Source organism: Anticarsia gemmatalis, chromosome 4 (genome assembly GCF_050436995.1).
Source record: "Anticarsia gemmatalis isolate Benzon Research Colony breed Stoneville strain chromosome 4, ilAntGemm2 primary, whole genome shotgun sequence".
Lineage (NCBI taxonomy): Eukaryota > Metazoa > Arthropoda > Insecta > Lepidoptera > Erebidae > Anticarsia > Anticarsia gemmatalis.
This window is the reverse complement of record NC_134748.1, coordinates 6,006,399-6,061,136: the sequence shown is the minus strand read 5'-3', so window position 1 is coordinate 6,061,136 and position 54,738 is coordinate 6,006,399. Positions and strand designations below refer to the sequence as shown.

Below are 54,738 nucleotides of genomic sequence, written 5' to 3'. Positions count from 1 at the left end.
TTGTTACCGTGATACCTACAAAGTAATTTATCAAATGCGGAATATTTCTTGTAAATAATTTGTTTACGGAATTCATTTTGTGCAATATTAACCCAAGCTTTACAAAAAAACAGTTAATTAACAAAACTGCAATATAATTTTATTATACTTGCCAATATACATATATTTGTTCTGAAACACAAGTTTAAAGGTGCACAAGAACAAAAAAATACACTCGACGTTCGGACAGTTTTTTTATAAAGACCGCAAGGTTTAAACGTTTTTAGTTTGAACAGTATAAAAGTTATAGGCATGTGACAGATAAGTCGGTCGTCAAGATCTACTTAAGATATTGCGGCTCTGTCTAAAGGTCAACGTTGAATACAACAAAGAAACTGCGTTAAGGCTGAAAAAAGCTTTCCAGAGCGAATTTGTGCAGTCATTGTTGATCATTGCCACGGTACATTACATACAACCTTCGCACGTGGCGTCACCTGCTGTATTAACAACGATAATTCCTGTAACGATACCAAATCGCAAATTTAATCCTAGATTAACAACTAATACTAAGCCACGGATTAACTTCGATATCACACCGGAAACGATGTTAAATAATATTTTGCTGATATCGATAAAATATTTTTACTCACAGCACTTCTATTACACTTACACCGCCTGTCCGCCGGTATGGCGGCAGCGCAACACGGGTCGCGATGGTAAAACTTTTATTTTAATAATATTGTACATTCCAAAGATAACAGTTTACAGTTTAGTAAATAGGTAAGTGTCATCAGTGAACGGTTCTTATTGGTCGTTATTGTCTTTACAAGCGATACACTCTATTTAAATAAGCGTTATTCTGTCCCCATCAAGTATAATTAGCACTTGGGCCGGGGCGAAAGTAGTCGCTTTTGGGTTTTGTTGTAGAGCGGGCGGCATGCAGCGCTATGTGGGCAAGTCGTCGTCACAACTAGGCCGCGTTTCCACCGAACGGGTCTTGACTTTTTGTTAGTGATGATGCGGAACAGAAGAGAGAAATTCGGTGAGATAAAGCAGCACTCGCTAAGGAGGACACGGTCACGAGGAGTCATCGGCTCCAAACTCGACGAATGTAGAGCAAGCGATGTTTCTCCTTGGGCTACGGCGCAACCTGTCCGCCGCGCGCCATACTCGCCCCGGGCCAAAATAATGTTGCTCGTTACAACAAACATTTCGCGTGCAACTATTTCTGAAAAGCCTACATTTCAACATCGCAGATCATTTTTTGCATTCTGTAGAAATATTTTTTAGACCTTGTAAATTATTTTCAAGGTTCAAGGTGTTCTAAGCTGAGTTTGTGTTTAGTAAGAAAAACTTTCTATAATATTCCCCAGAATGCAAAGAATACAGTTATCTGCCGACGACAATTAAGATATTTCGTATCTTTTTTATAGGAGTATTTCTAAACCGAGGTCCGTTTGTTGTGTGCGTTATTCGCCATAAGCATTTAGATAGGCTCAAATGGTATCAATTAACGAATAACGAGCAACTTTCTTTTATAATGGCCATGTAGATGCGTGACAAAGGCATTGTTCGCTCAAAGAAGGCAAAAAATCCAATAATATTTTGGAAAGCACGGCGAGTCCTTATGTAAGAGTTCAACGTGACACTTCGAGCGGAGCGAGTGCGCGCGTCCGTTCAGCGCGCCACTTTCCTTCGCGTACAATATTTGGATAGTTTGAGAACTATGCCTATTCGTTCTCAACTACAGTAACGCCACTTGTAGGCTCTTTACACAGATATTGGCGTGATCATTTGCTTTTACGTTTATTTCTGCAATTCTATTTGAGTGCCTATTCTTGATTTTGTAGAGGTAGTTAGATTTCTATTGAAGCACATTTTATTGATAGGCGGACCTTTTTATTGAAGTTCTGGTTTTTAATTAGGATATCAACAGATTCTGCGACTTACTTTTTTCTGTTTACTGTAAAATATTCTGCTTTTTGTAAGTATTATTTTTGAGCCACTTATGAAGTAATGATATTAAACGTGCAAACAATTATTCCCACGTTGTTGTGTAGTGGCTGTCACTCCATAAATGTCAGGCCAAAAATACACATTTATTATAAGTTTAAATTGAACAGAGAACTAACCGAATAAAGTGACCACATAAGGAAAGGTAAAGTCAAATTATCTTACACCCACAGCTTAACGATGACGGTATCTAGCTTGAATGTAGGACTAGATAAAATCCGGACCAAGCCAATATGCAATTGAATTTCTCATAGTAACTATTTCGAAATAAAACTAATTGATTCAACTAAAGTCCAAAATGAACCTACCTGACAATTACCAAAAAAACCTTACTGACTATTTTGAAAAATACACACTTTAAACCTTTGTTGTATAAAAGCCAAACAAGTAAATTCTACGAGATATAGGTATAGGTAGTTTCGAAAACATTGTGATTAACAAAACTCAGGTTGTTTAGTAGTTTGTTCAACATAATAAAACGACTTGTAACACTTGCTTAATAGGTACGTGTTGAAAATATCTTCTATGGCTGAGGATTACAGTAGCTAAATTCGGCGTAAAGTAACATCATAACCATTTTATCATGTTAAATAGCGGTGTTGTATTATCTCCTAGTAGTCTTTTTTATGCACATAGAAACATAAACCATTCTGAAACCATAAAGCCTAGCAAAAAAGTGTTACCACTGCAATCGCAATGAGGCTGATTTTTTATCAAAGATTTCTGCAAACTGATTAAACTGTTATTTTGTTTTATTTTCTTCACCGACACCTGGCTCTAAATGATGTTATGTTAAACAAGCTAATTTAAAACAACAAAATACAGTATAATGGTACAATTCACTACACGCGAAATGATTACCGCAGTTGTTTATGCTAGCAGATAGGCGACGAGGCTTGATGTGTAATTTATAGCGGATGGACGGAGGATGTTTGCGTTTGCGCTGATGTCGGCGTGTCGAGTGTCGTTCGAAGAAGACTCTCGTGCTGACGGCTGACAGCAGCCGCACCAACGCGGGGTCGTCGACCTCCTACAACGCTATACATTTGGCGAACAATGATTTGGAGTGGCGAGGTGAATGGCCGCGCTCGGAGGGGCTGAGCGTGGGCAGTTATTGACCCATATTGGAGGTGAAATGTAGATCAGTGGGCGAGAGCGGCGAAATTCGCCGCGGAGTCTGCGCGCGGCGCCCGCGCCGCTGTCGCTTGCGCCGCTGTCGTGCCCGCGCCCGCGCACACATACTGTTGCTATAGTCATATACTCACACATCGATGCTTTGAATACAACCTCATATTTGGAATATCGCAGTTATGACTTACTTACTTCGTATATTGTAAGCTAATACTTTGACACTATAACATCATTCCACCACGTAAAGCCCAACTTTAGACGATTAAAAATTAATTGAAAATATTACAATGTTGTAGGAACCTGAATAAACAGATTCCGTACCTTTTTATAACCTAAATGTTAACAGAATTATATTGGCGTCATTTATCGTAGTAAATTGCATTTTAATCATTCTAAATTGCTTAGCGTTTTGGTATAAAATAATCATTATAATAAGGTCAAGTTTTATAGTCGGGCCGCGTCGGGATAGTATAGCAAGGGTCGGGAATTCGGGTTTGGAAAACAAATTGGTAAACCATCTTGACCTAACGGCTAATATTGGGCCCGGGATAGCAAATAGATGGAGACCGCTAAATAAGCGGTTTTTGGGTAAAACACTTTGAGTAAAATCAATCTGTTACGAGGCAAATCAAATATAATGTATTGATTGAGCTTTATTTATGAATTCATCGTTCATTCGGTCATCGGTTTGTATGACTCAATGACACGCAAAGCGGATATGTTCGATTAAATTTATCTTACTTGGCAGGTAAGTAGGTAACAAAAATAACCCAACATAAGAAGCAATTAAGGTACGACGGATACCATGGACAGATCGATGGCGACGTCTCATAACATAATTAGTGTTTGTGTTGTAGCGTTGACATTTTAGTGATGACAACGACTTTTAGGGGCAAAATAATGAGGTATGGTCTACATCAAGCGAATGAATAAAAGTCTTGTTTTATAAATTATATGATACTTGAGCAAAGAACGTTAATTAAAATAATGTATGAACAGAGTATGTGTGATGAATAGCTTGCGTGAGCTCAGAATTACGTACGATGCTCCGACTCTACTTAGTGCTACGTCACGATTTTAATATATGCCGCCCGAAAGCACTGTCGTGCAATTTGGCAATCGTGTTGATCGTCAATTTCAATTTCGCAAAATAGCGACGCTTGTAAATCACATAGTTACATGAAAGTGTTTCGCGAACACTGACGACAAAGTGCGTGAGCGCGGAGCGTTCGGCTTTTCTTACGTAGTCAATTGTGTGGCCTATAATTTCACGTCACGTAAATGCGTAGCGTCTTAAATCTATGATTAAAGTTTGGCCAACGATCTGGTGGAGTCGCGCGAGTGAGCGCACTGGCTACTTTCGACAATCACGTGTTTGTAATACATCAGTCTCGCATACCGCTGAAGAGTATGCGGCCTTCTGTTGGTAACTCCACCTCCATATGACCTAATCGGTAATCACTACGCAAAAAAGTGGCACGTGTGCCACAACTCTCAATGAGAACACAGTTTAATAACTACCGATGCTTAATCATCGTAGGTGTTTATATTTTAGTTCCGAATAACGACGGTACAAGAATGTAAGTTGTAACGAGTTGTCCGCGTAGCAACAGCCAACTTAATTATCGTGGGGAACCCGTCCTCTCACACTCTTTTATCAAAGCTTCACAATACGATCGCTGTCTCTAAATGCATACCTATTTACTATAAATAAGTTTATACATTTGTGCTTGTCAGGAGAACTTCGCTTTTAGAATCGTTGAAATTATTCGTTGTTCGTCGATTTTCTTTGAAATAGTAACAGAAGGTTGTCAATTAAGCTATTTTTGTCGGGATCTACGCACTCCAGAATAACTGTTATAAAGTAAATTGGCAAACCGAAAACGTACCTGACGAATGCAACTTAGTGAAAAACAATTTCCTCTCGGTTAAAAAAAGTGGTAGGTACTTATTTATATTTTACGCGGAAATATTTAAAGTTGTACCTTAGAGCTTTTCGAACAAATTCTAGATCTGTTTCCTTAAAACATTTCGTTTTAGATTCATTGAAAATTCGTTTCGTTCGTGAATATAATATTGATGCACTTCTGAGGTGCTTTAGATTTCTCTCGTGTAGAGATTTATGTCAAGGTCTATTTAGTACGTCATTGCCACTAGTAAAAAAACTGTTTAGCTGATCTAGCACAAAAGCCTAGTGGGTTTTAAATAGTTTTTACAAAATTAAGGTTTGATTTCACCACTTCATAATATTTGTCATAGCTTATCCGATGGAATTTTGACAGTTGTTAGCGTACGTTTTTTGGCACTTTCATTAGCAGTTAGGTCATCTGACACTTATTCAATTATAAAGAAGGACTATGAAAACAATAATATTGTGTAAAACTTAGTACCATTTGCTTTTTAAATCTATAACTGACGGTCAAGTTCGATAATCTGAAGAGTAATAGATTTGATCTTTAAAGTTACCATCCAAGTCCATTTAAGTTACGTAGTTATGTATCACATCGCGATATCAGCGAGAATGATGCTGCGGACTATCCTGTGTACTTCCAGTATTTCCCGTGCATTAATAATGTAGTTTTCACATAGGATGAACTTTTGAAATGACTACTGGATTTAGTCACACAAAATATTATAGTTAAATGTATAATTAAAATAGTTCGCTATGAGTATCAATTACTTGAGTTGGGTGTTATAAACCATAATCAATGTGGAGGAGCAATCAAAACTTTTCACATTACACGGTAATACAATCAAATTTTCGCTCGAAACAAAACCTAGTAAATTCCGATATAGCATGTAAAATCGTGAAGTTATGTTAGGTAACCTGTCATTACCTTCAACAAAATCAATATTGGCGTACGGTTTTGTGTACGGTATTTACGGCGAATGTTCTCGAAAATATACGCATTTACTACAATTGGTACACGGCCGTTAGCATTTGATTTCAGGAGTTCAGCGGTTTTACTCATGTCTCTTATAACTGGATTGGCTTTATTTTTCTGGTTAAAAGAGACTGTAAGCTAATGAGAATGACTATAAAAACAACGAAATAATGTATTAAGTACGTTTTAAGTTAACTGAGTTGAATCACGCCTACATGCGTCACGGTAGGGGTAAACCAAGGGCGTGTAATCTACTTAATTAACCTTGTACCAAAATACCTTATTATTACCACCTAATGAAGTTCCGCAAAGTAATTAAATAGCGTTTACCCATAACGAGCCGACGAGGCAGAATGGTGTAATGTAATATTATCTCGAATTATACCAGTTGGTGAGTTATTGGACAAGTTCTCGGAGAGCTAGCGACGCTACTGATTGACAGTTAATTTCGCGTCCAATTTGTTATTTCCCGATGAGAAATAGAAAACAGCTGGCTTTCTTTCATTCGAAGAAACTTGTTCGATATTAGTGCAGAGCTGCGGTTTTATTATTATTTTCCTTCATAAGGCTCGTGGTGCGTTATTTACCGAGCCGACATTCAGCGACATCCAGGAAGAGATATCGCTGACCTATATCCACACGTGCGCGACGCAAACTATAATACTTTCCGAAATAAAGAAAACTGCTTTATTGCCTTCGGAACAGTTAAACGGCTCTTTGTCCAGGTCCAGACACATAAAAAGTGCCAAATATCCGAGGGACGCTTAATGGCATTTCGGTTAACGGGTCTCTTAATAAATGTTTTGGAAACTTTATATGCTATACTTATTATGTATACGTACATAGATATCAGTTAGCTTTATAGGTATTGATTTCCTATTTTAAAGATAAGTTGATATAATGGTATCAGTCGCGCGTATATAATTCGATGCCACTTATGACCGCTAATTGCTATCTGCAATAAAATATACAATATCTTTTATTGTTTCTCGATTAATTTGCGTTGTGCGGAAGTGCTGACTATAAAATCTCCAATCATTTTGCCGTGCACTTACAAAAATTTAAGAAAATTTGGGTTACTGGAGTAAAAGCAATGAAAGTAGGGCCTCTGATTGGTTTTATGCCAATTTGCGGACGTCCGTTAATCGGAACACCTTACAGTTTGTTCGTTAAGTTATAATAATGTAGTCACTGTGCGAGGTTTTAATGCGCAGAAAGTTTGTATGGTGGTTGCGTAATATAATAATAAAATAACACATTAATGGTAGTAAATGTTGGTTAAATTATTTTAAAGGCATCTGGTGTTTTCCTATTTTTATAGGCTAATAAAATATGGTGGTATGGATCGACCGTAAATTCTTGTGGTAAAAACGCAAATGTTATGTGGCGCATTCCAATAAAAACATAGACACGAAGAAATTACTTTAACTTAAGAGAACTGTTGATTTATTTAAATCGACAAAATTGAGACATTATTGTGATGATAGCTCTTAGAAAAGTAGTTCACATAAAAATTCGCTGCGGTGTCAAACGAAGTGGTGTATTCGTTAAGATTCTGCACTCCTAGCTTTAGTAGGCTGTTACATTTACATAGTTACCTCTCGACTCAGCGAGAAGAATAAATACTGACGTAGGAATTTTAATTGCCGTGTGGAATTGCATTGTCTATTAATATACTGTTATCTGTTCGATTTAAGTTTTTTTGGTACTTTGACAGCAAAAATCAATTTGCTACAGAATTTTGATGAAATTTCACTGGGCTTACTCACTCTGACTGCGAGGAAAGGCAATTTAGCAAATAACGTTACATTTGGTCCCGCTGAGTGTTCTGGGAGAGCGAATGCGATCGTTCGATATTCCGTTTACTCAGCCAGAAATTCGTCCCTACGGTAGTACAGCCTGAGAGCAAATTAAAGAGCTTGATTAAGTTAGTTCCTGTTGATTTATTGCTTTATAACGATTCGAACATTATTCAAGATTGATTATAACACTTAATTTAATTTCTTGCTATAAGAGAACTTTACTGAAAATTCTATCCTTTCTAAACAAGCTTTTGCGCTGCTGTTACTCAGTCTATTCTTACACTCAGTCAAATCAATCCGATATCCATTACAGTTTCGAGTATCAAGGGACGTTATGTCGTGGTTGTGAAGCTCGATTAACTTACAAAGTATTATGTTTTTCTCTGAATCATTCAAAAGTTTCCAAAGACTGATTCCTGTCGTTTTTTCCGTGGGGCCAACTTTCGTAACCGGTGGTAATTGGTACCTTTTGACTGATCATTAGTCGTTTTCGCAACTCGAAATGGATAAAAATGTTGTTGTTTTGATTACTCGGATGAAATAAAAGCTACGATTTTAAGGTAACTACTGTTTACTTGTTTTACGTAGTAAACTCTCACATTCGATGAATATCGTCGAATTTCTGATCATGTTATGAAAGTATGATTTCGTTAAAAAAACAATGTTCTGATATTAAAGGGATACTAAGAGAAACCTGAATAAAGAAATAGCCTTCGTTAAGTTTTACCAAACCATGGAGAATAAACTTAAGTAAGAGTTGTTTGAATTTTCGAAGCCTAACTTTACACTTCCGGATTTTTACAGTAGTCATTATTCAAATTTGTATTCCTAAACTGCATATTTAGAATTTGATTAATCATAGTAGGTATTTTCATAAAGTGTTGATTTCAACAGGACGTGGCTCCTCACTGCGAGAGCGTTCGTGACATGTTTAGATTTCCGACTTACAATGGGGTAACTGAATCAAAACTATACCCGAACTATCTCTAAATTGCTACAAATAATACTACTTAATAAACAAACAGCTTTGAGGAACAGGAAGGTAAAGAGCCAGGCAATATATTAAAGCTAGGACGGTGCAAATTACACCGGTTCGGCGGAAGGAAAACCGACCTATTTTCCTTACGGCCGTAAGCAATGTACACAATAAGCATTGAAACAACCCTTTTACTTTGCCGGCTAACACCCGCTGTTCCTCAGCGAGCACTAATGGAATGGCTTGTTAGATGTTTACTCACATTTATACTGTAATATCTACAGCTCTGATGTACAGAAATCTTAATGAAATTCTTGCATGTCGCGAGTTTCGTTACTTACATCTAATAAGACTTCAGAACGTAATGATAAAAGTAAACTTTTTTGTGGTATTAATTCATTAATTATTATTTAGCTAAGATGTGTTTGTAACGACGTTAATAAAATAAGACCTTCTATCCAACTTATATCCGCTGGTTAAAGTGTATTGAAAAAGGAACACACCCGTCTGTGTTTTTAAAGGAAATATGTTTTTGTTAACAAAGCTTTGACGGATTTTTGAACATAAATAAATTGAGTATTGCAAGTATTATTTGGCTCTAAGGTTTTTATAGAACTACAAAAATGTATATCAAGATATACTTAAATATGTAAAACGAACAGCCAAGCGTAAAGGTTTCAGTTGAAATGTCGATTTGTTCAGTAAACCTCAGCTTTATACTTCGTTGTTTTTACGCTTATCGGAATATTTAGAGTACTTAAAAGACGCAATAAATTAATTATTATATTATATGAGTATTCATTTTATTGTTATTACAAATGTTAATATACCTAAAATTTATACTACTTGTCATGTTTTTATATTGTTTTTATCTCTATCTACCTACCTAAAATAAATTAATTAGCACTAAATTAAAATTGTATTATTTTGTCTAGACTTTACCAAGTACACGTACTATGTGAGCTAAGATTTAAGCGTTATATAAGAATTAGTTATTACTCATTCAAAGTTTTCGAGGTTGTAGAACACAATACCAATGTAAAAGTATTTATTGAGCATAGTATTGAATCATCTAACGTCCTATTGTTTCTCTGCACAACTGGGTACATCTTAATGTTACGGTAATATTTCTCACGATTGTAAAGCAAGGCGGGGCGTGGATCGGTATCGATTGCTAGTTCTCGGTACGCTATAAACGACCGAGAGTTCTAATTATAGTGTACGCGCACTCGTACACCTTATGTCACATAGTACAAGGTTACTATAGCGAGGAAATTTGTTCTAGACGAGTTTCCGAAAGCGGCTAGAAGAAAGTACTTTTACTGAGAGAAGGCGCGACGTGGCACAGTTTCCACGCGAAACGTGGCGGGAGGTACATGCGCTCACGTAGCCCGGCGCCTGCGCAGGCTTTCCAACTCACACCACAAATTTAACAAGCTTCACTGGTGGAGGGGAAATGTACGGGATATAATCTAATTTACTGCTACAGCCCACCGGATGAACGCGATGTTTCTCGATGTCGCTCGACACCAACTTTTCCGAGTTTTCCAATGCCTAGGCGGTACAGGTTTCCCCTTTCATAACCGTTCAGCAAGTTGCATCGCGTAATTGAAGTTTACCGATACTAGTTGTTTTATAATTCGTTGATAAAAGATTTTATATTTTTTAAGTAACCAGCTTCTTGCCTACTCCGCAAGTTGTAAATGCTAGGAATCAATAAAATTAATTATTATCAGTTATTATTTGCAATGTCGAAACTTGGTGCAAACGTGCTTAGTTGATATATCATTCATAAAAGTGGTATTGGATTAATTACGAGTTTCTTATTTCTCGGCAGAGATTCTAAGATAATTCTTTTGAATCTAAATACCCTTGTGACGTGCTGATTGTTGTGGATTATGCTTCAAACGGAAACGTATACACGTACGAGTAAATTTATTGTTTTACCAATAAACGTATAAAATGTTTAAATAACGATTGATAAAGCTATATGACTATGTTATGGTATCTGCACACGTGATAATGATTAGAAGATTATAGACAAACGCGAAACGATGGACGTAAATTATAAACAAAGTTTTAGAAACCAAACTTGAAGAAGTAACCTGAATTTGGTATCCCAAGTATCTAATAGATCATCACAAAGAAAAAGGGTACATGGCACGTGCTACTGGTAATAATTTCGTAGTAAAATAAGTCTATAGGTACCACTATTATACATCTCTGGATTGGAATTAATATCTCGATCTCGCTGAGCTGTGTGTTTCCGTGCTTCGCAGAGCACGTAGAGTGTCAAATCCTAGGCTCGTTTAACCAACTTAAAGGATTTTGGGTACTGTATTTTAACAATAGATTGACGACTAATCTTATCAAATTACGAATGATTTGTAGAGAAGCTAGAGGATTAGATACAATATTTTTCCACGACGCTAACAGGAACAAACACTGCAATAGAGTGCGGTAACTTCTTTATGTCATTCAGTTGGCAGATTTGGCACGAACAAATAACACCCCGCATCCTGTCAATGTTTTTATTTTGATTATGATTGGAGCAGCTATGTAACATACAATGACATATAATAGTGAAACAGCTCCCAATCGAACAGACTTATAAGGTATGATTTCTTTGTTCATATATTTGCATAGCAAAAATCTTCTTTGTGGTTATCCCCGAAACTCTTTACAAATTCCATAAAAGGAATAATACAAAAATATTAACCCTTACTTACTACTTACTTGGCAATAGATACACTACAATACGTTAAGTAAGTGTCGTACCGCCTGCCATTAGAATAACATTTGTCTGAAGATTCACACTTCCTAAATCTTGTGGACCTACATCAGAGAGCAGATAGGATGAGTGCATACATAAGTTTTATTTGATCGTGATAGGTCGGACTTGGTTCCGCGACCTTTCGCTCCTACTTTCGCATTGCATATTGTTTCGACATTTTCCGTATGGCATTCTTTTGACATGTCTCAACCAATGCAACAAGATCCCTTAACATTACTTAAGAGTATAACAAGAGTGAGCATCCTGTTTGCTGTTTTGAGCAACTTTGAGTAAAACAACTAAAAGCTCTTGTGAAATTGTAAAGGTATAGTGAATTTGGATATTTTAAAAGCATAGATTTCGACCAAAATATTGCAATTAGTGTCCTAGGATACTAATTACAATATTTTGTTGACAGTTGATACACGTGTTGTAATTTCAAACATTTGTAATTGAGTGACTAATACGTATGAGATGTTTACTATTTTGCATAATTCATTACCTACAACCGGTACTTCCGAGTACTAAAAACAGCGAAATAGTTCATATGAAGTATACGTTCGGTACTAAAGTATTTTATAACAATCAAGTTTGCGAGATGCGAGTTTCATTTGCAGAAACACGGTTTCTGAATTAAGCTTTAACAGACAGCTCGTGTTTTACTACCCCGGTTTGAGTGCACCTGAGTGACGTGGGGTGTCGAGAGCTTCTATTTATAGCACCACTATGTTACGAGAACAGGAAAAAACCAGCTTCTAGAAAAATATTAAGTACCTACGTACTGGGCTGTGGGATCCCCGATATTAATAGTGTGTTCTGCTGCTTCCTGCAGGTGTCTCAATTGAATGTAATTTTTAATCGCTTTAATATTTTGAAGATAAAAATTATAATAACATTCCTGAGTCATAAAACCACACGTTTATTTTTAACATTTCTATGAGCCTATCCATTGATATAAAATAGGCTTATCTAATAACATAAGTAACACACATGTTTAAGTTTGATTGAATAACAATAACAAAGAAATGGAATTTGAACTAATATTGCGATTTCGTTGAATTTTACATAAGTCCATGAAAATGACAAATGGATTTATAAGAGGGATTTGCAACAAGGTGATAACTGCTTAATTTTAGTTTAAGAATATAATCTGATAATTCACTGATATACGTATTTATGGCTTCGGCTGAGTATAAAAACACTGCACAAGTCAGCTACCAGCATAGTTTTCATTGTAATTAGTGAAAAAAGGTGAGTTCAATAGAATTCTATTCACTTAAGAAGCAAGTCGAGCATACGGTCAAAAGTTACAATAAATAAGTGGTCGTAACATAACTGTGTACTTACTCGTTAATTTTGTGTTTCAGACTAAAGATGAGAACCTTCCTAGCTCTTTTCGCCCTCGTGGCCGTGGCTTCTGCCGCCCCTGTCCAGCCTCTGGTGCAGATCATCGTGAACGTGAACGCTCAGGATGTTGGCGCCGGTGTTGTCGACATCGACAAGCCCGTCCGCCCCGACCCTGGCCCAATCATCATTGACGAAGAGCCCGTGATCATCCCCGACCCTATTGTGCTCCCTGAGCCCGTCCTCCCCGAGGTCATTCCCGACCCCGTTGTTCTCCCCGAGCCCGTCCTCCCTGAGGTCATCCCCGACCCTGTCGTTCTCCCCGAGCCTGTGCTCCCCGAGATCATCCCCGACCCCGTCGTGCTCCCTGAGCCCGTCCTCCCCGAGATCATCCCCGAAGCCGCCGTCAACCTCCCCGAGGAACTCAACTAAATATTTAAAAGGAATATTTCTGCCGTCGACGTCCTGAAGTAATCTTCACCCTGATAATGGAAGTGAACGGGACAACACAACATCTTTTATAGTACATCAGACGTAAGCAGATATTTATTGCATTGTTTACGATCATTAAATGCATTTTTTATATTTGTGTGTTTTCTTTTATAATTAATTCGTATAAAGTACATATTCTTTAACTTATACTCCATAATGTTGATACGCAATATCTTACAAACAATATCTATATAAATATCGGGAGTCGAAAAAGGATTATCACAAAGGAGTCTTGGCGGAATATACACTTATAATAATTACGATATAGAGTAGTCACAAGTAGACAGAAGCCTACCAATTCCGTCCTTGTTTTAACCTTTAAATCATAATATGTGACTACGTCTATAATAAGCTAAAAATATCAAATGTGCCAGGCCAATATAAATTTCGAGGGTATGGGAAGTGGGAAATAATGAAAAGAGAAAGAATTCTAAATCTCCCCAGAAAGTATTTGACAAAGTCTTAACCTATTACTGTTACACCGGATTTTCTTCTAGTGAACAATTTCGGCTTAAGTTCATCATGTTACCGAAGACCGACAAGGAGATGGTCTATTTTTAAATATTTGATCTTCTAAGAATAAAACAAACATATTGTAATTTACTTGTAAATGACATTCTTGTCATGGTTGGTTGCCTTCTGGCTTAGTAGCTACAAATATAATAAAATAATGAATGATAAGTCTGGGTTTTAAGATTATCCGGATTATGTTATTATTTCACGTACCAGTGCACGTACTTGCGATAACGAGAAACAAGTACTTCGATAGAGTATCAGATATTTATTTTATACCATCTCGCGTAATAAAAACATAAATTGTATTTTTTTTGATATCAATAGTAACTACTACTTCTGTTCTTTATATTCTTTAGCCCCCGATTTCTGAGGCCCATTTAGCAGTAGTTTATCTATTCAAACTGTCATGTTTATATAAGCTTAATCATTATTGAATAGATAAACTACCGGTAAATGTGCCTCAGAATTCGGGGGTACCTCATATTTAGTATCATTTGTACTTCGTCTACCTGGTAGACATAAGTACGCAGTAGCATAAGGTAAACTCTACCTAATGCTACTGCGAGACAATTTGCAAAGTACTAATTGATTGTGAATTCTGTGTCGAAAAATGTTACATACAATATTTAACTCAAAGCAAAGTACAGGTAAATCTATAAATACGAGATGATTCATCGACGGACGTAGTGGTACAGCCCAAGGGTTGAATGAAAAATAAGCGCATTCATACTTTTTGTTCCATTCCAATGACGCAGACACAAACTTTGTAGCGATACAAATGAGTTCTCAGGCAGACGGTGACGTCATGCCACTTAAGGCTGCAGGACTAGGCTCTGTACTTTAAACACGTTCAACGCGTTCATTTTGAATTATAATATAAGTAATGGAAAAATTGTATCGGGTTTGCCGTGAATACAATATTAAAAATTGTAATTTTTCAACGATGAAAATAAGTCTCTATCGGAAAGCTCAGTAATTACAAGTTTTAATGGCCAAAAAGTATTTTAAACATGTGTTTATGTCAGCAGTTTCAGTCACACATTATCTGGGGGCACGGAAGTGCCCCCGCAAGTCGAGCAAAAAAAAGCGGCACGGCCGTAACATCCTTTTCTCGAAGCAATTCGGGCTATTTTTGACACCCCTATAATTTCGTTGTGGATAAAACAAGAAGCCTGGATTTTCAGCAACTAATTAGTCATTGTATAAAGACGGTATATTTAAAATTTCAGTCAATTTGAACCAGTAGTTTAGGAATGACAACTTGTTAAAATTTTGAATTTTGTCACTCACTGATTCACTGACTCACTGACTCACCGATCATCAAAAGTCTAAGGTACTTCTAGCAGACTTAGAAGCTTAAAATTTAGAAAACAAATAGGGTTTAGTGTCTTAATCATGGGAAAAATTTAATATTTTCTAATTTCGGTCCAGTTTTTTAAATACACCAACTGCAACAATAACTTTGTAATCTCATATAAATGTATAAGATTACAAGGTTACATTTGCAGTTAATGAATTATTATTACAGTAGAAACTAAAATAAATAGGTGTAAATAGGTACCTACTATATGAGGCATAACGGGGGAGGGGGTATAGGGTGGATAAGGGTGTTTAGCCCATGAAACTGAACAACATTCCCATAGGAAAATATGTTGAATTATGAAAAAAAAACGTCTTTCCATACAAATTGGACTTATGCTCGCTTTACAAAAAGAAGTGAGATGCCATCAAAAACATTCTGTAAAAACCTCAAGTCTCGCCGTAAAAAGTTGTGAGATCTATATAATACCAAGTCGATTAATCTATTTAGTCTCTACTTAAAGGACCTTCTGTCTTAAGTTATTGCGTATGTTTTTATCATGCCAATTTAAAAAAAAATACCTTTAAAACAATTAAATCGACTTGGTCATCGCAAGAAAACACAAATTCGCCATTAAAATTTCAGGAGCATTAACTTCTCGTCGTGCTGTGTAGTGTGATACATACTAATAATAATTAAATCATGCGATGGCCAGGTCGGTCTATTTGTTTTAAAGGTATTTTTTTTTAAATTGGCATGATAAAAACATACGCAATAACTTAAGACAGAAGGTCCTTTAAGTAGAGACTAAATAGATTAATCGACTTGGTATTATATAGATCTCACAACTTTTTACGGCGAGACTTGAGGTTTTTACAGAATGTTTTTGATGGCATATTATCTACATGAACAAAATTTAAAAGGTTAGTATTATTTTTCTTTGCTGATCCATTGCTCGTGAAAACGCGTAGAAAACGATTATAAATTTAGTTAATAGTGGATCAGAATTAATGTATAATTTGGAGCACAATGGTTTTCAAATGCAAACAATAGTTGTAAAATTTAATTTCCATATTAGGTTTTTATACTATATAACTTAACTATTCATATTTGTTGCCGTAAGAAAAGTTCTGTCCAGGCTCTATAATAGAACTAAAGCATTAAATTCCACAAAATATGAACCGAAATAAAGAATGGCAAACTCCTGATCGTGCAATATTGTTTTAAAATACAAATCTATCAATTGCTATTACTTTGCAATTATATTGTAAGTATTATTGAATTAAAGATAATGTGTATCACAAGATAAATGTATGAGCCGATAGCACCCTGTGGCTCTCACAAGTACTACGCTACGAAGCCTGCAGGCGCCCACCTGCTTCCTCCCACTTAATTTTAATTAATGTTAAGACAAATAAATTTTAAGTATTGAACTCATAGTAAAAGGATTAAATTATTTTATGTTAAGTGCCTAATCCTGTTGTAATGTAAAACTTACTGGTATTAATTCGAGCAATCTCATTTTATGACATCAAATTCAATATATATTTTTATATATTGAGTTACTTGTGTATTATTTTTCGAACAGTTTTTGTTGTAAACTTTTATTGAAAGGTAATTTTTAATGAATATTTGTGCGAAAATTGCAAATTATACTTCCTTTTTTCCTTTAAAAATCCAGTATCCTAATTCACGAAGAGGTTGTCTGAGATATTGTAAGATAAGAAGGCTATCGGCTTGAGGTTGCTTTCATTTCATTTCAAGATAAAGTCCTTCGTTTCGAATATCCTGGATGACATCATTCGACTATGCACAAAATGCATTTATAGTCTTAAGGAGTGCAGGTACAGGCATATAACAGGTTCTTCGAACGCTCTCTCGTTTCCAAGAATTCAGTTTTTACGCACCTGCTCCATTTGAGCCACTATTTAATTGTGACAGTACAGCGAATGCTGCCATCAATTACCATGACAATCTACTTTTTGTTTCAACTTTACTTATTGGTGTGATTAATGGAGGCTGTGACGCGCCATCGAAAGCTTTTACATAGTATCTACTAACCAGTTTTTTTGTTAGTTATAGGCAAATGGTAAGTGCTTTTTTGAGAATGTTTAATCCCTCTTATGTCCTTAATATATGAAACAATGACTATATGTAACTTATATATGAAATGCAGTTCTCTGTAATAATATAAATCAAAATTTTTGGGCAATTTATAATCAAAATACCTTGCTCTAGCCTAAAATATATGCTTACTTCTGTCAAAAGTGAACAAGTTTATTTTATTTCAGTGCAATATTTAAAAGACCAACATGTAAGCGCTCTGCGTATTGTATGTAGTTAAAGTGTAGCCGAGAGCCGTACAAAAACGTGCTCACAATTAATTCTTCTCTGATATAGCAATTTATACTTGTCGCGGCCATTCACGAGCGTGTTAGTGTTCGTATAGTTTTTATACGTGTCCGATAGAAATGTATCAGAGTGTGCAGTTGGCGCACGTTTGTGATCTCGAGGCGATAATGAATGCAGAGGTCGCGCTATCACTCGAAGACTTCGCCCATGCTGACCTTGCTCCAGATCCCCGGCCTTGTTCTCTCCAAGCTAACGAGTAACAAACGCCTATCGCGTATAGTTATTCATTAGTCGCATTAGTTGGCCCACTGCGCTTAATTGAGCTGCATTCCCATAAGGATCAATGTCAGTCGCATTGTTGTGCGTTATTAATATACTAATTACGTATATCAATTAAACGTCCTCTCGTGTTATGTAGAAGAAAGGAAGATGTACAGTATTGTAGAGGGAGCTTAACTGTTAAGGCAAAAAGTAGAATAAATTACTTGTACCTACAAAGGAACGAGATCAGAGAGACGAATAAGTCGCTTCTCCAAAACACTTGAGTGTAATATCAACACGTAAACACACATTCATTCATCAAGTGTCAAGCTTTATGATATACCTTGAATATATGTATTTACAAAGGAGAATTTATTTATCCTCATATCTCTTGTCGAGTGCATAAACATTGTCAGAAATACTAATGCACTATAGTTACTGGGATCCAGTAAACACGTATATTGTTCAATATTTCAATAATACGCCATTTGTCAAGTAAACAAATATACGCAATGCATACACTGTTTAGTTTATACCTAAGTATATGTACGAAGCGTTGCCCGCCCATGTGGCGTGCTAAGTTTTCTCAGCTTTCCGTGCAGTACCCCCCACCCTGGCGCGTGGGGCGTGAAAGCACCGCGGTCGTGCGCGGGCGCCGATAAGTGTGTCACGCGGGTCGACGAACGCCGGCCTAGACCCACATATTGCAATTGGGGCACAATCAGCGACAGTATAGCGAGCGCGTTGACCCCGCGCGGTGAAATGCCCATCTCTCTCCTTCACACTCTTTCTCTCGACGTCGCTCGTCGCCCGGCGGCTTTCCCGCCGACTCACAGCCGTACCTCCACGCCGCTCTTTACACGTAACCACTAATGACACACGCCTATGTACGCACATGACATTTAAATTTTCAATCGATTTAAAATAACTACAGAAATAATAATTATACAAAACGTGACTATTACCGATCACGAACCGAGTGCAGTGCCCCAGGTTCTGAATTTCAGATAGTTATGTTGCATACAAACTCAACAATTGAATATGAAGTGCACGTATGTCGTGCTGGAACAACAATGTTTGTATTTTCTCTCGGACTTGTCGCTCGCATGTGACCATCCGAACTATTCAATGGAACTGACACAAGAAACTGTCATTAAAATATTAAGTGTGACAGAATAACCGATCTCCGTTGTCTTCTAATAGATACCTTTATTCGTATCGGATGCAGGATTTTGTAAAAAACCAACGAATTCCTGTTAAATCCGCACTGGCATGTGTTGTTCGTGCGTCGCGTGATCTACGTCTATGCGCATACAAATAATGTATGTAAGACGTTTGATTTTCACTTTCAGGTTGAGGAGAATACTCTTGTTTCCGAATCGTCATTTCATCACGCCGCATACACATTCTTTTGCCATAATATTATCGTTTGATAAGTTTAATTAATAACACTGCAGACCTAAACTCAACATGCCGCACATTGTTATACATATTTACAAACCGAAAGCGTTACATCAGAAATTAAAGTTACTTAATTAAAACAATAAATTCAATCTATTCGAACTAAATGGCAACTTCGAAAGTTAATGAACGTTATTTGAAAATTCGAGAGAATACATTGTTCATCGTACCATGGAATACGAAAGCGCTAGTTTTTATTTTCATTGAAAGTCGATTAATGTACCTAGATAGATAGCTACGTTGTGGAAGCGCGCGAGAAACAAACGAACAAGAGCGAACGGAAAAGAAAGTAAAAATGAGTGCATTGATACAAGAACTAGGCAAACATGTGGAGTGGCGAGAAATGTGTGCAAGCGAGTGCAGCGGTTTCATCTAGGGAGAAAAAGTGATGGCGATCGAACTGGAAACAGCAGAGATTTGGAGCGAGCGCGTATTGTTTGTAACCGCTGCGTTCCCGCGCCTCCGTGCACTTGTATTGCACATTTTTTCCCCTACTTCTTCACTTTCTTCTTTATGTACACTTTCTAGACTTTATGGTGAAATGTCTACGCTTTCTAACGTAACACTAGTGCAAGTTTTTCTTGCCACCTGCCATTTGTAATGAAAACGAGTTGATGCTGTCATTGATTCTGTGACTACTATCAATTTTATTTTTAAACGCAGTATGCACTCTCACAACATGACCTGCGGACGATCGCAGTACACGACCACGCGTTATAGACGATGACAGATGTTGTCAGTACGCAAAATAAACAACCTCTCTCCACATGTATACGCTTTGTAACGCTCGTATTTAGGTCACAGTCTCTGTGAAGGCTTGCTCTGGAAATCTGCATAGACGGATGTCGGTGCTATTAGATATTGTGAGTTTCTCTATCGGAGAAACTTTCGGAGTGAGCGAAGTGTGTCGGTCCGCGAGCCAGGCGGTGGTCGTGGTCGTGCATCCACGGAAATGGGTCCGCGACAATAAACTATAAAACATGTCTATGTAGGCCATCGCAGAGCCTTGCAAGAGCGGGATCGCCGACGCTTGTCGCTCGCCGAGCGCAAATGCAAATCGCTAGGAACTTTCTTCCGGCGCGTTTGTGAGAGGCCATTGTAACGATTTCTCCTGCGGAAGCGCACGATTGTTTTCCTCCAGAAACTTTGACCTGATTTGATACGATTAAGTGAAAATGTATTAATGTACCTATTATGGCATGGTCTAAAAATAAATGTGTGCGATTTATTTCATATTCGTTGGTTTGATGCAGTTATTATATTTTTTCTCTCAACACACAACACATCTGTGTCATTGGCCAGTGTTGTGTCTTGCCAAGGGTACTAAAGATGTTTTGGAAGTTCTATTTTGGTAACATATCATTAAGTTAAGCAGCGTGTAATGATATGTGTGATGGTGCGTCTGATTAGTGTTGAGCGTCGGTCGATGTGCTCCGACCACGACCCGCGCAATACGGGCGGCGCGCGGCGGGCGGCTGCGCCGGCGCATACGGCGCGTTGCTGCGGTAACCTACTTGGCGTGCATTGATCTCTTTGTTTGTAAACATGGCGTCGCCGTTGCCGCCGCCGCCCTCTACACTCAGTTAAGAATAAAAAGCTAATTTTTGGTTCTGTATCCAAGTAGTGGATCAGAGTATATTTTAGTTCAATGTTCTCATGTTACTGTGACCGCGTGACCGTGGGACTTTGGTCACAATAAATTCTGCAGCAAAAACTGCCCGTAGGCAACTAAAGGTTTTTATTCAACTTAATCAAAAGCCGTGATATAGTTAGTTTTTGTGAAACGTTATTTCATTAATCGGCAGAAATATAATGGCTCTGGTTACCGTGACGTGCATTTATTTGTCTTGTTTTACTTTTGTATCTCGTTTTCGTCGCTCACGCAGAGTTTGGCGTAAAACAAAAAGATGTGAACTACTTTAGCGCTTAAGAAATTTGCATATTTACTCAAATTGTCGTCTGAACAGTGGTGTGTGCATAAAGGACTCTACATTTTACTTTTCAAGTCGGGTGATATTTTATATTAAATTATGTAGATACACAGTTTTGTTGTCACTTTGTAATCGATAGCCATTCATTATTTTACTTTATGTGATGATTTCGTTTATATGTTAATGTGCAAGCGCTTCTTCCTAATATTTGACGTCTATTGAGCGCACATCGCGAGGTGTTCCCCAGAGCGTCTACGCATTTTTCAGTGGAAAAGTGGTCAGGTGAGTTGAATTGAGTCCAACTCTCGAGAACCCCAATATTTTGTGAGTATTTACTCGTCACGTAAGCCCAATGTTTTGAGACAAAATATTGACAAAAATGATTGCCAGTAAAATTTGCTTAAGTACAATTTGCTGGCCAAATATTCATCGTTTTAACATCACAACACTTCGTGCGTACATAAACAGTGCATGAGATCTGACCTCAATACTTGAATATTTATTCACACGGCGATGCTGATACTGAGCATTGAACGATCGGGTACATTGTCGACTGTATTGATCACGTATCTACGATCATTTGAAAGGGACTAATTTCTTTCAAACGCCGAAAGGACAGGTCGGTACCTCGCGACCGCCAAACGATCTCGACCCTCACGCCCGCTTCATTACGTAAGCTGCCGCGCCTCTTAGCCTAAGAGCTGATCCCTTCACATTGTCAAGGGTTATTGAACCGGTACCATTCTGCTCTACCTCCAAAGAATGCAAGGACATCGATGGCCCGTTGGGTGCGAGTGACTCGATTCGGACGAACGAGCTTCACTTGTTGGCTTATGCACCGCTTATTTCTGTACCTGCTTCTTCTTCTAATATTTAGAAATATTGACACTCACGTCACAACTCATTTCATCGAAGGTGCAAATGAAGTGAACATTATTTAAAACGTTTTCTTAACGATAAAACATAAGTGGCGCGGTCACTGTTTGCTACCAGATACTACATAGAAGTTGCGAAATGTCAATTTAAATGCTACATACGAAAGCTTATTAAAGTATAACACAGAACAAATAAGTACATTATAAAATGCTTTCATTAGTGTTTTCGCAGATATCGAGACTGGACAAATGACTACCTGAGTTCATCAAACTTGTTAATCGGAAAGATAGTAATTAAAATAGGTACTTCCAACTTTAATTGTTGTTTACTACCCTATACGTTGGACGATCACAATTATGAATCAATTAAGTTGAGTTAAAGTCTTAACAAAGATAATATATTGATCATTGACTCTGTGTTGAAAGATATTTCAAAAGCTACGTCACCGTAGAAAGTATAGTGCAATTAAGGTTGCAAAAAGTATAAATAACTCGAGAAAGTTAATTAACACGTTAACTGCCAAGATAAAAAAATACAAAATTTTATGACGTCATTTTTTTATTTTTCTGAAATGTAACATATTGACATAAATTACGATAATTGATCATGTCGTATTAATTTCCATGATTATTTATGTAAGATTTAGGTAAAAATAAATTTGTCAGGCATATGTGACTGACAAAGCCCAAACGGTATAAAATATACCTATTGCGCCATGTCAGGCATTTTGTCAGGCATTGTCATGAAACAAGTAATAATATTGCGGCCGCGCGTATTTTGCATTTGCGCGGGAAAACTTTTCGTTCACTGCGGGCTGCGATCGGTTGACTGTAAGTACCTAAATAGTTCGCTCCTTGCACGTTGCAACCTGTCGGGGGTCTCTAGCATGCAGTAAATGCATTTTTTTAGTCGTTGCTAAATAGTTGTCGAAGTAGGCGCGTAAATTTATTGCTCTCAGATAAAGATATTTATGTGACGATAACTATTACTAATAATGTCGATTATTGATAATATGGATGATTTTGAACTATCGTTACTTGATCTACAAGTTATTGACGAACTGGAAAAGCAAAATTTGACTCAAAGTAAAAAATAAATAAAAAAAAATCAAATGTAAAAAAATCTCGTAAATATTGCTCGAGGTGTTATAAGATTAATGTAGAAACAGTGGATAGAAATCATGCGAGAAGGAAAACGAAGCAAGTAAATACCTATTGTCCAAATTGTCCCAATGAACCACATTATTGTCTAAAATGTTTCAATGAAGAACATAAAAAAATTAAAAATTTTGTTTTTCTTCTAATACTATTTATTTTATTTTATTTCTAATTCTCTCAGCGGTAACGCCGATAATAATGTTATTATTTCGCCAAATAAAAAGCATTTGCAAAATTTCATATTGTCGTATTTTATTTTTCCTATTTAATTTTCGTTCCAATCATGAAAATGGTGGGCCAAGCTGCACATAGTTTCTCTGGGGCCTTGTCAGTCAATTACCGTAAAGAAAAATGCGATAAACGTGCCAGACGGCTCCTTGGGTTGATTTGAAATATATGCATCTGCGTCAGTCCCCCGTGTCTGACATGGCCCTAACAGATACTAGGTGCGTCAGGTACCGGTGCCTGACGTGGCAGTTAACGTGTTAAAAATAATATTTTCATGTTATTTGTGTATTTCGTTGCTTTCTTTTAGTCCAATAAAGTTCTTACCATATGGAAATTACCTTATAAACTTGTCTATCAAGCCACTACATTACCTTAACAGTTTTAATACGAAAAAGAAAATAAATAAAATAACAAAAGACTTCCTTGTAACATACTTAGTTGTTGTGTAGTACTATGTGTAAGCTCATCAGTATTCAATGAATACGGGAAGTTTTAATTGATTCATAGCTATTTTTAGCGTTTGCTGTGTATTTTCCTGCGTCAAGTAAGATATAAATAGCTCGATCACCCATATAGAATATTCCTGGAATTTCTCTATTATTGTGCAACAGCTGCACCAGCCAGGGGTAAAAAGCCTTGAATACATTGACCCCCGTCGCTAGGACTGGTCGACTACCTTTTTCGCGCTAACTAAAAATAAAAGAAGGAAGACGTATACATGGGATGCAGGCATTCTAGACTGTGCTCGTGAGGGTAAGGGAGCAAAAAGAATCCAGTCTGTTCAGTGGCCTGCACCCGAGTGGACGACCGCCGGCGGCTCGTCGACTGCCTCCACTATATAAATAGTTGATCTGTAACGCCCAACTGCATACACGTTTGTAAGTAAAAGAGAATAGAGACAGGCTTCGATTGAGATCTGGCTCGCTGCGCTCATTGACAAGAGCGCCTCATTAGAGATTCCATTGAGTGAATGCTGAATGTGCGCCGCACTCCGCGATGAAGTTATTGACTTTGGTCAGCGATGAGCATAATGAGACGAACATTCCACTCACGCTGAGGGCCGACACGTCCGACTAGTTTTGATATCTGCACTTTTTATCGATTAACGCTCCACTTAAAGTAGACGAGAAATGTATTTACACATTCAGAATAGATTTATATCTCGTACACCGAATATTAAATCGTGACATATATTAATTGGTATACAACGTGTGTACCTGCAAGGTATAAGGAAAATATCCACTTTTTATTACAAGGTTGCAGGCGCGTAAACTGCTCAAATGCATTTTAATAATTATCTAGGAAATAACGTGCTGAAAGGTAGGTATAAAGAAAAAAATATTTCATGTATCAGCGAGTTGAAAATCGACTTGGAAACTGATTTCGGCTTTTGGCTTGTCCTGTTTGATCCGAACGGCTCGATAAAACGTAAATGTCCTTTTAAGTGCTATGCGTGCAGTTTTGCGGGCGTCCACCTCATGTTTAACCTTGCATTGTGTCAGTAACACTGGCCGCGGGATAACTGTACGGTGGCTGAATGAGAATGGCTAAAAGAGCCTCGAGTGCTCTGCAAAGCTCTGGATCCGTCGCGCGCTGCTATTGTTTCTTAACGACCCTCGCCACGGTTTAATCTGCCGTTCCAGCGCTGAAATGGCAGATAATATCACGTAATTTTTAATTACATCTAAGAGTATGACTTATTCTATACAAAAATCGTACAAGGAATTTGTATCTCATAGAGCAAAGAGCAAGATAAAATGTTTACGATGAACAATAAAGAAGTCTCGCGAGTCGTACCGCCAGTCCTTTGTTGTCTCGTCCTAATTAATTTCATATTATGAATTACCACGCAGTCATTTAACTAAAACTAGGTTATAACAAAAATAGGTTACAAATTGATTCGCCAGTCTAAGCCTACCTTGTTAAGTGCCAAATTAATTTGGTATGGCAATTGGTAGAGATTGTGGGTGGAATATTTATGGTCTATCATTTTAGGTGCTGAGTTTCAAATTGAAACAAATGGAAATTTACATCCAAACATATATTTTCTCAGGCACACTTTATACGTATACCGGCCGAATATCGCGAAAGGGACGTCAGGAAGTCAAAAAAAAAAGGGACAGCTAGAGTAATGTAAGAATTATTCACTTTTCACTCTTACAAAGATAAAATACAACTTTTACGTATGACCTAGACTACAAAGTAGCTTTTAATTTGTTGACTGTCCACAATCGTTCAATAAATCGGTCAATTCACACAAGTGAACACCATTATATAGTATTGTTAACACTCTCGCAGTCACACGCTGTTTAAGGGTAAGAGAATTAACAATAAACAATAAAATAAATGATAACATAAAAATTTGCATACATTTATTTTCTGAAGAGTCAGGTAAAGCTTCGCTAGTCTCGAGTTTGAAGTTTGTGGTATGAAATGTTACATGTTCCCTTCAACAAATATTATCATTTTGATTGCTGAGAGACTGAGCAGGTCAAGTAATAATATGTTTTCTTTTGTAGCTGATTAGTGTATCAGTAGAACGATACTCTACAGTTGGTACTATCGAGTATTAAAAGTTTGAAATGCCAAACTTGCGATACTCGATAGTACCGATTGTAGATAATCGCGATACAGATCTGTTGCAGTATAGATGGTTTCTACGTATTAATGTAAATGACAGAGAACATACGTAAAGAGATATTTGCGAATTCGTGGTAGGTATATAAATATAACAAAAATATAATTATTTTAAGCCTAAATTATTTGGAGATAACGAATGCTGCGAGTATTTTATCAGTACTAAATATATCTTTTAAAAAAACATATTTAACTTCATCTCGTTTAGTTTACATAATACACATATAAATATTAATAAAATCAGTGGCACGTGGTGTAGTTAATGCTTAGCATTAGTCGATACTAAGTGAGTTGATCGTTATGATTGGTCCGATAACAACCAGCTCGGCCGCTGACCGGCCTTCACACTTCGCGCCGCCTGCGCCCGCGACTGCACGACCTCGCCCGTCCGTCTCACAGACCCCCCCCCCCCAACCTAACTCTTTTGTATCACTATACATCTTGATTTTTTTATTCAGTTTCTTAAATAATCATAATTACCTTATTGTTCCAGTAACAATTACATTATCTACGTTCTTGTGATATAAATTTAAAGTTTAAGGTTGCGTCGGTACAAGTGCGTTCACTATGACTGTACCAAATGCACTCGCATTGTACCGTGCGACCTTTTTCTGAAAATAAATGTTTGTTTTTTATAAGTACCTACATTTATTTTTAGGGTTTGTCTGTTTGTAGATAAGAGTCTATAGGAATATACTAGGTAGGTAAGCATAAGACTTTACATAATCTTGTAAATTGCGCTGAGCCTGATTTTTTTCAAATGTAACAAGATGAAGTGTCTGACCTATTATTATTTATCAATAGTATGCCCCTCTTGCATATGCAATATGTCACCTGAAACACATATATTTTTTATATAATTATAGAAGTGGAATATCCTTGTATTTTCCAATAGGCACTATTGATTGAAGATGTCTCAAAGATTAGTCTAAAATGTAAACATAGATTTTCAAAAGAAACACAGTATAAATATCAGATATCTATCCTTCAGTAGGACGTGAATGCTCATTTATTACGATTAAAGTTTCTTTTCGGCGATGTCTTGAAAAAAGTTCAGGTGCATAGTTATACTCGTAACCAGTCGTACGTAACTCGGTCCTGTATGACAAGATGTATGGATGTGAGTGAGGCAAAGAAAATTTGTAAGAATCGTACTAAGTGGCGTTCTTTAGTCTCTGCCTACCCCTATGGGAAAAGGCCGTGATATTATGTATGTACGAAAAGTGGAGTCTTAAGGCTTTACATTAATTAAAGTATGATTTACTTACAAAACTTTCAAGTTTGCAAGGTTTACTCATTACTGAAGATGTTCTCACGCATTATAGCAAGATATAATTTATTTCTTAAATACGTATAATGCTATAAGGCTTTGGTGAAGCTTTACTCACAAACTTCTGCAAGAAAATTGTAATGCCATCAAAAACATTCTGTAAAAACCTCAAGTCTCGCCGTAAAAAGTTGTGAGATCTATATAATACCAAGTCGTTTAATCTATTTAGTCTCTACTTAAAGGACCTTCTGTCTTAAGTTATTACGTATGTTATTATCATGCCAATTTAAAAAAAAAATACCTTTAAAACAAATAGACCGACCTGGCCATCGCATAATTTGATTATTAGTATGTACCACACTACACAGCACGACAAGAAGTTACTGATGTCCTGAAATGTTTATGGCGAATTTGTGTTTTCTTGCGATGACCAAGTCGATCTATTTGTTTTAAAGGTATTTTTTTTTTAAATTGGCATGATAATAACATACGTAATAACTTAAGACAGAAGGTCCTTTAAGTAGAGACTAAATAGATTAAACGACTTGGTATTATATAGATCTCACAACTTTTTACGGCGAGACTTGAGGTTTTTACAGAATGTTTTTGATGGCATCTCACTTCTTTTTGTAGAGCGAACATAAGTCCAATTTGTATGGAAAGACGTTTTTATTTCATAATTCAACATATTTTCCTATGGGAATGTTGTTCAGTTTCATGGGCTAAACACCCTTCCCCACCCTATACCCCCTCCCGTTATGCCTCATATAGTAGGTACCTATTTACACCTATTTATTTTATTTTCTACAGTAATAATAATTCATTAACTGCAAATGTAACCTTGTAATCTTATACATTTATATGGGATTACAAAGTTATTGTTGCAGTTGGTGTATTTAGAAAACTGGACCGAAATTAGAAAATATTTAATTTTTCCCATGATTAAGAAACTAAACCCTATTTGTATTCAAAATTTTAAGCTTCTAAGTCTGCTAGAAGTACCTTAGACTTTTGATGATCGGTGAGTCAGTGAGTCAGTGAATCAGTGAGTGACAAAATTCAAAATTTTAACAAGTTGTAATTTTTAAACCACTGGTTCAAATTGACTGAAATTTTAAATATACCGTGTTTATACAATGACTGATTAGTTGCTGAAAATCCAGGCTTCTTGTTTTATCCACAACGAAATTATAGGGGTGTCAAAAATAGCCCGAACTGCTTCGAGAAAAGGATGTTACGGCCGTGCCGCTTTTTTTTGCTCGACTTGCGGGGGCACTTCCGTGCCCCCAGATATTACTTGCATTTAGCTAGTAGCTAAATACAAGTAGTTTGCAGAAATGTTTATTAAATAGTTAGAAATGTCAAACATTTTTCATACGATTTGTGCCTCCTGAAACATATTTTTCAGTAAAGATTTGAATACTTAATATTTTTTGCAATGGTAAATTTATCTAATGAAATACGTATTTTTTATGTATCTATGCATAGTTTGTTTAATTCATAAAATCATGTCTTTTTCCTATAGGGGTAGGCAGAGACTAAAGAGCGCAAATTTGTACCGACTTGGTTTTTAACTATGTATGCATAAGGAAAACAATATTTCATATTTTTACAAATTCTATGATGTTACTTCGTGTTACCTACGTATGTTACTGATATAACAATGTAAATCAAAGGGGAAAAAGTCCGTTTACGTAAATAAGCTATGACGTGTGTTTTTATTTCCTTTTCAGATAATGGATAAGTGCGAATGCGGGATAGTTCCATGTGTTCCGTGGCAAGAACACGATTACTCTACACAATGTTACCTTTATTTATATTTTTCTAGGATTTATCACTTTAACGCTAATATAGTTTACTTTTTTTAAAATTATTAGCCGTTTTGTTAAAAATATTGCGGGCTCCAAACTTCTATGTATAATTTTTATAAGTGACTTATGTTCTCTATTCGATATCTTAATATTATAGTTTTCCTTTTGAAAATGGACTAACACGACGTAATGAATGAATGTTATGAATTCGGCCTTCTACCTTATGAATAGTAATCTTCTTCGCTATTATGTAAGTTAAATCTTTATTTTACGGGTAAGTTGTTTTAATAATAACACTGTTGCTTCGTTTGCTAAACAACAAGATGAGGATGTAATAGATAACATATGTATGTAGGTACTCTGTCGAAGTTTCGAATAGCGAACATTCTAGGAGGATTCCCAAAATTTCTAACTGTATAAAAATAAGTTAACATCGAAGCTGAATACTTTTGCGTACAAATTAGCGCTTACCTGCGCAAAGTATATGAGACAGGGAGAACGTGAACCGATCTTTTGGTGAACACCAAAAAAATGTTTACATTGACAATTTAGCACCAACAATATTTTTGTTCGTATTAAAGGATCGGCCAATGGATGCTGAACTGCAATCAAAATGCGAACGCTTTTAAACTTATCGGAATACGATCTCTGGAAGGGACCGATAATAAATTTGAAATTCAATTAAAATTTAAAAACCAAATTTCTTCTTCCAATTCAAATTTGGGATTATAATTTTTGAATTATCCCGCTATTGTTGCACTTGGAGCAGTCGCTGGTAGTCAAGCCACGTGATCAGAGGCCCCGCGCAAGATAGGTGGCGCGTCGCCGGCACTCCTCGTTCCGAGATTAAATAGTATTTCGTGTAATTTCTGTGCTTGCATCCTGAAATCATAAGTAAAATCAGGTGAGTGTAACTTATTTACATTGTGTTTAACTCATAAATTGATATGTCCTTAGTTAAATTGATTTATTGCAACAAGTTATCACAAAAAGTTATTAAAGCGAGCGTCACGTTGTTTTTTTGTGTTATACGGTTGGCACCACTGATCGTGATACCATAGACACGATAGAGATATGAATGAATGACGTTTGGACGCTGTGTCGTCAATTACGAAAGTTCTTATCTTTATTGCTGTTTATTTAACAAAATACATGTACTTGCGATTTTTTGTACGTAGCTCCAGTGACGTACAAGGTGAGCTATCGTTTTTATATATCGTTTAAAAATATCGCTATAAAATTCGCTCATTTGAACTTCTCAAATTTAAGATAATGCTAATTGCTGTAGTCTTTCGTCATTAAACTATTTAATTTTGAATTTAAATAAAATTTGATGATATCAACATGAAGTTTATAAATGCAATATGGTAACCGAAAACGTACAAAAGAAAATACATAAAACACAAATAATAGTTGTCATATATTATTTATTCATTTTATATTATATTTTATAAATACCCTCATTTTTCATTTTGCGTAACAAGTGTTATAAAGCAACATCTGCTACGAGAATGAATCTTGTATTACGAAAGACTTCACAAAGATAGAAATGAAAGCTTTTAAAAACGTACTTACCTAGAAACAACTAATATCTAACAATGGCTTTAAAACATAATTTTATAATAAAAGCGAACTCGCGATATCTAGCCACTTACGTTGTTTCAACAATTCGTGACGTGTTTATAAACTAGCTTATACGCACGGTACCGCCCGCGTCAAATATGTGTAAAATTGAAAATGAAATATAAAGTTATGCAGAGCTTTATCTATGCAATTTGATTGATTTTAAAAAATACAACTATGCCAGTAGATTAAATTCCGACAAGAAAAAATGAATTCGGTACAAATTGGAGATAACATTTTGCAATCAAGAAACACTGCAAATATATCTGATTACGTTTATTTAGCAACTCTATAATAAATGCCAGGAACACGATAACGGTGCATATTAAAGGATAATATGGCATTTTATTTATTAGGTAAAACATCAAAACTTCAACTTCAAATAGATTTGTATAAGATAAAATAATGTAATATATTATTATCATTAAAGAAACTTTATTATTGTAACTATCTTCTAAATAGGTACGGCGTCTTAGCTGTGAAAGCTCGACAGATATATAAGCAGCCAGACAGAAAAATTCGGGTAACCGATTCACATTAATCTCTTTGGTGTCTATTTTAAAAGTCACTATTTGGCATAAAATTAATCACTTCTATTTTTTGTGTTGTACCTGCTACCGGATAATTTACATTTCTGGAGTCGAGACTTATGTGAGAACAAAGGGCAGACAAAGAGTCAGCAGACCTTTTTTTACAAACATTGAGTGTGTTCCGTTCAAAGTTCTCGAGCGTTCGAGACATCTTTTTGCGTAGATTCTCATCTACTGTTTAATAGGTTAATAACATGCACGAAATGTCTTTTGTTTTAGTTCAAGATGGACCTTTTATTCTTATTCATGTGCACGTTCGTCGGCGGGTTTTGGATATGTAAAAAACTAAAAGAATGGCAGACTCGGCCTCCTGGACCTTGGGGACTGCCAATCCTAGGTTATTTACCTTTCATCGATCGCCATCAACCTCATCTAACGCTGACAAAATTATCTAAGGATTATGGTCCAATCTACGGTATTGATATGGGCAGCGTGTACACGGTCGTACTTTCAGACCATAAACTAATAAGAGAAGCTTTTTCAAGGGACAGCTTTTCTGGAAGAGCACCGTTGTTTTTGACTCACGGCATTATGCAAGGAAATGGTAAGAAAATAACGATATTACTTTCAGACGAACGATTGGTTCTCTGTTCACGTACAATGTTGTTGTAGGTATTATTTGTGCCGAGGGAGGGCTGTGGAAGGACCAAAGAAAGTTGGTAACTACTTGGCTAAAAAGCTTCGGCATGAGTAAACACAGCGTGTCGCGGGAAAAGTTGGAGAAACGGATCGCGTCGGGGGTGTATGAACTGTTGGAAGTAAGATTATTCTTTTACATTAAATATTACAATATTTAGCAGACGACTAAAGTTACCGCCAAAAGGTCGTACCTAATATAATATTTAAATATTTTAATGATTTATGTTATGGATGCGATGTCTGCCAAAAGTTCTTTATTTTTCATATTCATGTTGTCGTTTTGACCTCTGAGCATTAGTAACCTTTCGCAAATAAATTAATTCCTAGAATTTAGTTCACTGTCCTATTTATTGATAGGTGTAGGTCAAAAGGCTAACATTAATACTAATGTGGCCTTTCGATGACATTGCTTGACTCTTTAAATAAAACCTTCAACTTTTGCATCTAGAACAACATTCATGTGCATTTTAAGTTAATCAGTGTGAGCGCAGATAATCTGCATCCTTGCCCAGTTACAATATTATTAGTTTAGTCTAGATTACATTTAATAAGTTCTGACCGCATCATAAAAACATCTATAAGATAGTCTTATACTACGAGTACAAGTGCACGATTTCAATCAGAATACCAATTGATTTTGAAATATCTATGTGCCAATGATCATAAAAACCTTAATGTATTTTAGAACGTGGAAAAAGCTGGTGGCTCACCAATGGATCTACCTCGTATGCTCTCCAATTCCTTAGGAAATGTCGTCAATGAAATCATATTCGGGTTCAAATTTCCACCGGAGGATAAGACTTGGCATTGGTTTAGACAAATTCAAGAGGAGGGGTGTCACGAAATGGGTGTCGCCGGTGTTGTCAACTTTTTACCGTTTGTAAGGTAATGCCAGTCATTTTATCAAAGCATTACACTACATTATGATGCTTTCATGGAACTTATTGGAAAACTGAGAGCGCGAAAATATTTATTTCAACAATAACCTTTTTTAGATTTATTTCATCATCAACCCGAAAGACGATAGAAGTCCTGACACGTGGACAGGCTCAAACGCACAGACTCTACGCAAGCATCATTGAAAAACGACGAAAAATGATTGGTATTACAAAACCAAAAGGAGCAGCTTATCCTTTGCACGACAATCTATTTGACGAACATCCGGAGGGCCATATAAAATGTATCAAGTACAGCAAGCACGCCTCCAATACAGAGGAACATTACTTCGACCCGAATATTTTGATTCCAACTGATGGCGAGTGTATTCTGGACAACTTCCTTCAGGAGCAGAAGAAACGGTTTGAAAGTGGGGATGAAAATGCTCGCTACACATCCGACGAGCAATTGCTTTACTTATTAGCTGATATGTTTGGAGCTGGTCTTGATACCACGTCAGTTACCTTAGCCTGGTTCTTACTGTATATGGCCCTTTATCCCGAGGAACAGGTGAATTTATTCGCACAAATTATACAATAGTCTTTGTTAAAACATAATATTTTTCATAATTGAATGTCAAGTCAGTCACCATGTCGCTTAGTCGACTTGACAGGTTGATGTTCTACCACTCACTAACCACCGTTTAATATGATAAAAGTATATACAAAATGCAGACACATTTCTCAGCAAAGCGTATTTTAATAAAAAGAGGTATGCAGGGATAGTATGTAGTATATTTAATATATAAAATTGCTGGTGCGACGCGAACGAGAATATCGAAGTTGGGTCGCGTAGGGAAAACGATTAGGTTATTTTTTATCGTAGGAAATGTACTGTCGGAATTGTTTCGCTATTCCCTTATACGAATGCTAAAATGTTGTTTTCCTTTTATAAACCACATCGTTCTTTTAGGTAACTAAATATTTTTTACTTTCAGGAAAAAGTTCGCAAAGAAATTCTTTCAGAATGCCCGAATGAAGACGAAATTGATAGTTCTAGGTTGCCTCAGCTAATGGCAGCCATTTGTGAGACTCAACGTATTCGGTCCATTGTGCCGGTCGGCATTCCCCACGGCTGTGTAGAAGTAAGTACCTACACAGAAGTCAGTCCATTAGATCGACATGTTTTAAATTTCCCACAGGGAATTCCCAAAGGGGAAAGCAACGCGTAACAACTATTGATGACCCGTAAACGATCGATATTGGTATTAGGTACATAAGCTTAAGGAAACTATAACTTAGAATATTTTTACTTTTCACGCAAAATTATTACGCGTTATCAATCATTAATTTGTAAATATGCACATTTAGTTACAGTTTAAATAAGTATTATCATAAGACTTTTTATGAAAATTATATTGCAGTAAATGGTATTCATATTGTGAAAGCTTAACTCGTATCTCGTTTCGTGTTTATTGGCGTAGTTAAGATAAAACCTTTTGAAGGGGTAGAGACTGCGACGCTGTTTAATAAAACGCAAACTGTTAAATCGAAGTAAGTGTTCTTTTTAATTAAAAGTTAGGAATCTAGAAATAAATATAACGTTGTTTACTCTCCCGTAAAACTTAACATTTGGTAAAAGGAACTTGCTGTAAAAAAATAATATCACTTTGTTTCACTTTTAGACTACGTATTTAGGTGACTACGTCATTCCGAAAGGGGCTATGGTTATACCGCTTCAGTGGGCTCTACACATGGATCCTAAAGTATGGGACGAACCAGAGGAATTCAGACCAAGCCGTTTCTTAGCCGAGGATGGTAGTCTGCTGAAACCACAAGAGTTTATACCTTTTCAAACAGGTGAGGCGAACTTTTTGTACTCCTTATATACCTTTTATTCCTAACCTAACTTACTGCGATGCAAGGGAAACGGTTGTTTGTATTACAGTAGATATTACGAGCTTTCATTTAGAATACCGTCACCGCTTCAGACAGCTTGTCAGAGTAATCTCGACAGTAAATAAACTCCAGGTATGCTATGAGATATGACTGTCGTACATTTGTTATAGGCAGAATTGTTCCTTTTGTCTATTTGGACATACCGCAGTCTCGCTAGACAGCTACCAACGGCTGCTATAGTAGATAAAATCTGCGTCGTAGACATATGTTATGGGTTCCACATTTATTTCATCCAGACGGCCAGACGATTAAAATAAAATAAAATCGAGCTCGCTAAGCTTCCAAAACTACTTTTTAAAATTCTTTTTACGTTTTAAGCCAGACGTGGCAGTAAAAAAAGCAAATTCCATGGAGAGAAATTGTAAATTTATGACTGACTGCGCTTGATACAACTCTTGAGGGGAAATTCTCTTGCGGTTCCCGTAAATCCTTCGGTAGTAAAACGGGTACAGCTCTTTTGAGAACGGTACATTAAAAACATAATAACAATAATTGATAAATATTGAGCAAAAATAAATTATTTCAGTGTATGCGATTACGTTCTTTCTACAAAAGGTTGACAGCTATTAGTTTAATTCCAATTAAATTCCCTAGTTGAGTAGTGTGTTTCCTTTCACATTGTAAGTGGTTTAACCCAAGAAATACTTCGTACTTAGGTTTAAAGTTTAAAATACTACTTACATGTAATGTTTATTTCTAGGGAAGCGCATGTGTCCCGGTGATGAGTTATCTCGGATGCTGGCTTGCGGTTTAATCGCGCGGCTGTTTCGTCGCAGACGAGTACGACTAGCTTCCGAACCACCTTCCACTGAAGAAATGCAAGGCACCGTCGGTGTCACTCTTGCACCTCCACAAGCAGACTTTTATTGCGATCCTCTTTAAATTTAAATACACTGTGTGCTTTTCTTCAATCTTAATTTAGTCTTTAAATAAATAGTTTTCATAACTTTTTGTTTCGACCTCTCTTATAATTAAAAATCCTAACCAAACACTTGAATTCAGCAGTAACATTTGTCAGACTCTGTTGGAACTCTACAATCAGATTGTAGGGTCTGGGTATCACTAAATATGAAGATCTTTTTTATGCCTTGACAGTTTAAGTGGGTACAAAATATAAGTTCCCAAAATATCAAAACTTATCTTGATCAATCGATATATTTATTGGCAATGATTTGTCAAATATCCCTTGTCATATTTTAATGAATTTTGAAGGTACCTGGGGCGGCAGGGCTATATTAAAATTATAAAAATATTGCTTTTTTGGCCACTATAATTAAAAGATTAGTAGACGCTGACTAACGAATCAAATCAGAAATATTTCTGATGCACGAAATTAAGTTGGTATAAAAATTGATCAGTGATGTAGTTTTGAATTAGGTATGTTGAAACGATTGACACTGCGATGACGTATTATTAACCAGTTTTAGTAGGTAGTTTGCTACTACATTTTTTCATGAATGAAACAATGGCTTATCGGTAGTAACAGTCCCCTATGACTAATGGGAAAGACCGTGAGTAATGTCGCGCAGTCGATACCCTCGTTCGTAGGAATTGTAGGCAAGTCTATGTACCTACATCGATGACGTAGCTTGTCAGAGGGTCATTCACCCCGAACATTACTTAATACTGTTTATGTTCACGCAACTGCACCTTTACAAACTGGCATACCAGTTTAATTCAGTTTAAATAATTTAAATACGTTGGTTACGAAAGACCAAAAGTTCAACAAACTCTGTGTTTTGTAAGCAATACGAATTAAGCTTCAATATATTATCGGAATGGATTATCTTAACCGAGAAAAACTACTTGATTAATTATATTTTGAGAGGCTCCATTGGTTTTTCAAACAAAAACAACTCTGTATTTTAACGTGGAGACCAATTTATCATGTCTGTATAAAATACGGCGCAAAATGGTTTTTTTTATATTATTTTTCTGCTAAAACTGATTCTCAGTATTTCACTGAATAGATTGAGGTTTTGTAGAGTTGGGAATAAAACAAGAGGTTCAAATCAATATTTTTCTATTAATTTATTTCCTAAACTGTACATTGATATTTTAAAGTAGTGCATTATATACAAAGCTTATAAGATAGTTCAACAAACAACGGTGAGCTGCGAGCTAACAGACTTATTCAACTGAAGTTCAGTACAGAGCAACTTGGTTGCAAACAATGTGAATTTTAGTCCACTACACGAACACTATCGATAGGCGTTATTTCTACTTAGCGACGACGTCGCTCTAGACTAGTTGCTGGTTGTTACACTACCATGGAATGTTACTTCATACTCCTGATAGGTACATGTTATACTAGACATTTATATGAACACTTACAAACCTTAATGCTAAACTCTAACGTAACGCAACAAACATGAGATCACACACATCAAACCACATTCTCTCAAGTGACACTAATAAATAATGACCTAGAATTCTACATTTATTTTGGTATAGGTACTAGAACTTAGAACGTAACTCTTAAATATACGATTGTGCCATGGTGTGATTTGCCGAAGATTCTATCGTTCTAGTCTACCAACGCGCTAATACTGCAAATTCACACAAATGTCATTTTATAATCTCAACGATGGGAATATCAATATATCTAACGATCGGTCTACTATTTAATTGAACACTTTATGCACAGCCTCGACCATCGCCGGGGCGATGTCGTAACTTATATAATAAAGACTTAAATAAATGGTTGTCGATGCGCTCTAAAACGAGTGATCATTGAATACTGGTGGGTGTGTGGCGGCAATGCTGCAAGGCGGCGCGAGCTCGGAGCTGGCGGGCGCTGGCGGGCGCTAGTGCGCGCCGACGTGACGCAGGTGCGGGTGGTCGGGCGCCAGCGCGAGCGCGGCGGGCGCGGCGGCGGCGCGCGGCTCGAAGCGCACGCGGAACGCTTGCGGCGCGATGGTTGCGCCCACCGTGCCCTCCAGCGACGGCGGCGCGTCGCCCGCCTCCATCTGCACGTCGAACTGGTGCATCATGCACGCGAAGAACATGAACATCTCCATGCGCGCCAGCACGTCGCCCAGGCACATCCGCCTGCCCACGCCGAACGGCATGAAGAACTCCGGCCGCCTGATCTTGCCCGTCTCGTCGATGAACCGGCTGGGGTTGAACTTGTTGGGCTCGTCCCACAGGGTGGGGTCCATGTGTACGCAGTTGATGAGAGGCACGACTTGAGAGCCCGCGGGTATTCTGTATCCGTTGAGATGGACATCCCTAGAGAAAAAAAAAACTATTAGTGTTACATTCATTACTTTTTGACAATAACGATGTGCGACATTTTCATAAAGTTGATTGTACTTACTTTGTTGGTGAATGTGTGGTAGCGAGGGGTACGATGTTGGACATGCGAAGAGTTTCCAAGATTGTGGTTTCAGTGTAAGGGAGGTTTGGCATATCTTCGATGGTTGGCAGACGCTCGCGACCGATGACGGCATCGAGCTCTTCTTGTACGCGCCTCTTTACGTCGGGATTTCTCAACATGAACACAATCATCCACAGCAGAGAAGATTTGATCGTTTCCATACCAGCCGAGAAAAGATCTCCCAGGATTTGTTTCAATTGCAGTTCTGTGGAAAATATCATAACATAAATACTAAACTCTACAGTCAGAAAGGTTTAGAAATATAAGTAAAAATTCAGTTTGCGGCAGTATTATATTTTAATGAAAAACTTACCGTGATCTCTGCCTTCAAACAGTTCTCCGGCTCTGCCCTCAGTCTTGGCCTTTTCGATCTCGATCAAGTAGACATCGATGAGATCTCTCACGTTGTCGATATCAAGAGTTTCACGATGCTCGTCAATCAGGGTTTGGTAGAAAGCGAACATTTCTTCGCGATTCTTCGCCACTTTCTCCTGTGCTTGGGCTTTGCCGGGAAGATACTGCACAAAGAAATCATTTTTTAAGTAATTGCTATTTGTTTTCGATGTATTAGATTCAGTAAATATAAAAGATATTTCATAAAATAAAACTGATTAAGTCAATAACTTACATTGTATAGTGGAATATATTCTCCGTAGTGTACTTCGCCAAAAAGCCGCATTCCCTCCTCGATCAAATTGTTAAGCCTCTCAAAGCGAACATCGCCGTGTCCGAAGCGCACGGACATGGTAATGCCGCAGATGACGTTGGACACGCCCAAGGCGAGTAGGGGGTTAGCGTCGATAGGTGCGCCCTCCGCACGGTGCAAGTTTGCGATAAGGTCGTACACTTCGTTCTGTTGGAAAAAATCCTACTTAGTATTGTTGACAAACATTTTTTAGGACGGATTTACATTATTATCACGATAAGACATTCAATCGATACGAAAGTCAAAGATAACCAACCTTAATTCTTCCTTCCATGATTTTCTTGCCGTTTCCCATGTAAGTCATGCCGAACTCGCGGAGTTTGTCGTGCAAGAAGCGACGTTGGCTCTTCCAGAGGCGGCCCTCGCTGTTGATGATGCCTGTGGAGAGGGAGGCGTTATAACGAGGGCTCAACGTATGTGGGCGGCGCGAGCGCACGCCGCCGCGCCGGGAGGGACAACCGACCAATGACGCCCACATGCACATGTGCACTGCATTTACCGGCTTCATTTTTACACTCATAACTTTTAATACTTCTATTTATTTCAAGCCACTAAAATTTTCACACACAATTGCTTATATTTTCTAAGTAAATATTTATATTACTTTAAACAGATTTTTTATGGTGATCGATAACTAAAAACGTAATTTTTATAAAAGTAGGTTTCATAAAATGCTTAGTAAATAAAATAATAGTACTCACCAAGACCATCCAGAGTATGCATAAGTGGAGTGCTGGGGCGTCCGGTAAATTCTTCTCTCCGAAAAGCTTCCCTGATAAGCTTGTAGTCGCTGAGTACGATCGTCAACTGATTTCCGAGTCTTGCGGAGAACAGAGCGCCGTAGTTGCGAGCCAGCTCCAGGAAGGTCTTGTGGCGGACTCCGAGAAAGGGTAGGTAGCCGACGACAGGTGGGCCCCACGGGCCGGGCGGCAGCTTGCGAATTTCACGCACCAGCGACGCCAGCCGAAGCACCAACACCGCCGCGCCCGCCACCAACAGCAGCGGCAGCGAAGTACGCGACGCACAGTAGTTCACCACTTGCCATAGCCCCCACAATAGTTTAGAATTTGTCAGCATTGTTATCATTTTTACAGTCTATTATTGTTTAAAAATAAAAAATAACTGATGTTTATTTTTATATTTAGTTGCAAACGAAACGTAGCATTAGTGCGCGGAACGTAAATCGCGAAAGTGCGACGCCGAGAACTCAGTGATTGTATATCGCGTGCGACCGACGTCTGCGCACTGGCGCGCCGCTGGCGTGGCCTTGCGAATAAATACGCGCGCTCATACGCGGGGTGTCGCGCATGCAGGTTCGTCCCACCGGCGCGAGCGCTCCTCTCTCCGGCGCTTTTCCAACGATCTGTGCGCTACGAAGCCCGTAGCACTCATTCGTAGACCACTTTTATGAGAATATTTAAATCGTGCTGAATTTTTATTTTGTCCTTAGTTGATTAAACATACTTCAAGGCAGTAACTTAGTAAGTAGATTGTTTCTTAGCGATTTTTGTTAATAATTAAAGTAAGTTTATTAGAATAATACCTATTTTAATAAATTAAATGCTTAACAGTAAAGACGCCTTGTATATTTATTTACAACGGTGGTAAAACACTAACAAACATGTAACACAGACTCGTTCTAGTTCGATGTCGTAGTCGTGAATGTACTTACCCATTTCGAATTTTAAACAAGAATCGACTTTGGGGATGACCTCACTTGGTTTACCTATTGATGTTAATGTAGGCGTCGAAATTCGGCGAGGGGTGAGAGGGGAGATCGAGGTCGTGCGGGTGCGCATGCAGATGATAAGATTAACGAATTGCGTAAGTTGGCGCGAGGCAAGGTGACGGCGGGTCGACGACTCGCGATTGAGAGCCTTGGGCGAACTTCTACACTGCTCGACCTCTAAGCGACACTTAAATATCACTCTTAAAATTATACAACAAGATCACATACCCCATTCATTAAAGTGCTTTTAATAACAACCGTCTCTGCGTATTCTCTCCACACCTATCAATTACCATGTCCTGGCCAATGATTCAGACTATTTCAGGCGTAACCAATCCGACTTTCTACTCCGACTGATAATTATAAAACATTTATAAGTTATTAAATAACCTTTAACAAAACTACTGAGTCGAATGAATTAGCATACGACTATGCTTATTTGATCTGGATATTTGAATACATCCATAACGTGAATAATTGCAACCTCGTAGTTAGTATTATTTCATTTTATTTATTTTTACAACGCACATCACAATAGGCGAGATTATAAGGTAATAAATATCCGACGTCCATTATTAGTTCTACGCACACATTATTATGAGATTCTATTAATAGCACACATTTATGATTCAACACACAGAGATTAACTTGTCGAGATGAAAACTGCATTGCTATGCAGTCGAAGTAACAGGAAAACGGATACATGCACTTAAAAGGTAGGCTAAACAATTATGATCTCAGATAGTATAATTTAATTCTTAGTAGCGTAAATTCTGATAAATTTTATTGGCTTTTGATAGAAATTACTATTATATAAAAAGACAGCGAGACAAGCATTCAAAGTAAAAGTTTAAATAAAAGTTAAACTGACAATGTGAATGGATCCTTACTTTAAATGTAATTAATATAAATGCATTATACAATACACAAAGATAACATTTGTTTCGATTAGAATAAGTTGAATCGTTTAATATTTCATTTCATTCATTTGCGAATCATGATAAGAGTGTAATCAATACTACGGCCGCAGCTGCAATCGCATTGTTTTAGCAACCTTATGAACTCGACTACGAAATATAACACTATGTTCACTATGTTGTACTTACCTATCTTTTAATGACTCAGATATTTATAAAATTAATAAAATATTCCAGACTGAACGTGATATATACAAGGTATCTGCTAATTAAATGTAGAGCTATTCAAGTTTCATAGTTATCGATGTGTTTGCTATTAGGTATGTTCGTGAATACCGATAGGTAGTAAAACGATACTGCGTAGATGTGCATTATTTATCTACAGATATCACAATGCAGCTATTGCTTATATAAATATTATTATGGACGTTAAAAACAAATCTAGTGCTTATAGTTTCTTATTCCTAGAAAATCTATAATTTATGTAAATATATAAAATCACAACATATAGAAAATATTTTTTAGAATTAGAATAATATAAGCGTCACATTTCCTGGCGGAAAATAACAAACTGGGACATGTAGTTTTTTTCCTACTGTTGAATATTTTACATTTGCATAGATAATTTATTGCACATTGGATTGCATTGCGCCCCGGGCAATTCGGAGTATTTCTTAGTATCAGACACGTGGTCTTGAGTAACTGATGATTATGAGTGATACTTAGAAACCTCTTATTAGGGTACATTGTTGCAACATTGATACAACATTACAGAACTCATCATTACTATATCAAATATTATATTTCAAATTGTAAAAAATCGGAACCTTAACCTCGAATAACAAAAAATATACAATAATAACAAGAAAATACGCTAATATTTCAGTAGGTATCGTAAAGAAAATTCGTGAAATGTTATTCTAACGATGTTCTTCTGTCGATCTAATTTGAGTTCATAAACCTCTTAGCTGGCGCATAGGAAACAATGGGCAGATTAGTGAAAACCGAGGATATCTTTGCAATGCAGATGCCGCTTTCATAGCTCGACGTAAATTGTGTTCTTTGTGTTGAACGCATAATAGACTAAACTGGGACGCCAGTATTAATGCACTAAGATTAATTCTAGTAGCTCACACCGCTCACACTAGGCCGGATAGGTATCTGCTATTCCATTTGTATTTGGATAATAATGGTCTTTCCTATCCTATTTAAACTTATGATGAGTAAATTTGATACAAAAGTTAGATCAGGTAGGCTGTGGAAATTCCAGCAATAAGTTAGAAATGTATTTACTAGAGACGTAGGTGACAAAAAATATTATCATAAAATGATTTGTATTGAAGAGACAGTAGTCCTCAATACAGGCAAAACAAATATTCAGATTGTTTGAAACTAAATCTCAGATAAGTTTTAGTACATTTTTATTTCCCTTGCTTCGGTTTGTTATAGAAGAATATTATTACGTGGTTTAAGTATAACAAGTTCTACGGACATACAATCACGTATACATTCAAATAAAACACGAACTAAGTACCTACAAGTACGGCTTAAAAGATTTCCTTGTCTTCGTCTGTGATACAAGAAAAAAAGGAAAGCCCTGATAGTGTCACCATTTCTTTATCGAATAGAGATATAAATAAAATACAAACGATAACTGCGCTAATCTAAGTTGAAGGATTTTTGGATACTCAGATACCATCTAATAAACAAAAAACTTTTCCAGAAATTGTCAGAAAGTAAAACTTCTATTTAAGTAAGACGTAATTTATAAAATTAAATATTTTTATGAGTCATGTCCCTTTATGTTCATTTTGAAAATTGTTTTTTAACTTGCTATTTAAAAGCATTGGCTTTCAAAGCGTTTGAATATACGCATAGCAGTTATAGTGCCTTCGTTTCGGCATTGGTTTGTAACAAATAACTGTATTATCGTATTGAGGCACTCGTCATTGTCACCAAATCTTTTGTGTCAAAGTTCATACAGGAAATATCATGTCAAAATGCATATTTAAAAAATACTTAATTACTTATGTTATAGATACTACTAGTTATATTTAATATCTACATATTATGCTGGACCGTAATATTAAAATTAAATGTTTTTTTACAATATTAGTCTGTCAACTCTAATGTATGGTATGTTTTCAGTCGCCATCGTTACATATATCTTTTTTTCTAATAGAATACATAAAATCTATTCTATTAGAAAAAAAGAAACGGACAGGTGTCTAAAAAATTATCTCGTATACCTTGATAATCCTGATAACAGCAATTTAGAGGTGGGCTTATCTGCCGGGCCTTTCGCCAGCTTTTATCTAACGCCGGCCATTTAATACTACGACTGCAAAACGCAGTGCGCTTAGCTTTACTATACTAGTATATTATATACAGTTAGTATCGTCGGGATATCAATTTTCAACTAAGTATAAACAAATCATCAAGTCACGTTGTGCCTAGGCCGAGAGATCAATGACCGTCCCTTTTATCGCTGCAGCTACGATTTATCGGGACTGTTATCGTGTTTCGTTATTTCCTATCAACCGTCATTGTTAGATTAGACAGCCACACGTGCTAGATTGTCGTATGATTCGTTATATAATGCTATCTGCAGTAAGGGATAGATAGCTATTGTTTTAACTGGTTAAACTTTTTTACGCAGTTATTAGGGCTTTTTCTATTGAAATTTCTTATCACGATAACAGCACTCCATTAAATCATTGAAGTTGCATTTGTTTTCACTCAAAATGAATATTTAAGGTCTACAAAATTGTCCAAATATATGGTTAAAACGGCAAACTGCGTGGTTACTCTGCATCGGTATCATTTAACATAACTTACACAACACATTGAACAGCATTTATCTGGCAGTAACATATCGCTGCTTCACTGGAAAATTTTAACAGTGGAGGAAAATTTTGTACGAATAATTACCGTTTAAGTTCACTTATGTAAGCAACATTGTATTGAAACAACATGAATGGAATTTTTTGGATGAAGTTTAGGTTCAATGAGGGGAAAATATGTTCCTGAAAAGTCGTGAGTCTACTTGTGCGAAATTACAATTTAATATTTTAAGTCCCAAAAATAAGCAGTATGGTAGACTTCTGTGTAATCCCTGTTTAGGTTTTGTTTACTGTTAACTTCGATACGATCAAAATGCTTGAAAAAATCAGGTCATATTTAGAAACATAATTAAAAATATATAATATATCTATTTCACTAGTTGGGGTAAGTGCAAAAAAATCATACATTTATTAGAAACATTGGATAAAAAACACACAAAATGTATTTTCTAGTCAAACACGGCACTTGCCTTTGAATATGTACAGAGCGACATATTTTAATTTGTTATATATGAGCGTTGACGAATCGAGCATGTCATATTGTTAACGCTTTTTCATTGACCTCAATTCTATAATCACGTAACACAAACATTATCTTACTTCCTATTACAATCGTAAGAGATATTAATAACGTTGAAGGCTCTTTATTATCTGCTTAGAGGTCCGTCATGAGTATGAAGAATGTTTATTGGAACATAGGCCTGTGATACAACAAAACAAGCAGTTTACTGAACATTAATTGGATATATCGTGGCTGTGCTAAAAGTTACCCTGAAACAATTCTACGGCCGAAATACACCTCGCAAATTCATTTAACCGAGGGTTTGTGGTTTATTAGATTAAATAGGATACGTTTAGCGAATTAGTACTTTTGCTAAGCTTAAGAGTCAGAGAATCACGCATGGCATCTTCACAATAACTTAGCAGCTAAATTAAATAGCTAATAAATGAATGTGGAGAGTTACTTTGTAAAGATCTAAAATTGAATTAGTATGTAACTTATCAATTTAATTGATGAATTGTATTTACTTTTAAATAAAATAGCCCGTATGTTTGGGTTATACTTTAATCCTATGACCCACAATATTTTTTTCCGGATTACATTGTATCATGAGACTATGACCGCTAACTCTACATTTACTATAATTTCTAGTAGAAATTTTGACAGATCCTAAACTGTAGCCGTAAGAATTTATATGAATACATGTTGTACCCGTACACTAACATATTAAAAGTTGCAACGATACGCCTGCGAGGAACCCTCATTAAATTTTCATTCCTATTCGCCTCTACATATGAAATGGCTCGCAGGTCATCCAATTTGCTCCAGCGCCATTCATATAAATTAATTGAAGGTGAGATTTACTGTACCATCTTATGTGTGTGCAAGTAAGTGGGGCACATAGATTTTTTACAGTTACGAAGTAGTAAACGGTATTTGAACCCGAAGTATTTTTTCTTTGCACTAATCGACAATGGAACTAAAAGTATTGTGCATCTTCAAAGACAAAAGATTAGGCACAGACATGAAAAGCTATGGATACAGAATCGCTAGACAGTCTGCCAGACGTATATCGATCGCGTAACATCGTTCCAAAATAGACATTTCTTGGTACTCCTCAATAAACTTATGAGAAACCTTTATTCCTTTAAGGTTTGCTTTTATAATAATGTATTATATTTTCCGTATATTGAAAGAATTTCCCTGCCTAATTAAGAGTACAATAAAAATCGTTTGAGCATATAATATTAGTCAAACTTAATGATTGTTTCACACGCACGTGACAATTCTATATGGGAGGGTCCAAAGGAAAACTTCATATAAAACTAAATTATTACCAATTAGTAGAAAAGAAAATTCCAAAAAATAAATCAACGAATGTACCTACCTAATGTTAGTCAAGCGGGCATACATACCTACACATGATATGAGTAAAAGAAGAAATAACATTGCCGAATTAAGAACCTTCCTTTTTTAAAGTCGGTTAACATAAGTGAGATACTGCAATGAGTATTGTAGTATTCACTTTTAATCTTTGATTTTTTTGCAGATTTTCAACCTAACATTTTACAACCGAGAAATAATAATAAAGCTAAACTTTATTACACGATTAATGTAATACAATCTTACAATGACTATATTTATTCGTAGTTTAACAGAACACCTACTACTTTATCTTTATAAAAACGCTTTAATTACATGAACCATAGACGACTTATACTAAATACTTTAAAGTAAAACAATTTATTAATTTACAAACAGGTTGGAATGAATAAGTATATGGTTATGAATTTTAATTAACGTTGAGTATGTAGGTACTTACTGCCAGCACATGATATTTATGGACACGTAAAACTAGTTTAAACCGATCAACTTCGTGTGGGCGTTTAGTCAAATGACTGACAATAATTAATATAATAGATTTAAACGATTAAATTTAATAAAATAAATATATTTATTTCCATTGAATAATTTACCATGAATGGCGTTTAATTAGGTCATCGCTCTCACTAGCGCTGCCTTAGATACTGACAATAGATTATACGTCAATGGACATATGCGCACTCGTTCTGTTTGCTTATCCTCGATTATTTATTCCTTGACATAAATACAAGTGCAAATTTTGTATTCATGACCTTTTGATACACCTATCCGATGTTAGATTTTTAAATTGTATTGAAAGATTCAATTACTCTCTAGACCAATCAATAGTAGCATCTGAAGAACGCAATCTTTAGTACAACATGAAGTGATACGTTTTTACGAAATATATCGTTGCTAAGTACGCAAACAACTCATAACGAAAATGTACGAAATAACTGCTTGCGTGCATATTTGAACAAATAAAAAAAGAAGGCAGATAAAATGTCTACTTACTAATTAGTCACCATATTATGCAATACAAACAAGAAAAAAGTGAAATTAGGCAAAACGCGTGAGTGTCCTAGTTATTGTGAACGTCTTCATGATCTCGATTGCGAAAAGTGATTCATCATCATTTCCTTGTAGGCGCCGCTACGGCGTGCTCGGGAAGTCAAAACAAACTTACTATTAGGGGAGAGAGGGCACATATTTATATTTTATTTATTTTCACATCACATTTGCATTTCTATTTTTCAAAAGAATCGGGCGTGTGGGGTTTTGTTAACCTAACTAGGTCTATAAAAACGAAACTAAAATTTAAAAAATATTTCAAATGTGACGTGAACTGTTTTATTCTTTTTCAATACCTATTACCTTACAATTTATTTTTATAAGGCAGACGTATTTTACATAGCATTGTCTGCATCTCTTCTATCATGTGGCAAAAGAACGTGATCGCCGAAAATATCAAACAAAAACCGCTATTTATCATACCAACCTCTGACACTGACTGAATAAATTTGGGGCGTATTCAGATTTCTGTCCATGACCCTTACAAAAGATTTCTCTCTAATAAAAGTAGGAAGACATTTCTGTGCGTTACGCTTGTGTATTATGCCATATCTTTGCGATATGTTAATAATATCGAGGGATGTGTTGTAAAAATAAGGGACATGAAGTCAATGTTCTTTATTTATTAGCTTTCGGTACGCCGCCGAGCATGAAAATGGTTTTCGTACATGAAAAATCATGTCGCCCTCATCTTAATTCCATATAATCAAAAGTTTATGTGAGAATATGTTCGTGACGGACATCTGGGCACTGAATTATCCCAATTATTAAGATTAAATACTTTGCTAAATAAATGCTAAATATTTTGCTGCTTTATCTCAAATAAAATTTATTTCGATTTATATGATTAAATAACGTGATGCACATTTCCCCCCGGTCACTCTACGTTATCCGAATATTTCAACTTTGCATAGTAACCACTTTCATTAGTAAGTATTGCAGTATTGTCAATTATACACTTTTTATTTCGAACAATGCACTTGTCGTTAGGCCAGTTTTATACTCATATTTTTATATAAAGTAAGATACACTTTTAACATAGTAATAGCACATAGTAATCAAGTTATTGTGTTGGTCATTTTATGAGTAACCGATGAAATTATGACATACACTAAGAGGAATGTGCACTGAAATCGGAGATAAAAAATATTTTCATGAACAAAACATTATGTTATAGGTCATATTTTTTTTCTGAAAATTTTAAAATGTTTAACTAATAAAGTTAAATACTTAGTAATAAGTCTGATGTGTTACATAGTAGGTAACATAAATTACTGTTACTATCTGAATGACTGTCCGTGACATACCAATCACGTTAAAGATTTGACGATTGTGACGATTTTTAATTATAAAAATGTATTATCAGCGACCTTCAATATGCAAAAAGTAGGTGACACCATTTTCGCACTACCTATACGCTCGTGAGGGTGATAACACGGGTGATAACTGGGAGCCCTACAGGCACCCGGGGAACACGTGACCGGCGGCGCTCGGCGCACGCGCATTCATCACTTTTAATACAAAGACGAGATATTTTCATGTAGACTCACTTTGTTTAGATGATATAATATTAGTTGTTTTGCTTCACAGATACGCAATGGAAAATATAATTACTTTGTTTTGATAGCGGTACGTTGCGTACACTTACAAAACAGATTATAACAGCCGAAATACGCATTCCATTAAAGGACATACTTGTATGCTGCAAGGTAGCAATATCTTTTCGTATACACCTGCTATTTGTATGACATCTGTCATAAAGTAAAATGCTTTTGGACTAGTTTTGATCAAGTGTACTTCATTCTTAATATAGACCACACACGTATGAAATAATATTCCATTTGTTGTGCCACTGTTATCTCTAGAGTAAAGATAAATGTTCCGTAAAATCCAAACATTATTACATCTTAATACGTACACAGATTCCAATAACATTAATATTTTACTACAACTGAATGCTAGAGGTGGAAAATTTTATCATTGCGATAAGATTTTCAAACAGTAAATTTAATCCAAAATAAACCATTGAACCGGATTCGGTTAGGTCGTATTAAATATGAATTTTACTTATCGGTACAGATAAATTAATAATAACTTTATTAACGCAGTATTAATGTTCTGTAATATAAATTGTAGTGTGTATAAATTGCGAAGGAATACCAACAGGTATTTTCTTTTATATGACACAAAATACATATTATTTTATATCTAAAAGAAGCATCACATCCGCTTCTTCATATTAGCACAATGAAAAACTTTAAAAAGAAAATAATTCCAAGGAACAAAAGCTTAAATAAAGACTCAACTATAACTTGGAGATTTATTCATAATTTTAAATTACTTTTGTCATTGTTAAACTAATGGCTACATACATCAATGATAATGTATTTTTATTCATAATAATACCCATTCGTAGAGTCTCTAGATTACTTAAGGTTATCAATGGGCACAATAGAATAATCTTATTGAAAGTTCAAAATACGTAATTACCATTATAACAATGTTCTGTTACGGAAATCCCAATAAATAATACCTATTGATGTTTACACATTATAGTCGTTCGGGCTACTTACGAGTACATGCAATTCGATACAAACAGGGGTCGTTAAACCGAACCTAGTTCGATGCACATTTGGCGAAATGTAAGACATATGTAAAGAACACCTTGCTGTTATCGTACTATCGTGTTCTGTTCAGGGAATACGAAACGATGCGAGGTATCGATGCTTCGTATTTCGGACATAAAACTGTCGATACGTCTGCAGCTGTAGAATCGCTTAACTTTCATGTCCAAAAGGGAAAGAAACAGCTGCGTTTTTTGCATCGCAAATGTCTATTTAGTTGCTGACATTTCGGTTATGTTCTTCTTTATAATGTTTATTAAATACCGACGGGAATAAGTAATGTGTTTTATTCTACATACAAAGTTCAAGCGGACGTTATTAATGTATTAATCATATTATAAGGTGCAAAGGCTTCGCTCACGTGAGAGAGCTAGCAGGCCTTCTTTGAAATTATTTTAATTATCTTTTGCAAAATAATGAGTAAGAAAACTTTGTTGTTAAATAAGTGTATGTCATGAGTAACAACAGCGTTCTTAATTCATCCAGTAATAAGAATATTACTGGATGAATTAATCAGGTGTAGCGAGCAAAATATAATACAATGTCACCTTCTAGGCGGTGAGTGTTGACTGACTAATATGTTGAAATAATTATTCCGGATGTAATATCGAATTCTCAAGTTAAGACTCATTGTACATTTCGGCATAATAAAGTTGTTGAGAAGCAGTGGAGAGATATTAGCAAAATGACATACAGGGCGTTTCGACCGCGGCGTTTTTTAGTCTAATGGACAGCGAGTCTCACGGGGTTCGCGTGTCTTTACGTGGAAGTGTAGCTACTCGTTGGCCAGTTCTGACCGTGTCGAAATCGTAATGTCTTCCCGGGATTGCGACGCGACAACGCGACGTAACCCGAAACGCTCCTCGCGTTACGTGTTGAGCGTAATTCGCGTTACTTTATGTAAGAATAGTAAACACGTGATGACATGGCTTTTCTATAGTCAAATATTGTTAAGAACTTCCGTATAAAAGGCTCCTTGGCTGTGTTACAAATAATACTTTACTTTACTTTTTTTTACTTAAAGGTAGGTACTAGCTAGATAACATGTTTTATATTCGGTGCAATCACTTTAGGTCATTGAATCTAAACGATATTAGTAAAAGGAACCTGGTATGTATCTATTATACTGCATATACGTATTTTTTTAAAATTAAGGTCTTATTATTTTTAGACTGAATCGTAATATTTATAGCTTTATTTTGTGCACATAAAAGGAGATTATTAAAATTAAAAAGACTTTGACCGAAATACACGAAGGCGAACTGGGAACGGGAACATAAATATGAACTAGATTGCGATCGACAGCCTCGTATATTATTCCTTCATGATTACGATGAAAGATGTCAATTACTGAATACAGTTTTCTTTTATTTATTATTTCGATGTTCAGCGTACGGTTACCGTATACCTCGCAAATACATAGGAACACATATTATGTGTGTTATTTTCGTTGATATTCTTAGATTTTTTTATGTAAATTGTGGGCAGTGGACGGATAAATCATAATTGATAATTGTTATCGTTTATGAAGAACTGTTTAAAAACTTGTTGTTTCAGAATATAATTAGGTAGGTACATTGATTCCAAGCTTAACAATTACTCGTAGTATTAAATTAAAGACACTGAATTTTTTTATAAAAAATGTTATTCCATTTTTTGTATAACTTTACACCGTAAAAACATTACTGTAGCACAAATAGTTCTTATAATACACACAATTCGAAAAAAACATTGCCCCGACATGTACATACATACCTAAAGAGTAGAGTCGTATAAGAGTACAGAGAACAAAAGCCCCTCCTATCGTTGTCGGCAAAAAAAGAAAGGTGCAGGAAGCATGAAAGTGCAACAGGCCAGCTGGTCCAGGAGGTTTCCAAATCTTCGTATTTGCGTGAATGGCTGGGGTGAACGACCTGTTTAGAGCGGAGTGAGCGCAACGCAAGCGCGGCCAATCGATAAACACTTGCGTAAGAGCAGCACGCCCTCCTAAGGGATTTACTATAAGGAGCAATTGCCAAAAGGTGTTTAAGACTTTCTTGAATTAAAGTGCCTTTTAATGTTATGAGTAAATCTCGATTGTCTAACTTCCCTGAAGGGTCTGTTACGCCAGCCCTTATCACGCCGCGGAATGAACCGGTAAGTGGTCACTACTCCAACTTAGTAGATATTGCACAGACCATTTAATTACTTTCTAAGATATCCGGCTTTATATTGTACAGAACAACTGAGTGCTACAACTTGCGTTACTTAACACAATACTTAAAGCTTCCATAAATAAGGATTCTTTATCGTGTCACGCAGTTTAGTCAGTAATTATCTTTTCTTAAATTCTCTCATCAAAGATGGTCATTGTGAATTAGGCCTATTTCTAGTACGCGTGGCCCGTGACGTCATTTCGCCAAAACTATCAACGACGCACTTCTCAGGTCAATTGATAACCTACTTACTGCTTACTGGACAGTTACTGCGTTGCAAAAACTTAACATACACATATAATTCATATTTATTAAATCGTGCAACTAATTAAATGGACATTACAAACATTTACTATTAATTACTCAACTACGCGGTGCCAAAATGTTTAAAACGAAATAAATGTTAACGATTAAATAAAATATACACTCACAAAAAGTAAAAATACTCACAGCCCTGCTGGTAAAATTATTTAAAAGCTCCGTAATTTCAAGGACGAAATCAAATAAAAAAGGAAAACACATAATATGTAATAAACAACAATTAAACGTCTTACGTCAATAATGAATTTCCCTTTAAAAAAAGTAGAAATTAGCGCGCGTGTTACGCACGCAGGTTCGCAACTAAAAAGGGTACAACAAAAAGTTACGGAAACTTTTTATTAGCATAGTAGAAATGAAACTGAAACTGGCCATTTGTGGTCAAAAAAATAAATGCCATTAGTGTTTTCTTTTTTTATGAATTTATTCGTCGAGTTATAATGGCTTTCACTTTTTATTTTACCCCTTTCGGCCAGTTTAAAATTATCGACATAATGTTCTTTGTAAAACCTTTTTTAATAATTATAATATAAACAATGCTTGTATGTACATAAATTAGGTAATAGTTTCAGTTAAAATAGCCAATAATAGATTATAAAAATGTAGCTATTATTTTAACTAAAGATAATGATAATAATAATTTTTAGAATAAGCTGACATTTTCACCATTTATTGTAAACACGGGTTCCTATTTCCGATCAGAAAGTTATATTCGGATAATCCCAAACCGACATAATTCATAATTCCCGTGTAATTAATTAAAAGCAGATCACAGGAAGTTTTATTATTTATCTATTTTGCATGGACTCCGAACGGAAGGCTAACGCCACACAAACGCATAGTACGATAACGTTAATGTACACGCTTTTAGCGTGAAACACGTTTTTGCCAATGGCTAATTACCCCATAATATTGGGTACTTTAAATGATAATTTGGCTACTTCGGGTCACCTTAATAATGCAGATAAATTGAAACCACCCACTTTATTGTGAGTAATTAGTGTGAAATTGTAGGCTAGTGGCACGGTCCCACACACCAAGATACCATGTTAGAGTCAATTTTGATTATACACAGGCCCTTTAAGCATTGTCGGTCTCTTATCTAATGGTATATGGGAATTAACATGACTCAAACATTTGACTTGATTTTCTACATTTTTGGACGCGGGTGCAACCCGACGTTCATGAAACGGTCTACCTTTTCAAATTATGTAAAACAATTCAAAAAATCGATTATAACCTCTCCTTTCAGGTTCCTGAAACGTTAAGACGAATTTAATGTTTTAGATTTCATACGATTTCCACATTAACGGTAATCAAAAATGCAATTGTAACAAAACGAAAGAAAGCTTACGAAAAATACTGGTCAAATAACTAAAAATTAGTTGTAACACTGGCGTGTGCAAAAATACTTTTAAAAGTATCGATGAAAACCATAAACGTATTATACTTAAATGAAACTTTTATTATACTTAGGTATCTTACTAAAAATAGCCTTAATATAGAGACGGTGTTATAATATTATATAACCAAAACAGAGTAGTTAAAAAGATACACAAACTCTTTTTGTTTAAATACAAATGGGGACATTCACGTTCACAATTTTTTAAGAAGACAAGAATGTTGATAGGATTTTTTTATTTTATCGTGGGTTATGAGGGCATGTATACAATAAACGAAATAATACACTTAATGATTTAATAAATACCCTTTAAAAATACTATTATGTACTTGTACTATATGAAATCGCCCGACAGGGGTCACTTATCAGTGTTCATTATCTTTATTATATATTAATACAGTTCTCGTCACAATTCCTACAAACAAAACTGCTGAATGAAAAATATTTTCATTATAATTTTGGTATTTACTCGTTTAGTTATCAATCGACGCTGGCCTTTCGTTTCTGATATAACATGAAATAGGCATTACACGTCCGTCAACCTTGTTAAAGTCATAGACATACCTAAAAAGATAAAAATAAGTTATATAACGCAAGGTGACCCAAAAATTCGGCAATGCAGTCACAGACATTAATTACATTGACCTCTCTGGAATTTATCATTACTATACTGAAATGTTTTAAACATGTCATCAAACAATGTCAAATCATCTAGAATGTGGCTTCACAAATAAAATAGGTTAGCTACTCATGTTACTCAAATAGGTATTTGACGAACAACACATAATACTTCTTTAGCTAAGTTAAGT

General features: G+C 36.1%; 3 protein-coding genes across 4 annotated transcripts; 2 read left to right on the top strand and 1 right to left on the bottom strand.

The window, feature by feature from the left end:
• Positions 1-12,769: 12,769 nt before the first annotated feature.
• LOC142972300 (uncharacterized) lies at positions 12,770-13,488 on the top strand. Its single transcript, XM_076113290.1, has 2 exons — positions 12,770-12,810; positions 12,927-13,488. Exon 2 carries the CDS (start codon positions 12,934-12,936, stop codon positions 13,333-13,335), a length of 402 nt encoding a protein of 133 aa, XP_075969405.1. The 5' UTR covers positions 12,770-12,810; positions 12,927-12,933; the 3' UTR covers positions 13,336-13,488.
• Positions 13,489-29,222: 15,734 nt separating this feature from the next.
• phtm (cytochrome P450 enzyme phantom) lies at positions 29,223-35,820 on the top strand. 2 transcript variants are annotated; one of them, XM_076113288.1, is made up of 8 exons: positions 29,223-30,099; positions 31,628-31,952; positions 32,021-32,166; positions 32,733-32,932; positions 33,043-33,493; positions 33,921-34,067; positions 34,608-34,782; positions 35,582-35,820. In XM_076113288.1, exons 2-8 carry the CDS (start codon positions 31,634-31,636, stop codon positions 35,761-35,763), a joined length of 1,620 nt encoding a protein of 539 aa, XP_075969403.1. In that variant the 5' UTR covers positions 29,223-30,099; positions 31,628-31,633; the 3' UTR covers positions 35,764-35,820. The 2 variants fall into 2 exon arrangements, with proteins under 2 accessions (XP_075969403.1, XP_075969404.1); XM_076113289.1 differs by lacking the exon at positions 29,223-30,099 and adding an exon at positions 30,300-30,390.
• A 1,067-nt stretch (positions 35,821-36,887) lies between these two features.
• Positions 36,888-40,230, bottom strand: LOC142972298 (cytochrome P450 18a1-like). The gene is made up of 6 exons (XM_076113286.1): positions 39,668-40,230; positions 39,223-39,344; positions 38,889-39,113; positions 38,574-38,778; positions 38,201-38,465; positions 36,888-38,112 (listed from the first exon to the last, which is right to left on the bottom strand). Exons 1-6 carry the CDS (start codon positions 40,050-40,052, stop codon positions 37,689-37,691), a joined length of 1,626 nt encoding a protein of 541 aa, XP_075969401.1. The 5' UTR covers positions 40,053-40,230; the 3' UTR covers positions 36,888-37,688.
• Between the last annotated feature and the right edge of the window lie 14,508 nt (positions 40,231-54,738).

Coding starts and splice junctions, on each gene's coding strand:
- LOC142972300 (XM_076113290.1), top strand. CDS start 12,934: ATGAGAACCTTCCTAGCTCTTTTCGCCCTCGTGGCCGTGGCTTCTGCC.
- phtm (XM_076113288.1), top strand. CDS start 31,634: ATGGACCTTTTATTCTTATTCATGTGCACGTTCGTCGGCGGGTTTTGG. Junction 31,953..32,020: donor CGGCATTATGCAAGGAAATG/GTAAGAAAATAA, acceptor ATGTTGTTGTAG/GTATTATTTGTGCCGAGGGA. Junction 34,068..34,607: donor TTCCCCACGGCTGTGTAGAA/GTAAGTACCTAC, acceptor TTTCACTTTTAG/ACTACGTATTTAGGTGACTA.
- LOC142972298 (XM_076113286.1), bottom strand. CDS start 40,052: ATGATAACAATGCTGACAAATTCTAAACTATTGTGGGGGCTATGGCAA. Junction 39,114..39,222: donor TCATGGAAGGAAGAATTAAG/GTTGGTTATCTT, acceptor TTTTTCCAACAG/AACGAAGTGTACGACCTTAT. Junction 38,466..38,573: donor GTTTGAAGGCAGAGATCACG/GTAAGTTTTTCA, acceptor TATTTTCCACAG/AACTGCAATTGAAACAAATC.